The sequence below is a fragment of the Mobula hypostoma genome, chromosome 2 (genome assembly GCF_963921235.1).
Source record: "Mobula hypostoma chromosome 2, sMobHyp1.1, whole genome shotgun sequence".
Taxonomy (NCBI): Eukaryota; Metazoa; Chordata; class Chondrichthyes; order Myliobatiformes; family Myliobatidae; genus Mobula; species Mobula hypostoma.
In genome coordinates this window covers 180,027,938-180,100,026 of record NC_086098.1, presented here as the reverse complement: position 1 = coordinate 180,100,026, position 72,089 = coordinate 180,027,938, and the positions used below count along the sequence as shown (strand labels likewise).

Below are 72,089 nucleotides of genomic sequence, written 5' to 3'. Positions count from 1 at the left end.
TATATGGAGAGAAAAGCAGAGGCAATATTTCAGGTCACTGAGCATTGACGAGAATACAGTTGTGTTGTATAAACAATATTAATATGAAATGTTGGCTTGAACTTTGAAAGAGAAGTGTGGTGGGGTGGGGGAGGAATTGGAAATTATGCTTTTTTAAGGATACAGAATGGTAGAAGGTTTTCTGGCCCAATGAGCTCACTCTGCTCAATTACACCTGTGTCTTGATGAAAGGCTTAAAACATCGACTTTTTATTAATAAAAACAAATGCTGCCTGGCCAGCCGAGTTCCTCCAGCATTTTGTGTGCATTGCTCTGGATTTCGAGCATCAGCAGAATCTCTTGTATTTATAACCTACTAATCCATACATCTTTGGAAGGTGGGAAGAAACCAGAGCACCTGGAGTAAACTCACATGGTCAGGGGAACAACGTATAAATTCCTTAGACAGCTCTCCTTCTCTTTACCTTTACCATCTCTACCTTCAATCCTGCTGCAGGGTTGTAACCCAAAACGCTAACATAGATGCAGCTTTCCACAGATACAGCTCAAATCGCAGAGTTCCTCTGGCAGAGTGAATATTGTAAAAAGATGATATGCCTGTGATTCACAATTGGAATGAATGAATAAGGATGGCAATTTTTTTCCTTCTAATGGATATTAGTGGATCAGATGTTTCCTTTGCTATTAACCCTGATCATCCTTACTAACATCAGTACTTTGTTCCAAATTTATTCAGTTGCCTGTGTTTAAATTATGTAACAGCCACGGCAAGATTTTACTTGCATCTCAGAATTAATAATCCAGACTTCTGGATTGTTCATCCAGTATGGTAACTACTACACCACTGTAATAGTTCATAAATATTCTTGTAAATTAATTGCAACTCATCTATGTCAGAGGATAACCTAAGGAATTCTCAGTTATGTGGTAAATTCCATTATTTGACTGTATAATATTTTGATCCCCAAATTTCTGTTGACTATGTTCTCAAGCTAAAGCATCAGGACATAGTTAACAACAGGAATAATTTCTGAAGATAATTTTGAGCTCATCTTGTAATGGAATTAGTTGCCTGTTTCTTGTCTCTCTGTACATCGACGGTGGGATTGAAATCAAGAAAGATTTATTACAAGTTAACTCAATATTGCTTCCAATTCAAAAATATGCCCCTCCCCCTCATGTCAATTCTGCCACATACCTCATCATCCAAAGCCTGCTGTCTCTACTACCAAGGGCAAAGGTTGCAGGTTGAGTATCCAATTGGAATTAGACTTATTATCACTGACTTATGAGGTGAAATTAGTTGTTCTGTGGCACCAGTACAATGCAAAGACGGACAATTGGTATAAATAAATAAATAAGGCTAAAATTATGGAGATATTATTTTTAGGCTCAGGGTCCATTCCAACATCTGATGGTGGAGGGGAAGAAGCTCTTCCTAAAATGTTAGTGTGGGTCTTCAGGCTCTTGTCCCTCCTCCCCAGTGGTGGTTAAAAAAAAAGCAGACATGTCCTGGATGGTGAGGGTCTGATGTGATGGATGCTACCTTCTTAAAGCAGTGCCTCCTGAAAATGTCTGCAAAACATATGTCAGGCTGCTGCTTATCGATTACAGCTGTATTCAACACCATCATTCCCTCAGTACTAATCAGCATTTGTAAACCATCCTGGCTGTCAAAATACTTTGCTGTTTTCTTGTCATTCCTAAGGCTGGAAATCCCTTACCCAAAAGCACTCTGAAAGCATGTTCACCAGTTCAAGAAAGCGGCTATCCAAAGGCTCTCAAAGGCATAACGGAATGGTCAGTAGTTGCTGACCTATACAGCGATGGTCACATCTTGTAAAGGAACACTATTAAAATATATACAGCTAGAAATCCAGAATTTTTCTTTTACAATGTTAACCTGTTCCTTTTTAGTAGCATTCACACTATTAAGATTTATATGAAAGTCAAGTAATCCTGTCAAGCAATTAATGTTATGCGACAGACGGATAGCAGTATTTTTAGCAACAGTTACTTTATTCAGTTCCATTTCAAATTATTAGCCACACATCTGTCTGTTTGATAAAGCCATACAAAGAAAAATATATTTATAAGACTCTCACCAGCAGTCACTGGAGTTTTAAATGTTTAATTCACTTAAATCCTAATCAGCAGTTAAACGTGTGACTCAATTTCTAATTGAACTGTCACCTTGCCCAACTAATGATTGGATTTTGGGTTTTAAATAGGAGCCCAGTGCATTTCTGAAGCACCGATCGGCTGCTGTGGATGTATTATAAATACATCTGTTAAAGTGCGCCAGAATTTAACAAAAACTAAAGTTCATTTTGCCAACACATTATTTTACTTATTTATTTATTATTATTATTTTATTTTTTCTCTTCTTCTACATTATGTATTGCACTGAGCTGCTGCTTCTAAGTTAATAAATTTCACGACACATGCCGATGATAATAAACCTAATTCTGATTCTGAAATGCTAAAACACTAGTGCCACTATCACATGCAAAAAGCCTACGTCAGAAGTTCAAATGTTCATAAAATTAGCAAATGAATAAAACATGATTTGAAAATCAAATCATTTGGCATACTTTTGAGGGCACAGTACCAACCATTCTGAGGACTTCAACAGTTCTGCTGCCAAATCCTAAATATTACGCAAATCAAAAAACTCCTTTAGTTAATTGAACGGCTGCTGTACTGCAACCTAAAAATCTGCTTAACAATTCTGTACATTCTCCCATGCTCTATTTTTTTCTGATTTAAATTATTAGGGAATAGGTAGAAAATTATTCTCAGTGGCCACTTTATTAGGTACCTACTGTACCCAATGAAGTGGTCACTGAGTGTATGTTCATGGTCTTCTGCTGCTGTAGCCCATCCACTTTAAGGTTTCATGTTTTGTGCATTTAGATGGTCTTCTGCCCACTATTGTTGTAATGCCTGGTTATTTGTGTTACTGTAGCCTTTCTGTCAGCTTGAACCAGTTTGGCCATTCTCCTCTGACTTCTCCCTTTAGCAAGGCATTTTTGTCCACAGAGCAGTCACTCTCTGGATGCTTTCTTTTGTTTTTCTCACCATTCTCTGTAAACTCTACAGACCGTTGAGCGTGAAATTCCCAGGAGATCAGGAGTTTCTGAGATACTCAAACCAGCCCATCTGCTCCAATAATCACCCCATGGTCAAAGTCACTTAGATCTAATTTCTTCCCTATTTCGATGTTTATTTTGAACAATTGAATTTCTTCTTCTTCTTGTAAGGTTTAATGGCAGTTGGCAGACCAACTTTAAGGTGCATTACTGTCACCTGCTGAATTGGTTTGGAGCAAATTATACCCACTAAGTTACCCCATCCACAGAAAAACTCAGATAATATCAAGAAGTCTAATATTTTCTCAGAAAGTCAAATGTGCACTTATATACAGTACATTACAATAACGGTGATATCCTAAAAAACTTTCCAAGCTGGGTCTATATCAAAGATCTCAATTTAGCAATTAATTTAGCAATCTAATATAGCAATTAGATCTTGACTTTGCACCTCATAAAAATGCATTCAAGTAATACATGCTGCACCATTTCTGGACAAGAGCACTCCTGCAGATGCCAGCATTATACACATCAATTCTGAACAAGGAATTATTCAACAGAGTATGTCCAATACATAAAATGTGTAAGTATAACTTTTTCTCTTCTATCCCATCTTCCAGTTGAGTTCCCATCATCTTCTGACTTTTATATAAATGCCATCCTTTCTTTTCCTTATCCCAACTCTGTTGCTGCGAGGATTGAATAGACTTCTTAATTTATGGCATTCATCTCCCCATTATGCAAAGGCACGGCCATATTTATATCTTTAATTTTAAGTAATTCCTCAGCAAAAATGTCTATTGTCTTGGTACCTTCAACCCCAAGATGGAGAGAAATACATACGAAATGCATGCAAACGAAAGGCCTAGATACTGTAGCCTCAGATACTGTCCAATCTCAAGAAGAATGTCTGGCCTACAACTTGAAGTACCTGTTTTAATAGATGTCAAGACCAAGACAGGAACACTTGAATGTCTTGTCACTGGATCTTTTGAATCAGCTATGTAGATATGTAAGAACCCATAATCTGTTCTTTGCATATATTGCTGAATTTCCTTTTCCACTGATAAACAATCACTTCTTATCTTGATCTTTTCCTGAAGGCTCAAATCAACCATAGAGAGAAATCATGGAGGAGTGACAGAAAGGGGTACACTGGACCATAATCTACATAAAACAAACCAAGATTTTGTGCCCATCCATTTCCCATCCACCCAAAACTGAAGGCCTTAAGAATACAGTGTTCCCAACACTCTACTAACGTTGCCAATATTGGAAGATCTACTGTATGTCTTCTTACATTAGCACAATAAACCATTGCTAAGTTTCACTGTGAAGATGTAAAAATACTTCACCTATTTCTACCAGTAATGCCAAAATTGGGGATGATTTAACTGCACCACAACATAATCTCAGTATGTGGGCTTGAAATTTATCTTGGGGTTTAAGACCGTTGGTGAGGCTGATGCATAAGCGACAACCATAATCAAAGACAAATCTGATTAAAGCAAGAGTTACAAAATACACATGGACTAAGATGTTAACTGTCCTGTGCTATCACCAGTGGGATCATCAGTTGATCTGCCACCTGTCTTCAGGAGTTTCGGCCCGCTTATGATCAAAACTCCTTCGAGGTGGTGGGCCAGCAGTGCTAAAGCACCACCTCCCACTGGTGAGCTTAAAAACTTGGCATCTGCCTCTATCAGAGTTGTTGGTCACTTCCATCCAACAGATAGTCTGTTCTTCAGGTGTCTATGCAACTACTGAAGGGTTTGCAAGATATGTATACACTGTCTGACTATCTGCCCCTCTGGACATACTTGGTCCACACCCATGCTGATCCTTTCTCTGCTGCCTCAGCTACAGCCCTGCCGGTTGACTTGATCTCTCTTCTAGTGAAGCCAAGGTCACGCAGCCACTTCTGGAGAGTGAACGCAATAAACCCATGGCAGCCTACTTCGAATGGATAGTATGAGACCTTCCACCCTCTGTCTCTGCACTCTGATCTCAACTCTGCATACTTGGTTAACTTGTGCTCATGGGCTTTATCGATGTTGTCTTCCCAAGGGACTGTGAGTTCACCAATAACCGCTTCTCTACTGGTGTCAGACCATACGATTATATCTGGACACAATGTGGTGAAAGCTATTTGCTCCGGGAAACTGCCTTTCCCATCCAGGTCGGCCTTGACACACTAATCATTGGCTGAAGAAAGTATGCTTGATCGTGAGCCTGCGCTGTACACCCTTGACTTGGAGCCTCCTTTCACAAATGATATGCGATGTTCTGTGCAGCATGGGGCATGAGATAAGTTGTGCTGCAGTACTCTCTGCTCAACCGCTTCTGTTACAACTTTGAGAACGTTGTTATGTCTCCAAGTGTACATGCCGCTGGAAAGATTGACTCTGCATGCACTCAAGATATGTTGCAGTGTTCCCTTCTCGCCACAAGCAGCACACCTGTCAGTCTTATCTTCATACCAGGTGCTGAGGTTGGCAGGTGTTGGGAGCAGATCGTACGCTGCTCTGCATAGAAAAGAAATGCGGTGCGGTTCCATCTGCCACAGAACATTCCAAGATAGATGTCGTTGTTCAACACTTTCCCACCAGGTCCAAGCCCCTTGTTTGGCCAGGCCAGCTGTTTTAGTTAACCTCTTTTCCTCTTCTACCTCTCGTATTTCTTGTGTTACAAGCTCACGGCACTCCTTACCTGTAGAAGATGACCACCACTTGTGGGTTGTCCATCCAAGTCCCTGGCGGCCTAGCTGGATAGCCCCAACCGTCTCCTTGTGCTTCAATCTGGACTGCCTCATCAACTGCTACACGGGCTGACCACTTCCTGCCTGATCTCACATTCAGCTGGGTGTTCCTGATGACAGGGTCTTTTGAGTCTCGAAGCATCAAAACTGATCTTACCTTGGCTACCTTGACTTCCTCAACAAGGGATTGCACTGGGATGGTAAGCTTTGTCTGGCTACTGTGGATGGCAACATTGGTGAGGCTGCTCGGTACTCCAAGCCACTTCTTCACATACTTGTTGATCTTTCGTTCCATTGCCTCAACGTGGGACATTGCCACTTCATAGACAGTTAGTGGCCACATTATCCGTTGCATCAGTCCATACTGCAAGCACCACAACTTCAACTTGCCAGGCAAGCCACACTCGTCAACAGACATCAGACCTCTGCTGATCTGTTCTCCCATCTCTTGAACCCTCTTGGTGTCTGTCAGCTCCTCTGTGTACCATCGCCCGAGACTCTTCAGTATACATTTAAGTGATTTCCTAGTTGAACCCCAGTCACACACAATTAATCACATTAAAGCTTTTTCTTTACAGTTCTTTAGAATTTTATTCACATGTGCCTACCACATTAGCCTTGTGTCCATCTACATAACTAGAACCTTGAGCATTGACTCTTGTTTAAGAGATTAACCATATAACATGATCAATTGTGGGTGTAGTGTTCCTTTGAGAAATCAAATAACTTGAATCCCTGCAACAGAAAAATTTAAACCCCACCAACATCTCCATTCCTTTACTTCGTTAGTAGCTGCCCGCATTTTCTTAACTACATAATTTATACTCCTAACTGCACCATTGTCCGTATATATCAATTTGGAAATGTCTGCGCCAACATTTAAGAAAATATCATTAATCATAATATTAAAAAGGAGTGAGATACACACAGTCCTGCTTTTTACTATTCCCATCTTTTTTACAGTTTAAGCAGTAATCCTTGAGTCCATAACATAACATAAGCCTTCTCTACATCAAAGAAAACTGCAACAACTGTTTCTCCATTAACCCGGGCCTTTAAAATATCAAATTCCAAATGTATCAGCCAGTCCATGGCCATTCTCCCTTTTCAAAATTCGGATTGGTATACAGCTAATTTTCCACTACTTCCCACAAAATTGCCATAACCATTCGTTCCATTATCCTATACACATGTGAAGCTGGCGAAATAGGTCTATAACTGGAAGGACCTGATTGATCCTTATCAGGTTTTAATATAGGGATAACAACTGCTAATTCCCAGGAAGGAGAACATCACCCTTCAACCCATATTTCACTAAAGAATTTCAAAACCAACATGTTTTGAATCTGATAACCTTGTAAACACATTATAAAAAATGTTATCTTTCCCAGGTAATGTTTGACCAGCGTCATTAATAGTTCTTTTAAGTTCAGCCAATGCAAATTCAACATTCTGGAAGATTTTTTTTTCATGGCACTCTAAACATTGCTTGCCAAAACTGTTTCTCTGAAAGACCTTCCTTCTTTACTTAAATTGGTAGAACTACATTTTGCTAATAATTCTGCTTTCTCAGAATCAGTAGCTGCAACCTTCCCTCCCCCCCACCCCATACAAAACTGGTAACTCACTAAGTTTTCAAACTGCCCCATTTTCTGGATCTCTTTCCCAATGCTATCACCCAATGCTTTTATGCATTGAGTTGCTGCCGCATGATTGGCTGATTAGATATTTACATTAACAAGCAAGTGTACGGGTGTACCTAATAAAGTGGCTACTGCGTGTATTTTTACAAATGGCACACCCAAAAAATAGTTATTGCCATATAATCACAAATTATTCCAAAGACTGTGGAGATTAGAGAAAAGAACTACAACTTTACTGGCAACTCCTCACTCTTGTTAAGAAGTTAATTATGAAAAAAAGACACCTTGCAATTAGTCTGGTGAAGGTAATCCCGCAATGCAGTTAAGTAGGGGAGTTCTAGAATTTGGATCTGGAGATGGTGAAGGAACCATGATGTTTAACCAAACAATGCCACAGTATTTCCAGTTGAAGTAGATCTGGGGTTAGTTTTAGTGCCTAGGTATTATTATTTAAGTCAAGATAGTACTGGAGACTGCAAGGTGGTTGTCCACTGTGTCTGATGATGATAGGAAACCTCTGTTGGAGAGTTTTTAATGTGGAAAAGCTATTGCACTGGGGTACGTCCATTCTCTTGAGCTCAGATGTCTGGGTGCAGTGGTACGAACAAGTGTCACAAACTGGGATTTTCCTTGGTTGCAGTGGATGATCATGACGTTGTCTGTGCCTTATCATGCCCTTCGCTCTCCACAGAGCATTGCAGAATGGGCTTCCTAGCTGTTGGATCTCACTGTAGATCTCATCCACCCAGTCCACTAGAGCTGACTTCACATGCTAGGACAGGCTTGTCCCTATCTCACCAGGGCATGAGCCTGCCAACTATCCTCTCCTGGCTTAGCCCGCCTGTCGAAGTGGTGTGGCCACTGTCACATGCAAACAGCTACTTGGAGCCACCAATGAGAGCTGTGTGTCCAGTGGGGACCAAAGGTGAGTGAGCTGCCCTAAAATGGACACGACAAGCCCCTTCACCAGAGGTGCTACCCCTCCCTGGACACCCCATTCTCCCCAGTCTGAGAATATAAACACAGTTAGTAAGACACAGCCATTTTTTGGTATTTTGCATTTAGATGTGCTGTGGCTTCACCTGAATTCTCCTTTCCAGGAGCACTCAACAGTGCTCTCAATTAGTTCCTACTCATCACCTGGCTTGATGATAATGGTATTGAAAGTGAACGTTTAACCATGAGGCCATAAACTGTTATTTTCTTCCAACAGCTGTTAGCTCGCAGTATTTCATGGTGTACAGTTTTTGAGTTGTTAGTTTGTTTATAATCTGTTTAATTTTGCATGTTGATAATTCACTCAACACAATGAAAGGCATCTTTAATATGAAGAAATTGAAGGCATAAAGAAGTGGCTTATTCTCTGTGCGCTGGCATGGATGGGTGCACTTGCTTTAGGTAGAGAATGGAGTATGTTACGTTTTGTAACTTCAAAAGATTAAACTAATTCAAAGGAAGACACAGGAGTCTGAAACGTGGGGCTCACTTCGAGTTTACTTTAGGTGAGGCATTCACTTTATCACTTGATAGCGTGATGACGTATGCAATTCATATATTTATACATAAAACCTTTAATGAATTATTTAAATGTCCAAAAATGCTGAATCAACCAATATACAAAGTATATACAAGATTACTCAAATATTACTGAAATATTAAAAACACAACAGGGTAGGTGGGTTTAAGCGAGTTAATCTCTTAGTGTTATACTTCTTTTGTATTCACTATAAGCGAAAGGTGGTTGGCAATAGTGCTTTCATTCTGAATCGCCTTTTTAATTTACTTTGTCATAGGATGTGGGCAGTTCTGGCAAGGACAGTATTTATTGACCATCTCATACTACCACTGATTGAAGAAACAGACGAAAATCAACTGCACTGATGGATCAGCGGTCACCTATCAGTCAAAATGGGTAAGGGTAGATTTCCTTCCTTGAAAGACATTCTTGAGCCAGAAAGGTTTTCATGATAATTCATTGTTTTACACAGTCAGTTTTTTATTCCAGAAATAGAGTTACTTGTATTTAAATTTCCAAGCTACCTTGGTAAGATTTGAACTTGTAACAAGAACAATGGTCTAGACCTTGGAATACAAGTCTGATAACTGTTATGCTGTTGTACTTTCAGGAATGTCACTTCCTGGGATGATTTTGAAGTAAGTTATAATTATAATGACACTGGTAAGTAGGCTGCTGCACTAAACTTTCCTCTGCTGAATTTCCCTTCGATGTGTCATGTGTTAGGTCACTGAGGAGATGTTGTCCAGTTGGAGCAAATGTTGGCTTGAGCCATTAGAAAAGGTGTATGCATTTTTAAAGATAAATTTGTGAGAGGGTTAATTACAAGAAAGCCACAGGAATCCAGGGAAGAGTATGTTAACTAAAAGTCAGCCCAACGGGCAAAGAGAGTGGATAAGGGAAGTTGAGTTCCTTGAAGAATGATTGATTTGTATTGACATATCGGAGAGTGTGATTGCTTTATGCATGCATTGATTTCTGTGATGTGATTTCTGCCTAAGATTAATCAGGCTCTCAAGGGCTGAATTCCCTTTATAAATCAGAGAAGGGAGCCAACCAGCTCTATCAAAAGTGGCCTTCAAAGAAGAACTTCAGTGCTGTCAGATGAAAAAACTATTGCAAATGAACAGCATCTTTTTTTTCTGTTGCGACAAACATAAATACCACCATTGGCAAAAACACAAAAAAGATCCCAGAGAGAAAATCTTTTTGTACAATTCGTTTGATTGTAAATTTCAAAGCTAATTTTACTGGGCCACTGGTGGATTTTCAAATGGTAGAGTGTTTGTGTTAACCATTTCTTGCCCAGATAGTCACAAGGGCTGCTGAGTGGATTAATGGCAACCTGAAAATTTTCGTGGAATTGAAATGAGGCAAAATTGTTGTGTGGAAGATTATTTTTCTGTAACATTTTAGCTGGTTGTAATGATACTCATGATTTTCAGAGATAAGGGCACATGGTAGTGCAGCGGTTATCGTGATGCTATTACAGCTTGGGTTGTCGGAGTTCAGGGATCACTTCCAACGTCGTCTGTAAGGAGTTGTATGTTCCTCCCCATGAACGTGTGGGTTTCCTCCAGGTGCTCCTGTTTCCTCACGGAGTCTAAAGATGTACTGGTTAGTAGGTTAATTGGTCATTGTAAAATGTCCTGTGATTAGGCTAGGGTTAAATAGGTGGGTTGCTGGGTGGTGTGGCTCTCAGTGCCAGAAGGGCCGGTTCTGCCTGCATCTCTAAATAAATGAATAAATATTGAAGCTAATCCTAATCTTTAAAAGGCAGGGTTCATAACAATGCTCTGCAGAATTATTATATGTATTCAAAAATCCTCTCGTATCTCAGCAAATAACTTTATGTGATTGATAAACATTGTTTTAGCAAAATTATAAACCAGAGAAGTTTAGCCCCTGGCTGATTTTACAGCATTAAAGATGTGTAATGCTTAGTTGGTTAATTGGTCATTGTAAATTGTCCTGAGATTAAACTGGGGTGAAATAGGTGGGTTGCTGGCTCGTTGGGCAAGAACAGCCTGTTCCATGCTGTATCTCCAAATAAAACAAAATAAAATTGAAAAAATTGCATCAGTTTAGTCCTACATCATAAAAACAGAATTTGTCTTCATCAGTAATTCAGTCCAGTAGCCCTGGTTACAAATGTACATAATTACAGGATGTGATTCATAATTGCAACTCCAGAATTGTAAACATTACAAATATCTTGAAGGAGAATTTCATTGGGTCTAGGCACCAGCCAGGAATTTCAAGCAGAAAGAAGAGTATGCGGATTCTGAGATCTGTCGAGGGATGGGCTGGTTCTGCTCTCTGCTCTATGATGTTTACTCGGCTCTGCGCTGAACTGAGACTCTAGCTTGGTCCAGCTGCAGTGATGCCTGGCTTTGGGTATGTGGATGCAGTTTCATAAACCTTCAGTTATTTTTTTCTTTGCACATTGGGTGTTTGATGCTCTTTTTTTTTACTGGGTTTCTTTGTTTTGTGGCTGCCTGTAAGGAGATGAATCTCAGGGTTGTATAATACATATGCACGTACTTTGACAATAAATGTACTTTGAACTTTGAACTTTGGTGCAAAAGACAAATTGTTGAAGGAACTCAGGGCTTGAGCAGCATTTGTAGAGGCAAAGGTGTGGTTGATGTCTTGGGTTGAGACCATGCATTAAGACATGTTAGTAGGGAAGTGGTGTTAGGTAAATTGAAGGGATTAAAGGCAGATAAATCCCCAGGGCCAGATGGTCTGCTTCCCAGAGTGCTTAAGGAAGTAGCCCAAGAAATAGTGGCTGCCTTAGTAATAATATTTCAAAACTCTTTAGATTCTGGACTAGTTCCTGAGGATTGGAGGGTGGGTAATGTAACCCTACTTTTTAAAAAAGGAGGGAGAGAGAAACCGGGGAATTATAGACCGGTTAGCCTAACATTGGTGGTGGGGAAAGTGCTAGAGTCAGTTATCAAAGATGTGGTAACAGCACATTTGGAAAGCGGTGAAATCATCGGACAAAGTCAGCATAGATTTGTGAAAGGAAAATCATGTCTGACGAATCTCATAGAATTTTTTGAGGATGTAACTAGTAGAGTGGATAGGGGAGAACCAGTGGATGTGGTATATTTGGATTTTCAAAAGGCTTTTGACAAGGTCCCACACAGGAGTTTAGTGTGCAAACTTAAAGAACATGGTATTGGGGGTAAGGTATTGATGTGGATAGAGAATTGGTTGGCAGACAGGAAGCAAAGAGTGGGAATAAACGGGACCTTTTCAGAATGGCAGGCAGTGACTAGTGGGGTACCGCAAGGCTCAGTGCTGGGACCCCAGTTGTTTACAATATATATTAATGACTTAGATGAGGGAATTAAATGCAGCATCTCCAAGTTTGTGGATGATACAAAGCTGGGCAGTAGTGTTAGCTGTGAGGAGGATGCTAAGAGGATGCAGGGTGACTTGGATAGGTTGGGTGAGTGGGCAAATTCATGGCAGATGCAACTTAATGTGGATAAATGTGAGGTTATCCACTTTGGTGGCAAGAACAAGAAAACAGATTATTATCTGAATGGTGGCCGATTAGGAAAAGGGGAGGTGCAACGAGACCTGGGTGTCATTATACACCAGTCATTGAAAGTGGGCATGCAGGTACAGCAGGCAGTGAAAAAGACGAATGGTATGCTGGCATTCATAGCAAGAGAATTCGAGTACAGGAGCAGGGAGGTACTACTGCAGTTGTACAAGGCCTTGGTGAGACCACACCTGGAGTATTGTGTGCAGTTTTGGTCCCCTAATCTGAGGAAAGACATCCTTGCCATAGGAGGAGTACAAAGAAGGTTCACCAGATTGATTCCTGGGATGGCAGGTCTTTCATATGATGAAAGAGTTGATCAACTAGGCTTATACTCGTTGGAATTTAGAAGACTGAGGGGGGATCTTATTGAAACGTGTAAAATCCTAAAGGGATTGGACAGGCTAGATGCAGGAAGATTGTTCCCGATGTTGGGGAAGTCCAGAACGAGGAGTCACAGTTTGAGGATAAAGGAGAAGCCTTTTAGGACCGAGATGAGGAAAAACTTCTTCACACAGAGAGTGGTGAATCTGTGGAATTCTCTGCCACAGGAAACAGTTGAGGCCAGTTCATTAACTATATTTAAGAGGGAGTTAGATCTGGCCCTTGTGGCTAAAGAGATCAGGGGGTATGGAGGGAAGGCTGGTACAGGGTTCTGAGTTGGATGATCAGGCATGATCATACTGAATGGTGGTGCAGCCTTGAAGGGCCGAATGGCCTACTCCTGCACCTATTTTCTATGTTTCTATGTTTCTAAGACCAAGAATATGGAGTGAAGATAGCCCGATATAGAAGAGAGGAAGGTTTCCATCTATCACATAGCAACCACTGTATTACCCTCTTCTTCTTGCTTCTATATAGTGACTATCTGCCCTCTCGCTCTTGATGCGTTAAAACATCAGCCACCTCTTTGCCTCCACAGGTGCTGCTTGACCTTGAATCCAGCAATTCATTGTTTGGTTTCAAATGGCAATTGGATAAGGAGGTTATTTTAGGGAAAAATAGTGTCAGAGCTACTGGGAAAGAGCCCTGGAATGGGACTGACTGGACTGCTTGGCTAAAGGCTTGATGGGCTGAATGGCCTACTTCTGAGCAGCGATGATTCTATAATTCTGAGCTCACTAGCTATAGATACATACAAAGATGTGCCCTCAATGGATTTATAAATGCAAGACTGAATTCAGATGGCTGCTCATTCTCTTGCAAATATTTAGCAGCAGTGATTAAAGCTGAATTTCTACACTTCTTGCTTTGGTTTGATTTCTCCTTTGCCATAGGCCCATGATTCAGGCTCTGGAGATGTCTTGACAGGAGAAAGAGTTGATACAGGTATCAATGCAATATTTTATTACATCTTTGTAAAGTCTCAAAAACCTCTGGTGCTGATGTAAAGACAAAGGCCTGAAACATGATCTCTGCAGTGGTCCTCCATCACTGCCACCTGATCTGAGAATTTTAAAGTTCAAAGTTTAAAGTCAATTTGTTACCAAAGTACATATATGTAACCATATAGCTCCTTGAGATTCATTTTTGCAAGTATTTATAATAAAATAAAGAAATACAGTAGAATTTATGAAAAGCTATACATAACATGTACATAACAATACATATATACATTATAGTGTGCAGAAAAGGAACAGTGCAAATAATAAATAAAAAAATGTAAATAAATAATACTGAGAACATGAGTTGTAAAGGCCTTGAAAGTGAATCTAGGCTGTGGAGTTAGTTCAACATTGAGGTGAGTGAAGTTATCCACACTGGTTCAGGACCTGATAGTTGATGGGTCATAACTGTTCCTGAATCTTGTGTTGTGGGACCGAAGGCTTAACAGGGATATAAGGTTGGACCTTGAGCGGTTCAGACTTATTACTTGGGCCATTATTTCTTTAACGTTTTAGAATGTCCAATAAATAACATATGCATTTTCATATCCTAAATCTCCATCTGTGGTTTTCTGATTCCATGGATCTCTCCTCTCATTGTAAACACTGAATCGAAACAATTTTTCCTGTAAGTTAATTTCCAGTAAGAAGTATTAATAATGCTCTATAATTGCATCAGTACATTGTATTCTGTCTCCAAAACTCATTCCATTCAAATCAGTGAAGTGGATCTCAGAGGTAGCTTACAATAAACTATTGCTACTCTAAAGTGCTTTTTAGCATTGCCAGCTAGGGATGAATTTTAGACCATTTGTTTTCAATCAAGAAGTACAACTTAGGTTAAAGTTGATACCAAGTACCAGCTATTGAACAGTAAACTTCTACAATGAGAATTATGAAGTTGTTCACTGGCTCACATGCCGTGTGATTTTGCACAGTTTTTCTCACACATCTGCCCTACATTCTGAGGGATCCTATACCTATACATGATATGGATTGGTGATTACCACTGGCCAGTTTTGGTGCTGAAGTGGAGCGAATTGGAATTCTGCCTGAGGAGCAGACCAAGAGATGGTGTGCACTGCTACCTGCTGTGAGCTGGTAGCCAGCCAGTCTTGGCTTTTCTAATCATTGTTTGGAGCCTGCCATTTAACTTTACCATAGAATATCATAAATGATACAGTGTAGAAAGAGGCCATGGAGTTTATGTCAGCTCTACTAAGACAGCAATCTTGTCATTCCTATTCCCTGCTAGTTGGTGGGTGGTGGGAGTGAATTCCTCCTTCTTCTAGCTTGCAGGCCCACTTCACCCTCCATTTTGAGATCTTTGGACGATACTGTGCCACAGTTGGTAAAGTTGCTGCCTCATTTCCAGACACCATCTCCCGTACATGCTATTAGCAGTTTATGAATCTCCCCTTTTTCAGTATCTCTGTAGACATAAGAGTAGCTCCCTGCTACCATTTATGTTTAAATTTGTTCTTTTACCTCCAACAGCAACGTATCAACTGTTAAATCAATAAATTCGATCTGTACTCCATCAGGTTTCCCCCTGTTCTGTTCAGTCCTTGCCATCTCCGCAACTTAGAACAAACCTGACCCGCTGAGCTCCTCTAGCATTTTGTGTGTGTCTCTTAGAATAAGCCTGTTTTCTCACTTTTCTGCTGCAGGTCAGGTGTCCTCGATTATGTTTCTTTCCACATGTATGCTGCTTGACCTGCTGAGCGCTTCCAGTCTTTTCTGTTTCCAACACTGCTAATTTACCCTGGATACAACAGCATATTCTGCTGGGGAAACTACAGCCATTCTTTTAAAGACCTTGACATTTTCATTGCTTCTATTGTATATCTTTGTTCTACTGTGAATGCCTACAAGAAAATGAATGTCAGGGTGGTAAATAGTGACATATATGTTCTTCGGGTAGATGGATCTCATCAGCCTGTGAAGGCAGTCCATCTAAGAGAGGGAAAACTCTGATTTCAAACCTCTGCTGCCTTGCGGCCATACCCACTCATAGGAAAGGCTTCGAGAGTAAACCCTGAGGACAAATCTGGAGCTGGAGTCCCTAAGGCAGTCCGATGTTGCCTTCAACCTCATTCTGGCAAATCCTGCAATGACACCGGTGCCAAGCTGTATCGGCCCTTGCCCTTCCCTTGGACAACATCGGTGTCGTGTGAGGGGAGACTTGCTGCATGGGCAACTGCCGGTCTTCCATACAACCTTGCCCAGCCCTGTGCCCTGGAGAACTTTCCAGGCGCAGATCCATGGTCTCGCGAGACTAATGGATGCCACCAATATGTACTTCAATAATAAATTTACTTTGTACTTTGAAAGAGTCAAAAGGTGGAAAATATGATGAAGTAAGCTTATGAGATAAATATTTGGACCTGGATCATGTTGTCGGTAAATGTATTTATTATTTTCAATGTAGGTAGAGAGATTTCATTGTGGATTTACACGTAATTGAGAATTAATAGTTTGAAATTTCAGTGCTTATTATTAACTGCTGATATGAAATTTCTCTATCTGCCATTTTAATGAAGCCATTAACCAGTGTAAGATAGCTTAAGGCCTTTGCTGGATCAAAGGAATTTCATGTGCAGCTATTAAAACGTTATTGAATGGGAATCAGAATCACAATCTGGTTAAATGTCTCTGGTATAGGTCATCAGACTTGTTGCTTTATGGCAGAAGTATGTTGTGATACATAATAATGTTAACTATAAATTACAATAAGAACATGGATCCAGTGAACGACGCGACCAAGGGCGACATCTTTCAGATGGTTCACAAAACGACTTTTTCCACTTTTTTTTGCATCTTCTTTTTCTTTCAAATGTGGCTCTGCTACTGTTGGAGCTTGTGATCTGCATTTTGGTGGTGTGTCTTCAGGCCGATGGAGCGATCGGGAGCTTTGCTGTCTCTGAGTGTGTTCCAGAGGTTTCGGGCGAAGTGTGCAGCCTGGAGATGGATTTAGCTACCTGCAGGTAACAATCAACACAGAGCTAGATTGAGATGACCTGAGCTAAACTGAATGTGCCTGGACTCGTTCGATTTTGTGTTTTATATCCTGTGTTTTTTTATTTGTTTTTTAAATTCTTTTTTGCCATTTGTGCGATTTTTTTGCGTGTTGGGGGGGTTGTTGATGTTTTTCAATAGGCTTCAATAGGTACATTTAATGGCAGAGGAATGTATTCCTTGTTTCATGGCTGTCTGTGGGAAGATGAAGCTCAGTGTTAAATACTGCATACATACTTTGAGTCTTTGAATCTTTGAATATATAAATTAAATTAAATAACTAGTGCAAAAACAGCACAAAAATGAAAAAGAAACAAAAAATAGTTAGGTGATGTACATGGGTTCATTGTCCATTGAAAAATCGTATGGCAGAGCTGTTCCTGAAATGTACAGTGTATGTCTTCAGGTTCCTATATCACCTCCCTGATGGTAGCAATGAGAAGAGGGTATGTCCCGAGTGATCAGGATCCTTAATGATGGGTGCCACCTTTTTGAGGCATTACGTTTTGAAGGTGTCCTCGACGCTGGGGAGGCTAGTATTATTATATTATGGAAATTGAACTCATTGGAGTTGGCGATGATGATTTCAAGAGGAAAGGAATGAAAGGACACGGGAAATAAATCAGTACTCAGGAGTGGTCTCGAATCCAGCCAATTTGTTTTAATAAACTCTGTGCCATCTATTTCTACCATATTGCCCAAGGTTTTCTTGTCTGAGTGAACCATGATGAACCTTCACTGTGGGGTTATACTTATACGTTCAGTGGCTACTTTAATTAAATACACCTGCTTGTAAATGCATATTTCTAATCAGCCAATCATATGGCAGCGTCAATGCATAAAAGCATGCAGACATGGTTAAGAGGTTCAGCTGTTGTTCAGGCCAAACAGCAGAATGGGGAAGAAATGTGATCAAAGTGACTTTGGCCGTGAAATTGTTGGTGCCAGACGGGGTGGTTTGAGTATCTTAGAAACTGTTGATCTCCTGGGATTTTCATCCACAACAGTCTCTAGAGTTTACAGAGAATGGTACGAAAAACAATAAACATCCAGTGAGTGGCAGTTCTGTGGGTGAAATGCCTTGTTAATGAGAGAGGTCGGGGTGACTGGCCAGACTGGTTCAAGGTGACAGTAACACAAATAAACATGCGTCACAACAGTGGCATGCAGAAGAGCAATTTGAATGCATGACACATTGAACCTGGAAGTGGATGGGCTATTGCAGCAGAAGACCACAACAGTATGCTCAGTCGTCACTTTATTTGGTACAGGAGGTACTTTGTAAAGTGACCACTGAATGTAAGTAGGGATGGCCAGTCATGTCATCCTGCTGAGTTTATGTAGGGGCACAATATAATCCAAGGTAGAATCCTATCTTTTGACTTTAATATGTGGCGTGATGGTACTCCAAATACCCTAGAGAACAGGTATGTTCTCAGTTTTATATCATAACTGCACAATGTAGCATACATGGTGAATCTGAGTCCCCTCCTGAAGTTTAGAGTTAGAGAGTTGAAAAGCTTCAATCTTCAACCACAAGATCCATGCCAGCAATTTTACCCATCTACACTAATTCCGTTTGCTCATATTAGCACCATATTCTTATAGGAGTTATCATGAGACAAAATGGTAGTGTAGCGGTTTGCGCAATGCTTTACAGCACTGGTTGTAGGATCGGGGTTCAATGACTGCCGTTGCCTGTAAGGAGCTTGTATGTTCTTCCCATGACCATGTGGGTTTCCTCCGGGGGCTCTGGTTGCCTCCCACGTTGCCAGCATGTTGGTGCTGGAAGCATGTGGACAGCCGCAGTCTGCCAGCACAGTCCTTGCTGATGTGATATGATGCAAATGAATCACTACACTGCATATTTCCATGTACATGTGACAAATAATTTGCTGTTTGCAGTCATTTGCTGTTTTAAATATCTGCTGAAATGCTTCTTAAACATGGTGATGTATCTGAATACATTGTCTCCTCTGGCAGCATTTTCCAGCTATCTTAATTTGGGTGTTTCAGAGTTCAGAGTTCAGAGTTCAGTTCCGGCGCCATCTAAAGTGGCTGTACATCCTTTGTATTCAATGTATGAGTACTCCTCTGGTTTCTTCTCACAGTCCAAAGACGTACTCGGTAGATCATTGTAAATTGTCCCATGATTAAGTTAGGGTTAAATTGGGTTTGTCAGGGGTTGCCGGGGCAGTGTGGCTCAAAGGACCTGAAGGGCCTACTCCACACTGTATCACTAAATAAATAAATAAAACAAATATCTATCAATCTGGGTGAAATTGGTTTCACCTCAAACTTCTTCTCTCACCTTAAACCTATGTTCTCCTGTTTTTCATACCTGTCCATGCGAAAAAAGGATTCTGAGTATCTGCCTTATCTATGCATCTCATAGTTCAGTGGTTCTGTAAGATTGTTATATCCGGGGAGGTAGTGGGGATAAGCTCCCACTACCTGCTAAATACTCCCAATGACATCCATCTCAAATAACTTCTGACAGTCCAGTCCAGCTCCTGGCCTTAACGTGTGGCTTAGCTGGAACCGTTTCTACTGACAGGAGAAGGGACAAAGACAGGTTACTACCACCTGAAAACCAGTCACTTCAGGAAGATGAGGCTCGTCAGCAATGGTTGACAGCTCATACAGGGGAAGGAAAACCCTGACCTCAAACCTCCGCTGCCTTCAGCTATTCCCACTCATGGAGAAGGTTTGGGGAGTAAAACCCAAGGAAAAATCCAGAGCTGGACTCCCTAATGCAGTCCTACAATGAGTTCAATGCTGAACGGTAACTCCTGCGACGCTGCTGGTGCCAAACTCTGCTATTACTTTGGACTCATCAGCTTCCTGGAGAGAAGGAGCTTGCTGCATGGGCGAGCTTGCTCTCCATATGGTACTGCCCCGGCTTGTGTATCACATAAACAGCTAGGATGCAATATCCATGATCAACTCCATTCAACAGAGGACCTCATCCAGTCATCCCTTAAACTTCTTCGATCCTTTGAAGTCAGATTGCAGAAAAAGGGCTCTTGTACGTGCAATATTACATCCTGACCTTACTGCTGAAAGTTCTTAGTGTTTGTAAACTTATCTAAATTCCTTCATAAGTGCTCTCTTCTGAGGCTGACCAACTGAACTTGTGAGGGAACAAAACAAAACTGAAAGAAAATTTAAGCTAGGCATTGCAAATTCATGACAATTGATTTCATATTTAGTAAGATCTACGTTGGGTTAATAGAGCGATGATACTGCACTGGTTAGCAGGCTACACAGTAAGCACATCCTCTCTTCCTGTGTAGTGATTGATTATAGCCTTTCTGTGCCATACTTCTTGTACATGTTAATTCTAATACCATCCAAATGAATTCACTTGAAGTGATTAATTCAAATGTTGCTTCCCCCCTGTGTTTCTTTCCCAGGACTCCATTGTCTGGAATTTAGCCGGGATATTAAATCTTCATTTTCAGAATATGAATCTCCATTTTATGATGCTACCTAATGGTGTACTTATCATTATTTTAATCATCAGGTGCACTGGAGATCCAATTTCAGCATACAGACAGGCTCTAGGATAGGTCCTCGTTCCCCCGTCCCCCGATCTTCCTTTGTTCCATCCCTGGTCTCCAGACTTTGGCCATCATTTTTGACTTCGAGACATCTGATCGAACTTTGGGTTTCAATCTTTGGTATTGACCCTCAGACTATCTGTTGACTGGACTCCGAACTCTAGGCTCTCCAACTGATTGGCCTCGTGCCCCCTGCTCTTACGGACGTCAGATCCCGGGACTTGCTGACTTGGAACATCCCAACATCCACGGATATCATTCATCACCCGTCATCACTGCTTCACTTCTGACAAACCTTCATCTAAAATAGAACTAATCAACAGGACTATGCAGTCTACATTGAGTTATTATTCATTCCACAGTGCCTCCAGTGCAGAATCAAGGGATCTCCAGTTTCAGTAACAGAGTAGCAATGTGAAGATGACATTTGTGCATGGTATGTTTAGAGTCTCATCTCAAAGTCATCCCTAAGGCTTCTTCCCTAAGGCAAATGAGAGAATGCACCTTACAGTCAACATTAGCAAAATAAGATCTGTCAATCTTCCTTCTCTGCAAAACATTGCCACAGCTCCTTCATTGTCTTGGAAATATCGGTCCATAACATGAACTGGACCATTTGCCATGCACTCCACCTTAATAGGTACACCTGTATACCTGCTCCTTAATGCAAATATCTAATCAGATAATTATGGGGCAGCAAATCAATGCATAAAAGCATGTAGACATAAGTTCCCATATGACTATAAGATATAGGTGCAGAATTAGGTTATTTGGCTTAACGGGTCTTTTTCTGCTATTCCAATGTGGCTGATTTAGTTTTTCTCTCAACCCCATTCTCCTGACTTCTACCTGTAACCTTTGATGCCTTTAATAATCCAGAACATAGCAATCTCTACTTTAAATATACCCAGTGACAGTGTGGCCCAGTATCCACAGCCATCTGAGGCAACAAATTCCATAGATTCATTGCCCTGGACAAAAGGTTCAGATGTTGTTCAGACCAAACATCAGAATGGGGAAGTGACTTTGACTGCGGAATAATTGTTGGTGCCAGATGGGGTGTTTTGAGTATCTCAAAAACTGCAGTTCTCCTGGGATTTCCACACATGCCAGTGTCTAGAGTTTACACAGAATGGTGCGAGAAACAGAAAACATCCAGTGAGTGGCAGTTCTGTGGGTGAAAACACTCAGTTAATGACAGAGGTCAGCAGAGAATGGCCAGACTGGTTCAAGCTGACACAAAGGTGACAGTAACTGAAGTAACCACATGTTACAACAGTGGTGTGCAGAAGAGCAATTGTGAATGGACAGCCCGTTGAAGCTTGAAGTGAATGGGCTGAAGCAGCAGAAAACCATGACCAGAGGTCCTTAATAAAGTGGTCACTGAGTGTATCTTGGCAGTCATCTCAGGGCAAAGGGAGATCTCAGTGACAATGAACGGCACAGCAGTGGAGATCTCTAACCTTTTGTACAGTATCGACTACATTAAGGGTTTCCATCCATTATGCCATTATGCAATGCTCAACACTATTAGGAACTGGAAAATTTAGTGTTGGCACAGATTTGTTAGGGATCACTCTGGGGTTATGAAATTATGGAGACCATAATTCTGGATTAACTAAAAAGAGAACTAGTCATCAGGGAATAAAAACTGTACACAATTTAACTTCCAACTGATACAGTGATTTGTAAAACCACTTATTCTACATATGGAATGATAATAGATGAATTTTCCTACTAATAGAATATCATTAACTATGTATCCCTGCCATTTAATGCACAGTTCAGGACAGATCTGTTTTGTCACTTAACCTTCTGGTTAGTTGTATATTCATGAAGAGATCCCTCAACACTGTAGCAAAAGGGGTGTCTAGAGTTCGTACTAAGGCTTTTGGAACAGATGCCACTATTGAATATTCAAAGAGATTCTGCTGATTGGTATGTACTACCATTGTAAATATACTTCCTTATTGCCCATTATGTCACTGGCACTTAGGGCTACAATGAAGGTCCTCCATCTCTGGTGGTGTTCAGGAGTTCCTTCATCCTGTCAGTTCCTTCCTCTCAGTTTTCACTACCATCAGTCAAAGAAGTTCCGGGTGGATATGCAGTAATACCATCACATTCAGATGTTGAAGGATTCTTCATTGCTGTTTCCGCAACAATTTTGTTTTACCAGTCAGGGTTGTTAGCCCTGAGCTGAACCCCTGAACCTGGAGGACCGGTGGACCACTCTTAGTCTGTCTTATACCCTTTGACCTATTTGGCAAGGGTGACCCTACCAAGAACCAAAGCATAAAGCCCTGACTCCAGCCGATATAGCTCCCTGGTTCATTGAGGCATGCAAGTCTCCAAACCCAACGACAAGGTTGTGGTCCTCTTGGAGACATTGTAAATATGTAATTCTGTAAATTTACCTGACTATGTTCCAAATGTTAAATTGGAGATTATAGCAAATGAAACTGTAGCTAATTGCTTATTGTTATCTTTGTGTTGAAGAAATTTGAAACTTTGTGTCAGTGTAGAGAGATTCTCTTGGATTTTTCCATCCTCTATATCCCCTGGATGCTTGCTTTGTGAATAAAAACTTTAATATTTCCCAGTGCAACACACACTGACACACATGGACACACACACAGACACAAAATGCTGGAGAAACTAAGCAGGTCATGCAACATCTATGGAGAGAAATAAGCAGTCGATGTTTTGAGCTGGGATCTTCACTAGTACTTATGAAGGGTCTCAGCCTGAAATGGTGACTGTTTATTCATTTCCATAGATGCTACATGACCTGTTGAGTTCCTCCAACATTGTGTGTGTGTGTGTGTGTGTGAGACTCTGGATATCCAACATCTGCAAAATCTCTTATGTTTATATTTCCCAGTTCCAGCCTCCATGGGGCTCAGTTTCAGTCAAGTCACAATAAATACTACAGAAATATTACAGTGATCTCGATGCCAACTTCCCCAATCCTACTGACAAGAGATATGTAACAATGTAATATCCTCCCCCAGTGCTACATGCTGAGCATTGAGACCGTTGTTTGTTGGCTCCAAAGGGAGTGGCCAACACAGTACTTTCATAATAGGGGTTCTATTCCAAACTCTGCCATCACAAACAACTATAAGGTGGACAAAGGAATCAATTCAAAGAAGTTCTCATGGTCTCCTTGAAAAAGTGTATCATCCTCACCAACTTGTGGGAATCCTCAGCTACATCAATTGCAATATTTCACGGGTGTACTTGTCATGAGCTTGCAGGAATTCAATGTAAATAGTGCAAGAATCACGCACCACATCCCATAGTTGTAGCTCACCCATTCTCCCCATCAGGTACAGTACTGCAGTATATTGGTTGTATCAACCACAACCCACAGAACCTGAATGGATGCAAGTCATCCTAAGCCCCAAGGAATTGCTTAAGAGGATAAAACAAAAGTTGATGGCTTAGTCAAGCTCAAGGGTTTTACCAAAGCTTTGTTAGCTTAGTCTTAAGTAAAATTTCCCATCTTCTGATGAGCTTGAAATAATAATGTCCACAAACTATTATTAGTCAATGGACCAAACATGCATTACCGCATGTATCATAACAATAAGAGAACCAAGTACTGTATTGTTGAAAACCACCATGGTCCACAGAAAGACCATTAAAATCAAATACTCAGTCCATGACACCTTAGCCCTAAAACCTTGATTAGTTTCAGTTCATAATGGCCATCTTCAGTTTCCAGTTGCATGTCATTTTAATTCTCTTTCCTATTTCCACACTGACCTCTCTGTCCTTAGTCTTCTCTGTTGCTGCAGAGAGTCAAATGCAAATTAAAACATTTTATATTCCACTTGGCTACCTTGCAACCCAATGGTATGAAGAGAACTTTCAATTTTCAAGAAATTTGCAGTCCTGGTGTTCTCCTTCTACACATACTCATCTGTCATCTAGTTTTCTTCTTCCTATATTCACCTCTCTCATTCCCCCTAAAACCATCTACTTCCATCTACCTTTAGGGTTCCTAGTATTTTTTAATTCCATAGACCCCTACCATTAACTGAGTGGTTAGTGACACCAGGTTGGGAACCCCTGATCTATCTACTATCCATTTCTCTTCCGATTTCACCTATCACCCATTGCCCTCTCTCCCACGCCATCTTGCACTGCTACCTGCAGGCAAACTTTCCTCTTTCCAGTAACTCCTGATGAAGTCGCACAACCCAAGACATGGACTCACACCTTTGTTCCTCCATAAGACCTTAAGACCACAAGTCCATAAGATGCAGAAGCAGATTCAGCACTTTGAGCCTGCTCTGCCATTCAGTCATGGCTGATTTATTTTTCAACAACATTCTCCTGCCTTCTCCCTGTAATCCTTAAAACCTCCCCCCCCCTTAAGAATCAGGAACCAATCAAACTTGGCCTGCACAACCTTCTGTGGCAACGTGTCCCACAGATTCAACAGCCTCTGGCAGAAGAAGTTCCACCTCATCTCAGTTTTGAGGCTGTGCCCTCAGGTCCTGGACTCTGCTACGATTGGAAACACCCTCTCTTCATTCACTTTCTCCAGGCCTTTCAGTATACAGTAGGTTTCAATTATCTGCTCCCTTCATCTTTCTGAACTCCATTGAGTACAGGACTTAGAAATCAAACTCTTTTCACATGTTAATCCTTCGCAAAAGAAAACATTCTAAAAATCCCTGCAGGTCAGAAACAAAGCTTTAAACTACTAGCAAAGTTATCATCATAGCAGATGTTAATAATTTTAATTTGGTCTAACATCAGTGGCTGCCTTTACTTCTGTGTGGAAAACTTGGGCAGAAGATGAAGGACCAATGTGTGGTGAGCATGGAGCGACATGGTAGCGGAGGGTTCGCACAATACTTTACAGAGTTAGCTGTAGCGTTCGGCTTCGATTCCTGTAGCCCTCTGTAAGGAGTTTGTGCAGCCTCTCCATGACCACGAGGATTTTCTCCAGGTGCCCTGGTTTCCTCCCACATTCCAAAGACAGAGTGGGCAATTCCAAAGTTGTGGGCATACTATACTGCCACCGCAAGTGTGGCAACACTTGCAGGCTGCCCAGCACTATCTTTGCTGATTTGATTTGGCACAAATGACACATTTCACTGTATGTTTCGATGTAGATGTGACGAATAAAGCTCATCTTTAAAGACTATTTAAACATGTATTTGTGGGCCTGTGAGTGGAGAGTGTATGTGTTTGAGAATGTACATCTGTGTTTGTGTGTGAGAGTGTATCATTTGCATCCTTAGGAGTCTGTGCATGGTGCCTCTCCCTGTGTGATTGTGTGCATGTGTCAGTTTGAGTGTATTTATCTTTCTGTGCTGAGAATTCTATGATCTGATGAAACCCACTGAGGTTACAATTGAAGTTCCTTTATCAGGATGTCAAAGGGATTGACAGGAATTTGAACAAAACCAGAAGCTCAATAAAATTTAAAACTACATGTGTTTTGCAGAATCTGTATGGAGCTGGCAACACATTATATACATTTATTCTTGTTCCAAATGAATCTATAAAACCCATCTTTTATTGGTGGTGACCATGCTGCTCCCATAGATCAAAGGTTTATAAAAAACATTTAAATAGGGAACTGGCAGCAACTAACAGTGTAGTAGGGCAAGTGTAGATTTCATTTTATTCCTATTATAGCCTGTAACTGATCGGCCTTTTTATTACCTGGAACCAACTTTTACTTGCTCCTTTCATTCGGGTGCAGTGTGAAATTTCTTCTGAGGTTTGGATTCACTTCAACTTTGAACTCCACCTGTTCAGCCCTCTGTTCCAATGAGCAGCTCTCGAATGTACCCTTTGATAAAATCAATGGCTCTCAGCCAATTCAATCCTTTAACCAACAATCTAAATCTAAATTTAGCTGCAGTTCACAGATAGACTTTTCCTTCTCATTTAGAAATTGCACTTCAAAATAATCCATCAGTTCTAACAAACAATCTCAGGGTGTGTGTACATATTGATACCCCAGCCCTACCCATCCATTCATGCTTATTATATTGCTTATTTACTAGAAGACTAGCTTTATGTTCTCAGGGGATCTGGATGCCACAGGCAAGGTCAGCATTTCATGCCCAGCTGTAATTATCCTTGAGAAGGTCATGGTGAGCGAGTTCCTACAACTGCTGCAGCCCTTCTGATTAAAGTGCTCCCACTGTGCTCTTGGGTGAGAACTGCTAGAATTTAGAGGCAGCAGTTTTGAAGCTCATGGGCTGATTCGTTCCACTTCCATCAGGGAGGAGGCCACGTAGCATTCACACCAGAATAATTACTTTCTGCAAACAGAAAAGCTGATCAACAGACCTACCCCGCCACACCCCCAACCACCACTGCTTTATCACTTCTTGTCAGAGTCACCTTATATACAGACACTCCTGTACCTCACCATCATTTGTCCATCATGCAATGATGTGAACCACTCTAGTCATTTGTGATTTGTAGGGGCTGAATTGATCTTTAGATACGCAAACGGATGGAGAGGTCCAATTCGCGCTCTAAAAGTTCTTTGGCAGGACGGACAAAAGATGGCAGCCATGTTTTTTTGGGGGTCGCTGACTAGGGCTTTCCTAGCCAGCCTACATCTCTCTGCTGCAGTTGTTCTTTCTGCCTCATGTGTTGTTGCTCCCTTATGGAGAGAGGAATGCCACTCAACCTGATCCTGGGCGATATGTTCCCATATGTCTGGATTGATGTCAAAAGCCTTTAGTGAAGTTTTTAGGGTGTCTTTATAGTGTTTCCTTTGGCCTCCATGGGAACACTTTCCTTTTTGTACTTCGCCATAAAGCAGATTCCTAGGCTGCCGATGGTCCAGCATACAAGTGATGTGCCCTGCCCAGCATAACAGGGACTGCCTCAGGACGATGAAAATACTGGGCAGGCCTGCCTTGGTAAGTACCTCAGTGTCAGGGATTCTGTCTTGCCACTTAATGCTGAGAAGCTTTCTGAGGCAGACTGTGTGGAAATTGTTCAGTTTCTTGGCACGCCATCGGTACACCGTCCATGTTTTGCGAGTGTAAAGTAGAGTGGGAAGTATTATAGCCCTCTACTCCTTCAGCTTTGTCTGTAGACGTCTGTCTATTCTGTTCTATTCATTGGTATACAGACTACGCTTGCTTTGGCGATCCTGGTATTTACTTCATCATCTATGGCAATGTTCTGGGATAGTGTTCACTGGGTTGAGTCTTTACCCATTGATTATTATATTTGTCTCAAAGTATGATTTTGCTGGAACTGGCTGAAACACTACTTCAGTCTCCTCGATGTTGATGGATTATTACTAGATTATTAGATTATGAGGACACTCAGTCCTTGTTTATTGTCATTTAGAAAGCATGCATTAAAAAATGATACAATTTTCCTCTGGTATGATATCACAGAAACACAGGACAGACCAAGACTAAAGCTGACAAAAACCACATAATTATAACATATAGTTACAGCAGTGCAAAGCAATACTGTAATTTGATAAAGAGCAGACCATGGGCACGGTAAAAAAAGGCTCAAAGTCCCGATAGTACATCATCTCATGCAGACGGTAGAAGGGAGAAACTCTCCCTGCCATGAGCTTCCAGCATCGCAAACTTGTCGATGCAGCATCCTGGAAGCACCCAACCACAGTCCGACTCTGAGACCATCCGAAAACTTCGAGCCTCTGACTAGCCCTCCGACACCGAGCACCGAGCACCATCTCTGCTGAGCGCTTCGACTTCGGCCCCGGCCATCAAGCAACAGGCAGAGCCAAGGACTCGGGGCCTTCCCCTCCGGAGATTTTGGATCATACAGTAGTGGCGGCAGCGAAACAGGCATTTCAGAAGTTTCACCAGATGTTCCTCTGTACTCTCACGTCTGCCTCCATCAAATCAGAATTGTGCACGGCATCCTACTTGACAGATTACAGATATCATTCACTGGAGAGGCCGCGCACACTGCGTTGCACCACCATCTTCTCCTCCCGCCATGAATCACGATGGAAAGCCCAAAGTTGCCACACGCATCTCAAAACGTCGATAGAGTGCTACATAGCATCTTTTGAATCAGCATTAAAGGCACGGTTGTCAGCAGAAACAGAAGTCTCTGATGATGTCTGTCATAACCTTAGTTTTTGCTTGAAGCCTCCTGAGGTTGAACAGTTTCCCATCAGTGCAGAATCTGATGCCGATGCCTAAATTGCTTTCTCTGAAGGCATCAGTCAACATGGCGGAAAACACCAGACTGTATAGCATTGGCACCAAGAGGCAGCTTGACCCAGCTTGAGTCAGGGAAAAGCTCAGATGACTCACGATAGTCTTGAGTACTGGCCTGCATGCGTTTGTGGAGATGCTGCACCATGGTGACGGGTCTTCTTGGGCATCTAATCTTCCACAGGCCTCTCTGCTAACAGTGTTACAATAGTGGTGTGCACTTCTATAAGCATGGTTTTCTGCAAGCAATTGTATAAACAGACATGCAGACCTTCATTCCATTTATAAGTCAATGCTGGCAAAATATTCAAACAATGCACAGAATCGCCACGCAACCAGTCAGCTGATGATACCCCGCCCTACGTCACAACTGAGTTTCCATAAGGAGCACTAATCAACTAATTGATAAGTATATAAAGGCCAAGCATTCAGAGGACAATCCACAAGTGAACGGTGCACAGATGATGTCTCCTCCTGTGGCGATGAAACACTTGCAAATGGATTGCCAAGATCAGAGAACAACTCAGCCCAACCAGTATCAAAGGCCTTAGTCAGATCAACATACCAGGAGAACAGGTCAGTGTTTTTCTCCTGACATTTCTCTTGCAGCTGCCTTAAACAAACACCATGTCGATAGTCCTACACTCTTTCTGGAATTCACTTTGGCTATTGGATAGGAGTCCCTGGTCAAGATGTGATATGAGACAGTTGAGAAGAAGCCTGGTGAAGATCTGCCTGTGATGAACAGCAAGGATATTCCCCACGAGTTGTCTCAGAACTGTTAAGTTTCCCTTTCACTTATACAGGTGTTTGATGTTTGAGCCTTTAAATTCCTGTGGAGTCATCTCTTGCTGCCACATAAGTTGGAAGAGCTGACAAGCTTTCTGTTCGTACTGCGCCAGCCTCCTTGTAGGCCTCAGGGTCACCTTATGTACAGACACTCCTGTATCTAGTACCACTTTATAGACATAAAATCAATCTATGTATATCTTATCTTATGCCTTTATAGTATTTAATGTGTCTTTTGTGCTGCATTGGATCCAGAGTAAAAATTATTTTGTTCTCTTTTACACTTGTGTACTGGAAATGACATTAAACAATCTCGAATCTTGAATCATATACTTCCAAGTCAAGATATTGCATGATCTGGAGGGGAACTGCGGATGATGCTGTCTCATTCATCAGCTGCTCTCGTCTTTCTAGACAACAGAGATTGTGGATCTGGAAGATGGTAGCAAAAGGACTTGGTGAATTGTTGCAGATCATACTAGTTGTAGAAAACTAGACTTGGTGGCCATTATATTAGGTACCTCCTGTACCTAATAAAGTGGTTACTGAGTGTATGTTTATGGTCTTCTGCTACTCTAGCCCATTCACTTCAAGGTTCAATGTGTTGAGCATTCAGAGATGGTCTCGTGCACACCACTATTGTAACACATGATTATTTGAGTTACTATCAGCTTGAACCAGTCTGGCCATTCTCCTCTGACTTCTCTCATTAACAAGGTGTTTTTGCTCACAGAACTGCCGCTCACGAGATGGTTTTTTTTGTGTGTTTTTTGCACAATTCTCTGTAAACTCTAAAGACCGTTGTGTGTGAAACGCCAAGGAGATCAGGAGTTTCTGAGATACTCAAGCCACCCTGTGTGTCACCAACAATCATTCCACGGTCAAAATCGCTTAGATCACATTTCTTCCCCATTCTGTTTGGTCTGAACAACAACTGAACTCCTGACCACGGTGATGAATCTGTGGAATTCTAGGCCACAGATGGCTGTGGATACACTGTCATTAGGTATACTTAAAGTGGAGATTGATAGGTTCTTGATGAGTAAGGACATCAAAGGTTATAGGAGAATGGGGTTGAGAGAAAAACTAAATCAACCATATACTGTACATCAGCCATCACTCTCAAATGAAATCCTTTAAACCTACTGAAGTCATGAAAGATGCTAAACGAAAAACTTTAATTTTCTGTCTTCTAATCTGTTCACTTCTCCAGACAAGAATGGGGCTGACTGTCTGATGCGACAAGCTAAAAAAAACTTCTCCCCTTCTCTGTAACCCTAACAACATGTCTTCCAACATTTTTTCTCCTCATGTAAGTCCTTCAGCTGAGACATTCCTTTCTTTAACCATTGATTAGTAGCAAGTTTTGATGAACATATATAAAACACTGGTCTGGTCTCAAATTTTGGTCACATCTTCGTATTTGGAAGGATGTGAAGGCCTTCAAAAGGTTGTGAAAATATATGTTTGAATAAGGTTTTAGTTTCCTGCTAGTTAACTGGCTGTCATGTATAGGATGTTGGTGGGCATACAGGGAGAATAGGTTACAGGGAAAATTAGAGGGGCAATTTTATTTTGTTTAGAGGCCCTTTCAGCTGTTGCACTGCCTAGCAACTCATCTAATTAACACTAGACAATTTACAATGACCAATCACAGGACAATTTACAATGACTAATTAAGACCAATAAATTGGCACGTCTTTAAATTGTGGGAGGAAACTAGGGCACCTGGAGGAAGCCCATATGGCCAAGAGGAGAATGTACAGACTCTTTACAGGCAGCACCAGAAGTGAATACAGAACTCTGGAACACGCTGAGCTGTAATAGTGTCGTACTAACCGCTACACTACTGTGGCACCCAACTGAAATGATCTGTGGACCAACGAAAACTAAATAGGCCAAACGATCCCCTCCTACGTTGTAAGGAAATTAAAAGCAACATGGTAAACGAAAACTGTCACTGGGAGTTATCAACCTACTGAAACCCACTCACCACCCACCCGCTGAAGTGGGATCCAAGATGTAAAGTTTACAACGTGCCATTCACTTGGAGGACTGAAAGGGAAAAGCTGCAAGTTAATGATCCAGGCAGTAAGAATCCGAAAAGAAATATTGTTCTTCGTGTTTAAAAAAAAACTGCAGAAAATGAATGTTTAAAGCTGGACTCAGCTTTGAGCCAAGCACTAATCACTGAACCTCTCAATGATGTGAAATAAAATCACGCTTTGCTGGCCTGAAGTTATTATTACAAGGCAGAGACATGGTGTGCATCCAAAAGAAACCAGGGCGTTTTGTTAAAGTGCTCAGTGGAGCAGGGAGCGGTTCATCACCCTGAACATCACGACATGTGAACAGCAGTTAAACATGCCTCTCCTTCACTTGTGACTTGGCTGCGCTGTGTAATGTGCTGCCTAAGATAATAAAGCCAGCACTCACTCTGACCTGTTTTCTTTTCTTCCTCGGGGCTGGAGTTTTACTTTGTACTGTTCCTAAGCCAACATCATAGGATTCAGTATTTTTTTTCAAAGACTTTGGCTAGTCTTTTTTCTTTGGTGTCCCCAAATATTTTTGATCTACTTCTATTTCAAAAGAGTGATTGACTTCTACAAGGCTAGTATTCAAGTGGCACAACTTAACTTTAAATGACCTGTTACTTTGATTAAGGAACCTTCCATGCACACAGGTTGATCAGTAGGATAAGAGCAGGTTACTGATAGGTAGTACTTCTCAATGTTTACAAGCCTGGAGGATGCCATTGCAAGATTCAAAAGGCAGCCTGTGTTTTCTGTCACTTATCTGATCTACAATAGAGTGAATCCTTACTGTAAGCTACCACGATGCATATTTTCTCTCCATAGAAATTCAAGGAAAACAATAATCACTGGAAATTTAATTCTGGCAGGGTTACTGTTCAGTTTTGGTTTAAGGAACAACCAAGTTATTTAGTAATTTATATTTTTGATTAATCAGGTGAGATTTGGAAAATAATTAAACCTGGTGATGTTTGCCAGGTGAGGGGGAAACAACACATACACAAAATGCTGCAGGAACTCGGCAGGTCAGGCAGCATCTATGGAAGTTAATAAACAGTCAGTTTTTCAGGCCGAGACCCTTCTTCTGGACTGAAAAGGAAGGGGGGGAGACGCCAGAATAAGAAGGTGGGGGGAGGGGAAGGAGGCTAGCTGGAAGATGGTAGGTGAAGCCAGATGGGTGGGAAAGGTCAAGAGGTGGAGTAGAAAGAATCTAGAGGAGAGTGGACCACAAGAGAAAGGGAAGGATGAGGGAGGAGGGGAACCAGGGGACATGAAAGGCAGGTGAGAAGGGGTGAAAGGTCAGAGTAGGGAATAGAAGAAGAGAGGATGGGGGGGGGAGGATTTTATTAATGAACGGAGAAATCAATATTCAAGTCATCGGGTTGGAGGCTACCCAGATGGAGTACAAGGTGTTGCTCCTCCACCCTGCGAAGCACTTAAGATACTGTGTTTATATTAAACACTTTTACATTTTTACAGTAATCTGTTAGGGAAAGGGCACAACATTGTTAAAAGGGTAAAGAATTTTGACATATGCACCTAAAATGATTGCTAATGTAACTTTCAGGGAATCCCCCCTTCTCAGTGCTGTGGATGACTGAGGGTTCTGAAGTGGTTGATGAAGTCAGTATGGGGCAAAGGACACTCACAGATGGGCTGGATGAGTAAAGGAAGTTATATGCTCCCTTCACTCTTTGTGAATTACCGCTATTTGCTCCTGTTGAAGAGACTCAAGGTATACAATGTTTTCTTGAGTAAAACACAGAAAATGCTGCAGGAACTCAGCAAGTCAGTCAGCATTATGGAGGAGAATAAACAGTCAACGTTTTGGGCTGAAATCCTTCATTAGGATTTGACTCATTTCTGGGCCTGGCCCAAAACGTCAACTCCTGATTCATGGGCGCTGTTTGACCTGCTGAGTTCCTCCAGCATTTTGTGTGTCTTTCTCTAGATTTCCACCATCTGCAGAATCTCTTGTGTTTACAATGTCTTCTTTGATGCTCCTCTGCACCTTGAGTTGTCTTGGACTGGTGGTGTCTTTGATCTTGAAAAGACATTACAATGTTACAACGAGACTTTGTGAACATCCTGTGAGCAAAACCTGTGTCATGGAAGCCTCTTGTTACAGCAGAGTTGGAGAAGAGTGCCTGTTTCAGGAGCCTTCGTTACATATGCATTTAAAGTGCCTCCAATCCTCTTATGATTGGGGCACATATTTTTAATTTATTTAGGGATATAGCACAGTAACAGCCCCAACTGGCCCAACAAGCCTATTCTGCTCATGTAAAAGGCATCCGTTAGTCTTGCAAGACCATGGATCTGCGCATGGAAAGTCTTCAGTCTCCAGGGCACAAGCCTGGGCAAGGTTGTATGGAAGACCGGCAGTTGCCCATGCTGCAAGTCCCTCCTCTCCACGCCACCGATGTTGTCCAGGGGAAGGCCTTTAGGACCCATACAGCTTGGCACCAGTGTCGTCGCAGAGCAATGTGTGATTAAGTGCCTTGCTCAAGGACACAACACGTTGCCTCGGCTGGGGCTTGAACTCACGACCTTCAGGTCGCTAGTCCAATGCCTTAACCACTTTGTCACATGCCCACACACTCATGTACATCATTTTTTTAATTAAGATACAGCATGGAGGAGGACTTTCCGATCCTTTGAGCTGCACTGTCCAACAATCCCCCCAATCATGGGCCAATTTACAATGACTAATTAACATACCAACCATCTTTGTGGGAGGAAACCGGAGCACCTCGAGGAAACTCAACACGAAGAAACTCAAACTTCAACCAATGGCGACTGAAACTGAAGGAGGGTGAATTTTCTGTGCTTGGCCGGCCACTGAGAGACATGGACGAGGAAATGCATTTCAAATATTTTCGGACATCGGCAGGTAGATTTGATGATTTGGTTCATCATCTTCAACAATTTATTTTGCATCAGTGTACGCACAGTATACTCAGAGACTGGCAATCACCATTCGAGTTTTAGCTTCAGGTGAAAGTCAACAGGCTGCTGCAGCTAGCTACAAACTGGCATCAAGCACAGGGTCCTCCATAATTTCGGAGGTCTGTAAAGCTTTATGGAAAGCATTGCAGCCAGAGTTCCTTCCCTGCCCTTCAGTCGCCCAATGGCAAGCTATTGCAGCGTAGGAGGAAATGCGATGCTACCAAGCGGACTAATCACATTTGTTGCGGTCTGCGTCGCCACAACATGTAGTTACGTTTTTGGGGAGGTGCGCATCAGACTACAGCGTAGGGTACGAGGCTATGCCATACCTACGGTGTAGATTTGACGCAGAAGTATAAATTGGCCTTTAGTCTAGTGTAATTTTGTGTTGTTTCATGTAGCACCATGATCCTGGAGGAACGTTGTTTCCTTTTTACTGTGTACTGTACTAGCAGTTTGTGGTCGAAATGTCAATAAAAAGCGACTTGACTTGACTTGACTTGACTTGACTTGAAACCCATTGTCACAAGGAGAACATACAAACTCCTTACAGACAGTGGCGGAAATTGAACCTCGATCGCTGGTGCTGTAACAGTGTTACGCTGTCTCCCTTACCACCTGATGTTTTACTAATACTAATTGACTCCCTTCTAAGATGAGGATGGAAATGGGGTGGAGTGTGGTAGGATCAGGATTGACTGATGATACAACGTGGCAATTTTATCTTCCTGTATTGCATTACCTTTCCTGAACATCACAGATCTAAGGGGTAGTTCAGTAAGTTATTATAAACCGGCTGAGCAAAACCTGCAGAAACGCTAAAGAGAGATACTGCCTCTCCACAGCGATCCGACAAGAAAAATCACCTTTGGAACAGATCTCTGTAAACTCAGTGACCATCCCTTCAGCTCCAGAGTGCAGTTTAAGTTCGGCCACTCTGCATTCAAATGCAATGGAATGGAAAATTTTGGGGGAGAAGAAAAAGCACTCATTTCAGGACCTGATTGAAAATCCATATGCGGACAGTTAGGTAAAAGCTTTAACATGTGATTGTTTTACAATGCACTGAGCAGAGGGCCAAAAGAAAAAAAAAGTAAGAGTTTTCTTTTGCATTTGGTTGTTAACATTTGCATCTATTTTAAGAAGCAATAACTAATCACTTATTAAATTAAATGTGACTCTTAGCAGAACTCCCCATGGTGCCCTTGACATGATGTCCAAACATGCAGTAGTCTCATTTATACTCTGCATGAAATTTCTGGGAATAATTCCAAACCTGCTGAAGGAGATTAAATGCACTGAATAACAGGTTCATAGAAATACTTTCCTTAACTGAGAGAATCAAGCTGCTTTTCTGTCTTAGCTGGTGCTTTGTGCTTTACTATCTCACAATCACTAAGGCTTTACATTGTACTGACTACAAATGGTGTTTGAAATGCCTGCTGGTATCTCCATAAATGAGGCATTAATAAGCTTGGTGTTGCTGCTTTGATGTTAGTATTGTGGTAGTTTTCATACTAATGACTGTGCCTTGTTATATCCAGCTGTGTGGTTAGTTACACAGATCCCCCAGCCAGGGGCAGTAGTTTACTTTTGTTGCTGTGTTCTCTGAAGACAAACTTTTCCTTTCTATTCAAAAGTTATACTTTCACTTACATTTACCTCTTCCCCATTTCATGGGAACTAGTATTACTACTTCCACACCTGTAGCTAAACTGTCTTGGAAAAGGTCAGCAAGGTCTGTGTGGCTGATGCCAGGGTAAAATCGGCTTCTGTTTTGCATTCTCTGTACACATGAACAAGATTCGAGAGCAGCACACGCAAAATGCAGGAGGAATTCAGTGGGCCCATAAGACCATAAGATATAAGAGCATAATTAGGCCATTCAGTCCATCGAGTCTGCTCTACCATTCCACCATGGCTGATTTATTATCCTTCTCAACTTCATTTGCCTGCTTTCTCCACATAACCTTTGGTGCACTTACTGGACAAGAAGCTATCAACCTTTGTCTCCTCAGCTGTCTGGGACAGGTTCACCACCCTTTAGCTAAAGAAATTCCTCCCCATCTCTGTCCAAGAGGAACATTCTTCTATTCTGAGGCTGTGTGCTCTTGTCTTAGATTGTTTTAAAATACACTGAGCAGAAAGCCATAGAAAAAGTAAGAGTTTTTTTTCATTTGGTTGTTAACATTTGCATCAATTTTAAGAAGCAGTAAGTAATCACTTATTAAATTAAATGTGACTCTGAGCAGAACTCCCCGTAGTGCCTCTACTATTGGAAACATTCTCTCCACATCCCATCTATCTAGGCCTTTTAATACTCGATAGGTTTCAATGAGACCCACTCCCCCACTCGTTCTTCTAAATACTAGTGAGTACTGGCCCAGAGCCAGCAAACAGTCTTCATACATTATGCCCTTCATTCCTGGGATTATTCTCGTGAACTTCCTCTGGTTCCTCTGGTCCCTCTGCATCCTTCCTTAGATAAGGGGCCCGAAGTGTGGTCTGACCAATGCTTTATAAAGCCTCAGCATCTATGGGGAGGAATAAACAGTTGATATTTCTGGCCCAGACCTTTATTAATGGATTTCCAGCATCTGCACAATCTCTTGTTTATGACAAGTTTACAGATTTAACCTTCCAGTTTAACATTCCAGCACTCTCTAGGTCCTTATACCAATAATGTGGACTGCATATTTCCTTTCAGGACTATTATTTCGCAGTTTTCACTTAACCCTGACTCGTCAATGACAATAGTGCAAACATTGTTTGATGCAGATTCAGATTTATTTGTACATCAATGCAGTGAAATGTATCATTTGTGTTAACAAGCAACGCGACATAAGGATGTGCTGCGTGCAGCCCACAGGTGTTGCCACACATTCCAGCGCTAATATAGCATGCTCACAGTGTTCAGCAGAACAAGCCTCTTTCTTCCCTCCCATCCACCCACCACCCACTCACACACATGGACAATTCTCCAACCTGTGGAGAGGCCATGACCAGGCCTCTAGGCTCCATTGGACTTGGTGACTCACAGACTTGCAGACCCAGGACGTCAGCACTGTGCCTCGACTTCTGGACTTCCAATCAACCTTTGGGCTGTTTCAATCTCAGGACTCACTGTTGATGAGTCACCAACTCCAGGCCTCAAACTCTGGGCATCACCAGCCCTCGTACCTCCTGCCCGCTGATCGCATGGGCACTCACTGACCGGGAGGTGGAGAGGGTTGGGAAGGCACCAGCTGTTGTCCTTGTTGGGCTTTGTCCACAGTGCTTATCAGCCATCTAACATTTGTCCAGAATGTCCTTCAGCTACCTCATCACTGGCTTTTGAACACGGAGTGCAAAGTACCAAGTGGGGGAGACTCCGGCCTGACCTCTTACTTCCCACATCCCTGTCCCTAAATCCTAAACTGGCTCCTTAACCTCACTCACTGTCCCCAAAATCATCCCTACAAACCTCAAAAAAACAACTAAGTCTGATAGCGTTGAGTTCAACAGAGTCTGCACCTCGACGCCATCTTGACCGGAAGCCATCAAACACAGGTTTTCAACTTACCACACGGGAGATCATTCAGCCCATCAAATCTAGGGCAGAGCAATCCAATCAGTATCATCCTTTGTTTCCTTATTTCCCTGCAGTGCTACAATTTATTCTCAAAATGTTAAGGCTTAAGGCTACGTCCACACTACGCCGGTTAATTTTGAAAATGAAGCTTTTTCTCTTCGTTTTGACCCTCTGTCCATACTAAAACAGTGTTTTCATCCCCTGAAAATGGAGATTTTCAGAAACGGTCTCCAGAGTGAATAAATCTGAAAACGCCTAATATCTGTTGTAGTGTGTACGGGGTAAACGGAGAGATTTAAAAACGCTGTCATGACAACACCACAACAACAATGCTTTTTCTGCCTCTGCTTGGTACTGCGCAAGCACTGTCGTACGACTGTTAGAACGCGCAGTCGGTGTGAACGGCGTGAGTGTTAAATTATAAAGTGAGCTTTTTTGACTATTTAAAAACGCTGTCATGACGTGCTGGAACAGATGGCCGCAGCGTAGCATTTCGTTGTTTTCTTGAACGCAACCCCCCACATAACCTAACAATTTCAGAACAGACGGCAACGAGACTGAAGCCAGAAGAGTTAGAAATGTACTCACCAAATACCTTGACCCATAGCTTACTGAATAAATAAGTATACTCACTTTGCCTTGTTTTCTGTCCTTGCTTGTATGAAGGTGGTTTACCTATTTATGCAAGTACTTCTCTGACAAAGGATGTGTAACAGCCTAATGCAATATTGTATGGAAATACAAGATAACACTGATGCAGACATGTTTTATACATTTAACAAGGTGCTTTATTAATGCAACAGAGTTAGTCAGTTTTTCAAAGTTTGTCATCAGCCGGGTCATACTGTCTGTGAACTCCCTGTCGGTTGCCTCCATATGCTCCAGTATTTGTATTTGTTTTTTTTAGTTTTAAGTCCTCCTGCGCGAGAGCCAAGAGCAATTCCTTTTAAGTTTTTCTACTTTGTAACTGGACAAACGTGCACTAAGTATACCGTTTCCTCTTCGCTTGTTTTCTGTGTGTCCTGCGCGTACCCAGTGGAGGAGATTCGCCCAAATATCTGTGTTAGTGTGGACAGAGATATTTTGAAAAACGCTTAGTGTGTACGCCTGTCATTTTTACTCGAAACCGGCGTTTTCAAAATTATCTGGCGTAGTGTGGACTTAGCCTAAGAGAGATACCTGAGAAGTGCGAGTCCTTTATTTCATTCTATTAGTTCCCTTTCCGAGGAAACAACTTGCCTTCAGCAACATTCTGCTGGGAGATCTCAGCGGGTCTAGCAGCATTTGTGAGAGGAAAGGAATAGTCATTGCGTCATATCAAAACCCTGCCTCGTTTAGAGTACAAAGTAAACTGATTACCATATACAACCCTGAGATGCTTTTTTTTTGTGTGGGCAATCACCATGAATACAAAGAAACACAAAGGATAAATGAACCCAACAGGATGAACAGTTGAAGTGTAAAAGACAACAAACTGTGCAAATACAAAAAGAAAATAAAATGTTTGTAGGGTTGTTCGGTGAGCCTGGGGGTCAGGTAGCAACATTTCATCACCAGTCGAGGTGACATCATCAGTGCGCGACCGAGTGTTGTTTCTACCGAGTGCTCGCATTTATATTTGTCTGACTTGTTCTGCTTGGCTGACTATTGAGCTGGGGCTCGGCGAACAACCTTACAAACAAGCCGCCAACCCAAGCTACCACTCTTTCCTAATAATAATGAATTAGCCAGTGATCTGTCAGGACCCGATGGAGGGTTTTTACCTATAATGTTGACAATTCTCTTCCTCTCACAGATGCTGCTCGACCTGCTGAGTTCCTCAAACAGATTGTTTTGTTGCCCCAGATTCCAGCATCCACTGTCTCTTGTCTGCTGTCTCTCCAAGCAGCTTGCTGCCCTAGGCAGCTCAACAGAAAGGCTACACAGGGACCAGGAGATCACAAGCAACAATGGTAAATTGGGGAAACATACTTTGGGGATGTAGTTCATTTATGTGGGACATTGATCAAAAATAACCTCTATTAAGTACTAAAGTCATTAAGTTTGGTAAAAAAATAGAAACATAGAAGCTACAGACCCGCCCCCCCCCGCAAAAAGTAAAGGTTAACTCCGTATAGCAAAATATTAAACAGCCTCTTCAGTTTTGGCACACCTGGCGTACATTCGATACTTTCACTTCAAGTTCGAGTTTATTATCATTTCAACCATGTACATGTATTCTGCCAAAGAAAATAACGTTCCTCAGGACCAAAGTGCACAACACAGTACTAATAACTCACACACTACACATCAGGTAATATTATCACAAAAAATAGGGTGAATTTATGGCACAAGTTCAAAGCTAAACAGTAAATTGGTGCTTCATATGTGATGAGACCCGGGCTGTAGCAGGGAGTTCAGTAGCCTCACAGCCTGGAGGAAGAAGCTATTTCCCATCCAAACAGTCCTTGTCGTAATGTTACGGTACCTCCTAGTAGGAGGTCACCATTTAGTCATTTTCCACAGATCTAATTTTCCATTGATTGTAAAATAGCTTTAAAAATGTGAGAAAGTCTTCATGTACTGGAAATCTAAAGCTACACACACAAAATGCTTGAGGAACTGGAGCAGCATCTATGGAAATGAATAAACAGTTGCCGTTTCGGGTGTTGGTGACAGGGGAAGAAGGATAGCGAGAAGGTAATAGGTGAAACCAGAAAGGTCGGAAAGGCAAAAGGCTGGAGAAGAAGGAATCTGATAAGAGAGGAGAGCGGACCATGGGAGGAGAGGACCCAGGGGAAGTGATATGTAGGTGAGGAGAGCTGAGAGGTCAAGGTGCAGAATAGAAGAAGAGGGGAGGGGGAGGGAAGAAACTTTTTACCAGAAGGTTAAAAATGCACATATCATTTTAGAACATTTAAAGTCCTGACTGTCAAGTTCTATTGATTGGTGTGTAAAGCCGAGGTGTTTTTCATTTGAGCAGATTAACAAATTTGATTGAGATTCCTAACACATAATAAAGTAAATACGTGAAGTACTATATCCAGAGAGCTGCTAGTTAAAGTTTGTTATTAAAATAGTGAGGAATTGTAGTGCTGTAGTTCCAGGGATAAAGACAAGCAGATTAGATTAGTTAAAATGGGGCAGTTTTCTTTAAGATGAAGAGGCTGAGATGAGATTTGATAGCAGACCATTATGGATTTAGATAGTGTAAACACGAGAGCTTGTTCTTATTTTCCAATGTTCAAGTGATGGCAGATTTAAACACAAAAATACCTTTTTTTTGTGCAGAGTACTTAGGGCTTTAAGACAGAAAATTGGAAGTATATTTGGGAGAAAATAATTTGCAGGGCTATGGGGAAGTTTGGGAGAAAGAACTAAACACTGAACTTTAATGGAGTTGAAAGGCTTCCTCTTCACCAGTCCTGTGATGATAAGACCATAAAACATAGGAGAAGAATTAGACCATTCAACCCATCGAATCTAATCCACAATTCCACCATGGCTGGTTTATTATCCCTCTCAATCCCATTTTCCTGCCTCAAATGTTTCAAAGGATTTAAGTCTTAAGAAGGTTTAAGAGATTCCTTTTTTAACAAAGGCTGTGAGCTAAAATCTGAGTCAGATTTATTATAACTTAGTTATATGAGGTATTGTTTTGTGGCAGCAGTACTGTGAAAAAACATAAAATTACTATAAATGATGAAAACAAATAAGTAGTGCCAAAAAAGAGAGTAACAAGATAGTGTTCATGGACCGTTCAGCTATCTGATAGTGGAGATGAAGAAGCTGTTCCTGTATCATTCAGTGTGTGTCTAAGACTCTTTTATCTACTCTCCAAAAGTAGTAATTTGTAGAGGGCATGTCCCTCTTAGTGGTGATGGATGCCAACATCTTGGAGATCAGCCTCTTGAAGATGTCCTCAGTGGTGGGCAGTATTGAGCCCATGGCGAAGCTGGCAGAGTCTATAATCCTCCGCAGCTTCTTGTGATTCTGAGTCACCACCCCAGGCTGTGGGCGATCATGGATGGTTTTTGACCATGATTGATCTTGGCAAATTTTGCTACAGAAATGGTTTGCCATTGCCTTCTTCTGGGCAGTATCTTTACAAGATGGGTGACCCCAGACATTACAAATACTCTGGGCAGAGATTGTGTGCCTAGCGTCAGTGGTCACATAACCAGGACTTGTGATATGCATCAGCTGCTCATATGACCAACCACCTCCTGCTCCCATGGCTTCACATGACCCTGATCAGGGGGCCAAGCAGGTGTATCACCTTGCTGAAAGGTGACCTGCAGGCTAGTGGAGGGAAGGAGTGCCTCACACCTCCTTTGGTAGACATATATCTCCACCCCACCACCCACTCCAGCATACATCTACAGAAATTTGCGAGTCTTTGGTGACATAGTGAATCTCCTCAAACTCCTAATGAAGAAGAGCCACTAATGCGCATTCATTGTAAATGCGTCAATGTGTTGGACCCAGTATAGATCGTCTAAGATGTTGATATTCTACAACTTAAAGCACCTCACTCTTTCCACTGCTGAATCTCCAATGAGGACAGGTATGTGTTCTCCCAACTTCCCCTTCCTGCATAAGAAATTTAAAGGAAGCTATGCTACAATCATGAAAAGATAAAGTACTTGAAAAAAATGTAATTTGGATGGTAGAAGGATCAAGAAATGGAATGAAAGGAAAGAGTGAAGAGGTTTTCAAAGGCATGATGGGTATATTATTCCCTTTCGTGATGCAGAAGGCATGATACAGCAGTGAGAAGGCATAGTTGTAGAACATAATATGTTTTGCCCCAAGGAGACTTGGCTTATATCTCTAGTAATGTTGGTGGCAATCCTTTTTTTTGGACTGATTAGTCTATCTATTTGACTGTTGTGCTGATGTAGTATGATTGATCTCTTGCGATTTACACAAATTGACTGAAAATGAATATGTCTCTATTGCTCACTTTGGATCATGTTCAACATTATGCACTGGCTAAGCTCAGATGATCAGAATGTGTGCTGGGTGCTTCAGATCAGAACAGTGTGTACAGGTTAGAATGGAAATCATTCCAATGTTGTTGAAATATATTAAATCTGAAAAGGTTCCTTAATGTTGTTATAGCCAGGGGTGGTAATAGGGACAAACTCTCACTACCTATTAAATGCCTCAAATAGCCTCTGATAACCAAGTCCAGCTCCTGGCCTTCACATGTAACTTAGCTTCTAAGCCCAGCGAAACCATTTCTACTAACAGGAGCTGGGGCAAAGGCGGGTTAATGGTGCCTTAAAACCAGTCATTTTGGGCAGATGAGGCAGCTCATCTAGGAGAAGAAAACTCTGATTTCAAACCTCCGCCGCCTTGCATTTATAATCACTCATGGGGAAGGCTTCGGGAGTAAACCCTAACGGAAAAATCCAGAGCTGAAGTGCTTAAGGCAGTCCTACATTGAGTTCAATGCTGACTGGCAACACCTGTGACACTGCTGGTACCAAACTGTATCAGGCTCCACCGTTCCTTTGTGTTCATCAGATGCACGGAGAGGGGGAGCTTGCTACGTGAGCAACAGCTTGCTCTCCATATTGTACTGCCCAGGCTTATGTATCAAGACAGCTAAGATGCAACATCCATGGAGGCCCCAAATCGGAAATCTTTATTCATTGGCGCTCCAGAGCAGGAATAACAATGACATGGGTATGAGGTCATAGAGGCATAAAGAGGCAGAGCACTGAAATAGCCCTTTCATTCCACTGACTACTAAGCTTTCATTTTTATACTAATCCTACTCTAACCCATTTTGCTCTCCACACCTTTCCATCAACTCCCCTCAGTTTCTACAACTCACCTGCACGTTAGAGGCAATTTACAGTGGTAGACTCACCTGCACATTTTTGGCCTGAGGGAGGAGACCACAGCATTCGGAGGAAACCCGTGTGGCCATAGGGAGGCACCACACATGCTACTACCGCCCAGACAGCAGAGGTCAGGACTGAAATAGGCAGGCTGAAGCTGTGGGAGAGGCACTACTTCAGGCTGAGCAGGTGTGCTGCCCAAAGTGAAGAGGCCCAGAACTTAACCTGAAATGTGGGAACATTTCTTTTGAAATGTTTCCTCAGAGGAGGGGTAATGGTGCACTGGCACTGTCTGTTCCAATCTACCAGCAGCAAAGTCAGAGTAGTTTCATTCAGCATAGGAAGACCCTTCTTCCATGCACTTTCTCTTACTACAATGGCAGCCTTTTCTGCCTCTGTATCACAGCTTCCATGGAGAGGTTTACAAACTGTGACCTACTTCCCAGGAGTCAGTGGTGTAATGACACAGCAACTGCAAGGTCGGTGTATACAGCTCCCGACAGGAAATGCATGGGTTCTGTGTTAATGCAAGTCTCTCTGCACAAAATGAGGCAACAACACTTTTAATGGATTTCAGCAAGATTTTGGGAGATTGATGAAGCTGTTCACATCCTACTCAACATCCTAAGCACACTAAGAATGGATGAAATTCAATTTCTAGGCATTCCAAGCTCCTTAGAACTCAATGGCATTCCACCAGATATTAAACAGACTGCATTGTTGATCACCCAGGCCCACTCTTAGCCTCCTATTCAATTGCTACAGTTATAAAAAATGTTTTATATACTTTAATTGGAGTATTGTCTGTCCTTCTGGTCACTACACTATAGGAAGAATATGATTAGACAAGGTGCAGGACAGTTTCACAAAAAAAGCAGCAGGTGTTGGAAATCCTTCATGCAAAATGCTGGAAGAGCTCAGCAGGTCAGGCAGCATCTATGAAGAGGAATAAATAGTCGACGTTTCAGGCCGAGACCTTTCATCAGGACTCGTCATGATCCATAACAGTACTGGCCAGGTTGGAAGGCACGAGTTATAGAAAGGCATTGGATAGGCTGGGGGGTTTTACCTTTGGAGTAAAGGAGATTGAGGGGTGACATGAGAGAGTTGTACATAACAGTGGCCCCCAAACACCGGGCTGTGGACCGGTACCAGGCTGCAAAGCATCCGCTACCAGGCTGCAAGGAAACGATATGATTTGGCGATAGGAGTCAGCTGCACTTTACCTCATTCCCTGTCATGCCCACTGTTGAGCCATTATGCATGCGAGGTCATTATCCACTCGTCATCCATGTCAACGCGGGAAGGAGATCAACTCCTCAAGCTTTCAAATGACGGCGGGCTGAAAAGTATGTTGGACATAACATCTCAGCCGGCATTCTGGATCTCAAAGTCAAGGCTAAATATCCTGAGATAGCCACGAAAGCACTGAAAACGTTGCTTCCATTTCCAACATATCTCTGCAATGAATGCAACGAAAACCAAATTGCGTAATAGACTGGACATAAAGAACCCCCTTCGAGTATCGTTGTCCCCCATCACCCTTCGATGGGACTGTCTTGTTGCAGGAAAACAAGCCCAGGGCTCCCACTGATTCAACGGTATTGGTGTGTTGCAATGATTTTATATGTTCATACGGGGAAAATATGTGCTGTGTGTTTAATATCCAAATGTTACTTAAAATGTTATGATGCTATTGACTTATAAGTGACTTATATAACCATATAACAATTACAGCATGGAAACAGGCCATCTCTGCCCTTCTAGTCCATGCTGAACGCTAATCTCACCTAGTCCCACCGACCTGCACTCAGCACATAACCGTCCATTCCTTTCCTGTTCATATACCTATCCAATTTCTCTTTAAATGATAATATCGAACCTGCCTCTGCCACTTCTACTGGAAGTTCGTTCAACACTTACTTCAAGCTCCCCTGTCCTCCCCTGATAATTGACTTATCGCTATATTAATGCAAGGAAAATATGCGCTGTGTGTTTAATATTAAATTCGTTAGATAATCCCTTTTAGAAACGAAATTGAGTGTATTAGCCACTTATCACCTATATTCCAGTCATGATTAACATGATTAACACCCCCCCCAAAACAGAATAGCCAAAAAGATTTGTAGAAAAAATAGGCGCATACACGCATCCGCACTGGTGCCCGCGCAAGGCTTCATGGCCATTGTAGTCTCAAGGTAAACAATGTATTTGACTGTTACTCTTGTCCGTTGCCAACCCTACCCCCCCCCCCTCCGCCCCCCGGGTCGGCCAGTCTGCAAGAATATTGTCAATATGAAACCGGTCCGCAGTGCAAAAAAGGTTGGGGACCCCTGGTATATAACTATGAGACGCAAAACTGCGGTAGATAGGCAGTGTCAGTTTCCCAAGATAAGGGTGCCTCAAACTAGAGGGCAGAGGGTTTTGGTGAAAAGAAGGAGGTTTAGAGGGGATTTGAGGAGTTAATCTTTCACACTAAGAGTAGTTGGTATCTGGAATGAGCTGCCAGGAAAGGTGGAGGCAGGAAGAGTAACAATAATCGCATAGCATCTAAATTAGTACGTGAATGAATAGGACACAGATTAAGAGCGAATTAATGCAGTCAAGTGAGTTTAGAGATAGGCTGATGTGATGGGCCAAAGGTCCTGTTTCTTATGTCGTGCAACTCTGACACTTATGTGCAACGGTTTGTTTGGTCCAACAGCATTTGATTCCTTGGATTTGCACCTTTCACACATCCCCCTTGCACTCAGATTCCCTTTGATGTCAGCAAACCCTCGTGCCTTGCCTCCCTCCTTTTCCCAGTTTTATAATGTTTAAGGGACCAGGACTCATCCTAGTGACTGGCTGGGCTGTAAGGCACTGCTTTACAGGATGTAGCCTGATTATTCAGTGAGGTTGAATTACTGGCAAGTAATCTCTGCCATCTCCTCGTCTGTCAGCTATCCCGAGGCTAGGGAGGCTGCTAAGTATAAGTTTGCTTGGCCACCTGGTCAGAATTTGAACCCTCCCATCAGGCAACTGCAACTATAACTAGTATCCCTTACACTGACTCACTTTATCTGAGACATTCCATTTTCCCGTGTGGAGTTCAATGTATATATATCTTTCAGTTCCACTCCCAACTCTATATAATCACAGCCCCAAGGATAGTTCAACATGGTAACTTTACCACTGGTTCTTCTGGTCAAAAGTACCTTGTAACTGTAGCTTAAGAATAAATGTTTATTTACTGTTTTATCATCTACAATCGAGGTTAGTCCACTCATGAAAATAGGAGGAAGAGTAGCTACTTAGGCCCTGGAGCCTGCTCTGCTACTCAATATACTTGTAGCTCCAGGCCTCATGTTCTCTTCTCTGCCAAAAAGCCGTGAATTCCCTACTATCAAAGTTTAAAGTTCGAAGTAAATTTAATATCAAAGTACTTACAGTATATGTTACCATAAACTAACCTGTGATCCATTTTCTTCCAGGCAGTCACAGTAGAACAAAGCAAAATGCAATAGAATTAATAAAAAACTGCACACAAAGGCTGATGTGGAATCGAAAACAAATTAGGTGGATAGAGGGAAACTACACATAGAGGGTATAGGGTATAACTAACAACTTGGACAAAAGAAATAAGAGGCATGACAGTAAAATCATATTTAACTCAAGGATTAATTAATATCTGTAGTAGGTTTATGGGGCTAAATGGGGGAATGGGACAAATGTGGTTACTTACTCTTAGGAGTTGACATTTACTTGAATGGTTGAATGCATCTTATGCAATAACATTTCAAAGTTCATAGTAAATTTATTATCAAAGTGCATATATGTCACCATATCTAACCCTGAGATTAATTTTCTTGCAGGCATACTCAGTAAATCCATTATAGAATCAATGAAAGACCACATCAAGTTGGGTGTTCAATCAGTGTACAAAGACAACAAAATGTACAAATGTAAAAAGAAAGAATTAATAATAAATAAATAAATAAATAAGCAGTGACTATTGAGAACATGAGATGAAGAGTCTTTGAAAGTGAGTCCATAGGTTGTGGGAACATTTCAGTGATGAACCAAGTGGAGTGTGGTTATCCTGTTGGTTGAGGGGTAAGGACCTGATGGTTGAGGGGTAATAACTGCTCCTGAACCTAGTGGTATGAGTCCTGAGGCTCCTTTAACTTCTTTCTGATGGCAGCAGTGAGGAGAGAGCATGACCTGGATTGTGTAGTGCCCTGATGACTGGTGCTTCTTTCTTGTGACAGCGCTTCAGTAGATGTGCTCAGTGGTGGGGAGGGCTTTACCCGTGATGAACTAGGCCGTATCAACTACTTTTTGTTGGATTTTCCATTCAAGAACATTGGTGTTTCCATACCAGGCTGTGTTGCCATACCAAATCTTTACAAACTTCTAAGGAAGTAGAGGTACGGCTGTGCTTTCTTTGTAATTGCACTTAAGTGTTGGGCCTAGGACAGGTCCTCCCAAATGTTAACACCGAGGGATTTAAAGTTGTTGACCCTCTCCACCTCTGATCTTCCGCTAAGGACTGCTCATTGACTTCGAGTTTCAATGAAGTCAATAATCAGCTCCTTGGTCTTGCTGACATTGAAAGAGGTTATTGTGTTTCAATGTTCCTCTTATATGCTGATTAGCCACCACCTTTTATTCAGCCTACGGCATTGATATTGTCAAGAAACATGAAGATAGTATAGGAGCTGTTCTTAGCCACAAAGTCATAAGTGTAAAGCGAGTAGAGTAGGGGGGTTGTGGCGCACCTGTGCGGAAGCAGATTATGGATGAGATGTTTTTGCCAATTCAGACTGACTGGGGTCTGCAAGTGAGGAAGTCAAGGGTCCAATTGCACAGGAAGATATTGAGGCCAAGGTCTTGAAGTTTATTGATTAGTTTGAGGGGATGATGGCATTGAATGCCAAGCTGTAGTCGATAATGACCATCCTGATGTATGTATCTTTGTAGTCCAGTTGTTGTAGGTTTGAGTGAAGAACCAATGAGGTGGCATCTGCTGTGGGCCTGTTGTGCCAGTAGACAAATTGCAGCAGATCTAAGTTGCTTCTCAGGAGTGGATACTGTATGTTTCATCACCGACCTCTCAAAACACTTCATCACAGTGGACATAAGTGTTAATTGAGGCAGGTTACTATGTTTGTCTTCGGCACTGGCATTACTGTAGCCTGCTGTTATGATTCCATAATTTATTTGTCTCATTGCCTATGTTTGTATTTTTCATCCTATTAGGTAATAAGACCATAAGACATAGTAACAGAATTAGGCTATTGATTCCATTGAGTCTGTTCTGCCATTCCATCATGGCTGATTTATTACCCTTCTTAACCCCATTCTCTGGCTTCTCTCCAAAACCTTTGATACCCTTACTAATCAAGAACCTATCATTTTCCATTTTAAATATACCCAGTGACTTGGCTTACACAGACATCCTGGGCAATGAATTCCTCAGATTTACTACACTTTGACTAAAGGAATTCCTCCTCATCTCTGTTCTAAATGTATGTCCCTCAACTCTGAGGCTTTGCCCTCTTGTCCTAGATTCATCCATTATAGGAAGCATTCTTTCCACATCCTCTCCATCTAAGCTTTTAAATATTCAAAAGGTTTCTATGATATCCAACTTCATTCCTCTAAACTCCAGCATGTGCAGGCCCAGAGCCAGCAAACGTTCCTCATATGTTAACCCTTTCATTGCTGGGATCATTCTCATGAACCTCCTCTGGACCCTCTTCAATGCCGATTTATCCTTTCTTAGACAAGGAAGAAGAACCAGTGGCTGACTCCTTATCTTACTGGCGAGCCAGATAAAAATCATTGAGCACTAGAGCGGAAAACGAACAAGTGTTCAGCATTGTCTGCCTGCGTTTTACTGGTCTCCCTTTCTTCTTGCTACTACCGTTGCATGGGAGGTGCAGGAGTCTTTGGTCCCACACCGCCAGGTTCAGGAGCAGTTGTTGCCCTGCAGCTATTGGGCCCCTGGACTGGCTTCACTTGCCTCAGCTCTGAATGGGCTCTGCAGCTGTGGAGTCACGTTAGGGGACTTTGCAAATATATATTCCCGCAACACACATCAAAGTTGTTGGTGAATGCAGCAGGCCAGGCAGCATCTATAGGAAGAGGTACAGTCGACGTTTCAGGCTGAGACCCTTCGTCAGGACCAACTGAAGGAAGAGCTAGTAAGAGATTTGAAAGTGGGAGGGGAAGGGGGAGATTCAAAATGATAGGAGAAGACAGGAGGGGGAGGCCAAACTCATGAGATTGAGACACCCCTCCCGCCCCAAACCCCGGTTTGTGTGGATGCTGTGTAATTTACCACCCTGTTACAAATTAGTGCCATGAAATAACAGACAGCACACTGCATACGACTAAAGGAATTATATTTATGAATCTTAACTTAAGGGTTAGTAAAGAAAAGGAAAAGAAATCTGACCCCTGTGGAACACTCCTAGTCACCAGCAGCCAACCTGAAAAGGCCCCCTTAATTCCTACTCTTTGCCTCCTACCGGTCAGTCAATCTACTAACCAATCTTTCCTCTAATACCACAAGCTCTTATCTTGCCTCGTGTGTATCATCATGTCAAAGATCTTCTGAAAATCCAAATAAACAGCATGACTGACTCTTCTTTGTTTATCCTGTCTGTTATTTCGTCAAAAAGTTCCAACAGATTTGTCAGGCAAGATTTCACCTTGCTGCCTTTAGCGAATTTTATCATGTGCCTCCAAGTATCCCAAAACCTCATCCTTAATAATGGATTCCAACATCTTACTATAATTTAAACCATAGGTCAACTGGCCTATAAATTCCTTTCTTCTGCCTCCCTTCCTTCTTAAAGAGTGGAATAACATTTGCAATTTTCCAGTCTCTGGATCTGTTCCAGAATTTAGTGATTCCTGAAAGATCCTTATTAATGCTACTATCTCTTCCGCTACCTTTCTCAGAACCCTGGTGTGAATTCCATCCGGTCAGATGACTAATCAACCTTCACACCTTTCAGCTTCCCAAGCACCTTCTCCTTAGTATTAGCAACTACACTCACTTGTGCCCCCTGACAATCTCACATTTCTGGCATATTGCTAGTGTCTTCCACAGTGAAGGCTGACACAAAATACTAATTAATTTCATCTTCTGTTCTTTCTCTCCCATTACTATCTCTCTGTTGTAATTTTCTACCGGTCCATTTTCTATTTTATTCTTTATATAGCTGAAACAGTTGTTGGTATTCTATTTTATACTATTGGCTAGCTTACCTTCATATTTCACTATTTCTCTCCTTATGGTTTTTTTAGTTGCTTTCTGTTGGTTTTTATAAAATTCCCAATCCTTTAACTTTCCACTAATTTTTGTTATATTATATGCCCTCTCATTTGCGTTTATGCTGCCTTTGACTTCCCTTGTCAGCCACAGTTGCCCCATCCTTCCTTTAGAATGCATTGTTATATTTGGGATCTTCATTCTGTGCCTTCTGAGTTGCTCCCAGAAACTCCAGTCATTTCTTTTCTGCCATTATCCTTGCTAGTGTCCCCTTCCAATCAATTCGGCCAGCTTCTCTCATATGCCTCTGTATTTCTATTTTCTCCACTACAATGCTGATACATTCGACTTTATCTTCTTCCTCTCAAACTGCAGGGTGAATTTTATTATACTATAATCACTGCCTCCTAAAGGTTCCTTAAGCTCCCTAATCAAATCTGGTTCATTACACAACACCCAATCTTGAATTGCCTTTCTGCTAGTGGGCTCAAGCACAAGCTACTCTAAAAAGCTATCTTGCAGGCATACTACAATTTACTTCTCTTAGGATCTAGCACTTCCAGTCGCCGACTCACAGAGAATTCTAGACTTGAGGCTCTGGCTAATGGGACTCGACTTCAGGAATTCTGACTGGCCCACTGGCTTCAATCCTCAGTATCATCACCAGGACCTGCTGCTCACCAAGCTTGAGGAGATAAAACAAGCTTTGTGGGTGATTCTCAAATCAGAAATTGTATTGTAGATTACTGAATAATAGGTTAGTCATCAATGCAAACTGATTTGTCATAATGTGTGTATCAAATAGTCAGACAAAAAATGGAATTGATATCATGATGTTATGGCTGCATACTGTATATATTCTAAAATCCAAGCCTAAGGTTGCAACTCGTCAATAATCCAAACAGAACAACAATATTTATTGCTTCCTTTCAGCTTAAGAGAGCGGGGCACCTTTCCAGGACTCTGATACTATTTTTTGTTGTCTTTTTGTTTAAATTCCTTTTCCCCTGCCAGACACTGCTTCATAACAAATGCATCTTTTCATTGAGCTTGTCCCTAATGGAAACGTTATATTCTACAAGTCTCGATGTCAAATTTGAGGAAAAAAAACTTTTGGCACTGAATTCTGCTCTGGAAAGGAGCAGGAAACTTGAGCCAAGTGCATTGTGAGCAGGAACATTGGCATTGGAACAAAGGTTGCTGAAGGGGTCAGAGACAGAGGGTTTCTACATCTAAAGTGTAAGATGAAACAATAGAAAGGATCTCTAACTTGGTGTTGGTAGTTTTAAACTTCCTCGTGCTGGTTTAACCCATGTGTTTCGGGGACAGATGAGGGGGTCTTTAAGAATGCATACGGACTCCTGTTAAGCAGCATCTGGGCAGGGGGCTTCCTGTATGTTTCAAAGACTGAACGTTATTCTCCACGAAGAAAGAATGGTTGGAAGCATCCAACAAGAAATCTGTTTGATCGTTCCTTCCATTGAACTGGTTGTATGATATTAACCGATTACTCCCCCCATTCCTACAATGGGTGTCCCATACCATTCTGCAGAATTAGGTGCAGCATCGAGAGACAAATTGTCACACAGGGTAACGTTGACTCAGACCATGAGAGGCCTGCGTCGGGCATTTTCATGCCTTACAAGGCGCAGATTGGAAGTCTGTGTGGGGTGCCACTCCTCGTACAGACTAGAACAATGTGTGATTAAGTGCCTTGCTCAAGGGCACAAACACGCTGCCACAGCTGAGGCTCGAACTAGCGACCTTGAGGTGACTAGACGAACGCCTTAACCACTTGGCCACGTGCCCAACACTACATTATGTGTCACACAACATTATGAAAATATCATGTATTTTTATGCTCTCTGAAATACATTCAAGATAGCCTGAACACTGATTAATCAGAAGAGCATAGAATATAGAACAGCATAAAACATAGGACATAGAAAGCTACAGTACAGTACAGTCCCTTCAGCCCACAATGTAGTGCTGATTTTTTAACTTACCCTAAGATCAATGTTTGGATGGTGGGGCGGAGATAGTAAATCACCTTTTAGCTGGGTAGCCTTCAATCTGACGGCATGAATATCGATTTCTACTTTGGGAGAACAAGTTTCCCCCTCCTCTTCCTTTATTCCCCACTTTAACGTTTCACTTCTTCTCACTTGCCTATTACTTCCCCCGGGTCCCCTCCTCCTTCCCTTTCTCCTACTTTCCACTCTCCTCTCCTATCAGATTCTTTATTCTCCTGGCCTTGACCTTTCCCACCAATCTGGCTTCACCTATCACCTTCTGGCTAGCATCTTTCCCCTTCCCCCACCATTTTATTCAGGCAACTTCCCCCTTCATTTTCAGTCCTGAAGAGGGGTCTTGGCCTGAAATGTTGACTACTTACTTTTTTCCATTGATGCTGCCTAACCTGTTGAGTTCCTCCAGCAATTTTTTTTTGTGTTGCTGTAGGGGTAGAGATACGTCTCTACCAAAGGAGGTGTTAGTACTCCTTCCCTCCTCTCACCTGCAGGTCATCTTTGGACAAGGTGTAGCACCTGCTTAGCCACCCTACCTCCTGTCAAGGTCACAGGAAGTCATAGGAGCAGGTGGTGAATGGTCATATGAGCAGCAGGTATATTTCGCAAGTCCTAGTCATGCAACCACTGACGCCAGGCAGGTAATCTCTGAAGAGTATTGATAATGGCTGGGGGGTCACTTGTCTTGTTACCCAGAAGAAGCGAATGACAATGCACTTCAACAGAAAAATTTGCCAAGAACAATCATGGTGACAGAAAGACCATGATTGTTCATATCAAAAAACATGGCACAGAATGAACCAACAAAGATCAATCTATATAGCATGCTATTTTTCTATCATCCATCTGCCTATCCTAGAGTTTCTTAAGTGTCCCTAACATATCTGTCTCCACCATCACCAGGATGTTCCACACACTCACCTCTCTGTATGTAAAATAAAAACCTGAAATCTCTCCTATGATTTCCACCAATCATCTTCAAATTGTGCCTTCATTGTAAAATTATGAAGAGAAGACACACAAAAGTCAAAATGTAAGTACTACAGGATCAGTGAGGAAGTGGAACAATAAGAGTGACCGGGCCCAGTCTGAAATGCTGTTGGGTGTGGACTCAGGAGCTTTGGTTCCTATTTGGTGTCTTGTTTAAAGATACTTCATACTTTATGCTTTATTGTTTTAAAAAGGTAGTAGGGATAGTCCGGGTAATTATAGACCAGTGAGCCTTACGTCTGTGGTGGGAAAGCTGTTGGAAAAGATTCTTAGAGATAGGATCTACAGGCATTTAGAGAATCGTTGTCTGATCAGGGACAGTCAGCATGGCTTTGTGAAGGGCAGATCGTGTCTAACAAGCCTGATAGAGTTCTTTGAGGAGGTGATCAGGCATATAGATGATGGTAGTACCGTGGATGTGATTTATATAGATTTTAGTAAGGCATTTGACAAGGTTCCACACGGTACGCTTATTCAGAAAGTCAGAAGGCATGGGATCCAGGGAAGTTTGGCCAGGTAGATTCAGAATTGGCTTGCTTGCAGAAGGCAGAGGGTCGTAGTGGAGTGAGTACATTCAGATTGGAGGATTGTGACTAGTGGTGTCCCACAAGGATCTAATCTGGGACCTCTACTTTTCGTGATTTTTATTAACGACCTGGATGTGGGGGTAGAAGGGTGGGTTGGTAAGTTTGCAGACGACACAAAGGTTGGTGGTGTTGTAGATAGTGTAGAGGATTGTCAAAGATTGCAGAGAGACATTGATAGGATGCAGAAGTGGTCTGAGAAGTGGCAGATGGAGTTCAACCCGGAGAAGTGTGAGGTGGTACACTTTGGAAGGACAAACTCCAAAGCAGAGTACAAAGTAAATGGCAGGGTACTTGGTAGTGTGGAGGAGCAGAGGGATCTGGGGGTACATATCCACAGATCCCTGAAAGTTGCCTCACAGGTAGATAGGGTAGTTAAGAAAGCTTATGGAGTGTTAGCTTTCATAAGTCAAGGGATAGAGTTTAAGAGTTGCGATGTAATGATGCAGCTCTATAAAACCCTTGTTAGGCCACACTTGGAGTACTGTGTCCAGTTCTGGTCACTTCACTATAGGAAGGAAGTGGAAGCATTGGAAAGGGTACAGAGGAGATTTACCAGGATGCTGCCTGGTTTAGAGAGTATGCATTATGATCAGAGATTAAGGGAGCTAAGGCTTTACTCTTTGGAGAGAAGGAGGATGAGAGGAGACATGATAGAGGTGTACAAGATAATAAGAGGAGTAGATAGAGTGGATAGCCAGCGCCTCTTCCTGAGGGCACCACTGCTCAATACAAGAGGACATGGCTTTAAGGTAAGGGGTGGGAAGTTCAAGGGGGATATTAGAGGAAGGTTTTTTACTCAGAGAGTGGTTGGTGTATGCAATGCACTGCCTGAGTCAGTGGTGGAGGCAGATACACTAGTGAAGTTTAAGAGACTACTAGACAGGTATATGGAGGAATTTAAGGTGGGGGCTTATATGGGAGGCAGGGTTTGAGGATCGGCACAACATTGTGGGCCGAAGGGCCTGTACTGTGCTGTACTATTCTATGTTCTATGTTCAAACAATTGATACTAGAACGTACAATCATCACAGCGATATTTGATTCTGCGCTTTGTGCTCCCCGGAGTACAAATTGATAGTAAATAGTAAAAATTTAAATTATAAATCATAAATAGAAAATAGAAAAGGGAAAGTAAGGTAGTGCAAAAAAACTGAGAGGCAGGTCCGGATATTTGGAGGGTACGGCCCAGATCCGGGTCAGAATCCGTTCAGCAACTTATCACAGTAGGAAAGAAGCTGTTCCCAAATCTGGCCGTACGAATCTTCAAGCTCCTGAGCCTTCTTCCGGAGGGAAGAGGGACAAAAAGTGTGTTGGCTGGGTGGGTCGTGTCCTTGATTATCCTGGCAGCACTTCTCCGACAGCGTGCGGTGTAAAGTGAGTCCAAGGATGGAAGATTGGTTTGTGTGATGTGCTGGGCTGTGTTCACAATCTTCTGCAGCTTCTTCCGGTCTTGGACAGGACAACTTCCATACCAGGTTGTGATGCACCCTAGAAGAATGCTTTCTACGGTGCATCTATAAAAATTAGTGAGGGTTTTAGGGGACAGGCCAAATTTCTGTAGCTTTCTCAGGAAGTAAAGGCGCTGGTGGGCCTTCTAGGTAGTGGACTCTGCTTGGTGGGACCAAGTCAGGTCATTTGTGATACTGTCCCCAAGGAACTTAAAGCTTTTGACCTGTTCCACTTGTGCACCACCGATGTAAATGGAGTTGTGTGGTCCGCTACTCCTTCTGAAGTCAACAACCAATTCCTTCGTCTTGCTGACGTTGCGGGATAGGTTATTGTCTTCGCACCATGCCACCAGGTTCTTAATTTCCTCTCTGTACTCAAACTCATCATTACCCGAGATACGGCCTACAATTGTAGTGTCATCAGCAAACTTATATATTGAGTTTGATGGAAACTTGGCTACACAATCATGGGTGTACAGTGAGTACAGCAGGGGGCTGAGTACACAGCCTTGTGGGGCACCGGTGCTCAGAGTGATTGTAGAGGAGAACTTGTCCTCTATTTTTACAGCCTGGGTCCTGTCTGTAAGGAAGTTGAAGATCCAGCTGCAGATCTGAGTGCTAAGGCCCAGGTTCCAGAGCTTAGGAATCAGTTTATTTGGAATGATGGTATTAAAGGCAGAGCTGTAGTCAATGAAAAGGAGTCTTACGTATGCGTCTTTATTCTTCAGGTGTTCTAAGGAGGAACGTAGGGCCAGAGAGATGGCATCTGCGGTTGACCTGTTGCTCCGGTAGGCGAATTGCAAATCGTCGAGGTGACTGGTAGGCTGTGGTTGATGTGTGCCATAACCAATCGCTCGAAGCACTTCATAGCAATTGATGTCAGAGCCACAGGTCAATGGTCATTCAAGCATGCCATCTTGCTCTTCTTTGGCACCGGGATTATCGTTGCCTTCTTAAAACATGAGGGGATCTTCGACTGAAGCAAGGAGCAGTTGAAGATATCAGCAAACACTCCAGCTAGCTCGCTTGCACAGGCCCAGAGAACCTGTCCCAGGACGCCATCTGGGCCTGTCACCTTCCTTGGATTTATCTTCAGGAAAGCCCTTCTAACGTCCTCCTCGGTGACGATGAATCTTGATGCCACCAGGTCCCGTTCATCCGGAGGGACCGGGACACTCCTCTTCTGCTCGAATCTTGCGTAGAATATGTTAAGTTCGTCAGGAAGAGAAGCGCCACAGTTATTGATATTCCCAGCCTTTTCTTTGTGCCCAGTGATCTCATTTAGACCCTGCCATAGTCTACCAGCATCCCTCTGGTTAGCCTGGGCTTCCAACTTGGCTCGATATTGCCTCTTGGCATCCTTAATGGCTTTCCGGAGTTCATGCCTGGATTCCGTGTAGCAACTGGTATCCCTGGACCTAAAAGCCGCAGCTCTAGCCTTCAAAAGGGGCTTGACCTCATAATTCATCCGAGGTTTCCGGTTAGGGAATACCCAGATCATCTTGCGAGACACACAGTCCTCTGTACATTTCCAAATAAAGTCCGTGACAACTGAGGCATATCCATCGAGGTTAGCTGCCAAGTCCTTGAATACTAACCAGTCCACCGATTCAAAGTAGTCACATAGGATCTCATCCGTTTCCTCCGTCCAACGCAACACCACTTTTGACACCATGACCTCCCGCTTCAGTTTCTGTTTGTAAGCCGGGAGAAGGAGTATGGCCTGATGGTCCGATTTTCCGAAGTGAGGTCGTGGGACAGAACGGTAGGCATCCTTGACTGCTGTGTAGCAGTGGTCAAGTATAATCCGGCCTCTAGTAGGGCAGGAGACATGTTGGTATAACTTTGGTAGCACCTTTCTGAGGTTGGCCTGGTTAAAGTCCCCGGCTGTAATGAGCAAAGCCTCCGGATACCTGGTCTCAAGTTCACTGATGTTGGCATACAGTATGTTCAGAGCACACTCCACATCCACCTGGGGGGGAATGTAGACCGCTGTCAGTATGACCGAGGTGAATTCCTGTGGCAGATAGTAGGGACGACACTTCACCAACAGGTGTTCCAGGTCCGGGCTGCAGGAGCTTGTCAGTGTCACTGTGTCTGAGCACCACCCAGTGTTGATCAGTAGGCAGACACCACCTCCCCTCGTCTTGCCCAAAGACACCGTGCGGTCCATCCGATGGATCGAAAATCTCTCCAGTCGGATGGCACAGTCGGGGGGTGGCAGGGGAGAGCCAGGTCTCGGTGAAACAGAATACACAGCAGTTCTGCATCTCCCTGCAGTAGGTGAGTCCCCCTTTAAGATCATCCACCTTGTTCTCTATGGCTTGCATATTAGCTAATAGGATGGTGGGCATAGGGACCCTGAAGCCCCTCAGCTTCAATCTGACCAGTAGCCCAGCTCTTTCCCCATGCTTCCTCAGTAAATAGTGCATCTTTCCAGGTTTCCATTGATGCAGTATGTTGTTGGCAGCTCTTTGAGGTTAGTGGACGCGTCCCACAGGGATCGATCGACGGGTCACGTCGACGAGTGCTCCGGGTCGGGCTGAGTGACGGGGGAGGCTCCGCTGGCACTTCCAGCTGCCGGGTGCCCGGGCTGTCGATTGGGTCGGGCCCCGAAGCCGACACTTAATTGCGGAGGGCCGAGCTCCTGGCTGAAACAAGTCTGTGAGCTGAGTCACAGTTGCGGAGGCCTTCGATCCAGCCTAGCCTCGGGCTCGATTTCCAAGGTCGGCGGCAGAGGCCTCACTTCTGGCAGCCGTGGATGTCCACCAACAGCGCTTTACGGTGGTCGGTCCGGGGAAGTATCTGGGGCACCTTGAGGTCTCCGATGTCACTTCTGTGTGGTTGTCTGCTCCGGAGAGGTGCTGGTCATAATGGGCCGTGTCTCCAAGCTCTCTGGCACCATAGCAGGCCGCGGGTCTCTGGGAATTTGGTGGGCCTTGGACCAGGCCTCGTTGGTCGGGTCCAGGTACGGTCCGGAGTTGAAGAAGCAATTCTGGCTCAGTGATCTCCAGCTGGGTCAGTAGTTTCGCCAGGGTGTTATTGATCTTGCTAGATGTAGCAGATTGGAGGATTAGGAGGATTTCTCTGGTATAGGATAGTGTAGAGGGCAATTTGCTTGGGAGAGTCGCCAGATACCGGCGCCATTTTGAATGATACATTCCCAGTCTTCACATGCTGTGCAAATGTATAAATATTGGGAAATGTGTGTTAGTCAGTGTGCCACAGATGAATGATTGAGCAGAGAGGTCAGCCACATATATGTTGAAATGCTGATGGTGACTACACAGCACCCTTGTTCCTGGAATTTATCCTTGGAACCTCCCACAATTAAGGTTCTAGGGACAATCAGTGCTTCCTGGATGATTCCATTGTTGTGTTAGTTCTGGCAGTACAGGAGACTGTAGATGCTGGAGTATGGAGCGACATGAAAAGAGCTGTAAGATTTCAGTGAGTTAGGCAGCACCGATGGACAGTCAACACTGGTTCAAGACCCTTCATCTGGACTGGAATGAAAGAAGGAATATAGCCGGTATAAACCCATGGAGCAATGGGGTGGAGCAAGAGCTTACACTTACAGTACGCTGGAGGAACTCAGCAGGTTGGGCAGCATCAGTGGAAACAATGAGTCGACGTTTCGGGCCGGAACCCTTCGTCAGGACTGAAGAATGAAGGAGGGGGAAGGATTGTTGTGGAGCAAGAACTGGCAGGTGATTGTTGGATCTAGGCAAGGGGGAGGGTTTTTAGATGGATGAAGGAGTTGATGGGGATCTTCAAACCTTTGTCACTTCTACCTGCCACCTCCCAGCTTCTAGGATACTGCTATCCATCCATTTTCCAAACAATTTCAACTGGGCTACAGTCCACCACCTTCTGTGTTCTTGTTGGTGTGGATGGAGATCTGTGGCATTGGAGAAACGTTAATGATAACAGTTGCATGGCAGGAAGGCCCCAGATTATGTGATGCTCCCCTTATTATCACAATGCAGGTAGCGTCTTGCGAAGAATAAATATGATAATGAAAGAGAACAGCAACTGAATATGCTAGGTGAACCTCTGCTCACATCTCTTTAGACTTTAGCCCCGTCACTAACAAACCTTCCCAGCCTGTCTTCCCTCTGGAAGCAACTGAAGAGGTGATTCCCAAAAAATGAATCATGCTGTCTGTTTAGAAAGAGTGATTGAAAATTCCAGTTGGATGTCAAATGCCAGAATGCACTGGCCAAATAAAAAATGTGGGCAGAAGCAAAACAAAGTGGTTAGAAAAATGTTAATTGCATTAAAAAAAATTCCATGTTTAAATCTTGTAATTTATCTGCTCATTAGATGGCTTTGCAAAGTTACAATTGAGGTTGACCACAGAGGTAGAGGGCTGGGGTGGAGAGGGTGCCATGTTATTAGCACCTCATTTAAACATGCCTGCAATTAATGAATTCCTCCAGGATCTTCCAAAAAACGGTTGGGCGTTTAATAGGTTGTGGATCTGGCTGAGTTCCCCTACAGGACACTACCCAGATATGAGTGAATTTAAAGGGAATACAGGCGCATTTCCGGAGACCAATTTCATGGCCAGGTGTTGAACTTTTTTGATTCAGTTGTAGTCGCATGCAAACACGCTACTAAAGAAGCACACGGAGGCAGAGAGAGCTGAAATCAGAATGCCTTTACTGATTCAAAATCGCACGCTTAAATCTCCCCTCCCATGGGCCCCTGCGACCCGTGGGGCGGACGTCAGACTGTCCCTGGAAGGTCCGCCCCGAGTGGATAGTTCCAAACGCGTGACTGTGTGTCTGCCCGCGGTTCCCGATGGCGGTTCTAGTCCCGTGTGTGTGGGCCGCCACCTCCCCCCAAGAAATGTCCATCGGGGGAGTGGAGCCCCCAGTCTGTGCGGCTTGCCTGGGTGGCCGGCCTTGCCGGCGCGGTGCGGGTACCCTCACTGGCTGCTCAGTGTCTAAGTGTGCCGGTTTGAGGCGGTCCACTGTAAAAGTCTCTTCCCGGCCACCCACCTCCACGACACACGTGGTTCCGTTGTGCTGGATCACCTTGAAGGGTTCCTCGTACGACCGCTGTAGAGGTGACCTGTGCATGCCCCTGCAAATAAAAACATACTCACAGTCTCGGAGGTCTTTAGGGGTGAAGGATGGCGTGGGACCATGACTGGAGGTTAGGACTGGTGCCAAGGTCCCTACCTTGTCCTGCAGCCCCATTAGCACTGCTGCTGGAATTTCTTCCGAACCTCAGGCCTCTGGTAAGAAACTCACTTGGGACTGTCAGGGGGGCGCCGTAGGCCAATTCGGCCAAGGAGGTGTCCAGGTCCTCCTTGGGGGCTGTGCGGATGCCCAGCAGGATCCAGGGAAGCTCATCTGTCCAGTTGGGGCCCCTGAGGTGCGCCATCAGGGCCGACTTGAGATGCCGGTGGAATCTCTCTACCAAACCGTTGGACTGGGGATGGTACGCTGTGGTGTGATGCAGCTGGGTGCCCAGGAGCTGCGCCAGTGCTGTCCACAAACCCGACGTGAACTGCGCCCCTCTGTTGGAGGTGATGTCCGTTGGGAGGCCAAACCTGGTGATCCGGTTTGCAATGAGTGTCCTGGTGCAGGTCTCAGTGGACGTGTCTGTGAGCGGTACGGCTTCCAGCCATCTGGTGAACCTATCTACCATGGTAAAGATATACCTGGCACCCTGGGCGACTGACAGGGGGCCGACGATGTCCACATGGATGTGTTGGAACCTCCTGTGCATCGGCTGGAACTGCTGGAGGGAGCCTTCACGTGCTGCTGGACTTCGGCGGTCTGGCAGTGTACGCAGGTCCTGGCCCAGTGTCCGACCTGTTTGCGCAAACCTTGCCAGACAAATCTGTCCGCTACCAGCTTGATGGACGCCCGGATGGACGGGTGGGTCAGGTCGTGCAGCGTGTCGAACATCCGGCGCCTCCATGCTGCTGGTACCACGGGTCGGGGTTTGCCGGTAGACACGTCGCACAGGAGTCAATCTGCTGCCAGGCCGATGGAGACGTCCTCCAACTGGAGCCCCGAAATGGCGGTGCGGTAAGCCGGGATCTCGGCGTCCGACCATTGTGATTCCCCCAGTGCTGCGTAGTCTATTCCTGAGGACGATATGCCTACTGAGTGGAGGCAGGGCTGCGACAGTGTGTCGGCGACGATGTTGTTCTTCCCTGCGATGTGGCGGACGTCCGTGGTGAATTCTGAAATAAAGGACAGGTGCCTCTGCTGCTGAGCTGACCATGGCTCCGATACCTTGGCCAGTGCGAAGGTGAGGGGCTTATGGTCCATATACACGGTGAACTCCCTTCCCTCGAGGAAGTACCGGAAATGCTGGACAGCCAGGTAGAGCGCTAGCAACTCTCTGACGAAAGTGCTGTACTTCACCTCTGGTGGCCATAGGTGCCGGCTGAAGAAAGCGAGTGGTCGCCACTGGTCCGATGATAAAAGTTGACCATCCCTACGAAGTCCTGCAGGCCCTTGACCGTGCTGGGCTTGGGGAACTGGCGGATGGCCTGGACCTTGTCCGGTAGGGGAACTGCGCCATGTCGGTTGACTCTGTGGCCCAAGAAGTTGATCTCCATCAGCTCAAAATGGCACTTTGCCAGATTGATTACCAGTCCATGGTTGCTCAGGCATTGGCAGAGCTGGCGCAAATATGCCATGTGCTCTTGGTGCGAACTGCTGGCCACCAGGATATCGTCCAAGTAAATGAAAACGAAATCTAGGCTGTGTTCCACTGAGTCCATGAGCCTTTGGAAAGTTTGGGCTGCATTCTTGAGACCAAAAGGCATCCTCAGGAATTCGAACAAGCTGAACGGGGTGATGAGGGCTGTCTTAGGCATGTCATCGGGGTGCACTGGGATCTGATGGTATCCCCTGACTAGGTCGATTTTGGAGAAGATGGTCGCTCCGTGCAGGTTCGCCATGAAGTCCTGGATGTGGTGTACCGGGTATCTCTCGGCGGTTGTGGCGTCGTTGAGCCTTCTGTAGTCTCCGCAGGTCCTCCATCCTCCTGCGGACTTGGGCACCATGTGCAGCGAGGATGCCCACGGGCTGTCTGAGCGGCATACGATTTCCATCTCTTCCATCTTATGGAACTTCTCCTTGGCGAGGTGGAGCTTGTCGGGTGGGAGCCTGCGAGCTCGGGCGTGCAGCGGTGGTCCTTGTGTGGGGATGTGGTGCTGCACACCGTGCTTGGGGTCGGCCGTGGAGAACTGCGGGGTGACTATGGAGGTTCGAGTCCCGTGTGTGCAGGCCGCCACACAGTTATATTTGATTATACACACTTGTAACCATGCCCCTGTGGAGGTGTCAGTTGGAACAACTTTACACACTTTTTTTTCGTTTTTTATGCAACTATGACCATTTTGGGTCATATTTTCAGGACATCAGCTGGTTCAGTACAGGGCAATCCTGATTTGGACATCTGTATAATGAGTAAGGGAAAGCTAATTGAAGTGTTCAGTTTTAGACAGTAATGTAGGCATTGGAAGTGATGATAATACACACTTGTAGATAACTGGAGGTTCTGAAGAGCCTTCTCCCTATGTTGGAGGGTTAAATGAAGTGGATTTTGTTCCTTGAGTAAGTGAAGGTTAGAATATAAGCAGTTCATAATTAAAGTTCAAAGTTCAATGTACATATACCACATACAACCTTGAGATTCGTCCTCTTACAGGCAGCTTCAAAACAAAGAAACCTGAAGTTCAAAGTATATTTTTTTATCAAAGTACATATACATTATATAACCTTGAGATTTGTCTCCTTACAGGCAGCCACAAAATAAAGAAACCCAGAAGAACCTTTTAATAAAAAGAAGACCATCAAGCACCCAATGTGCAGAAAAGAACGCAAATCATGCAAACTATAAAAGCAAAGAAATAATATTCAGAACTGAAGTTCACAAAAATGAATAATAAAATGTCAGCCAAAATGCAAACGCTTTGAAGGAAGTAAACAAAAATTGAAGTTCCACTTATCCATAACTCCCTGTTTGCAGTCTCAGGACATTGATAAATGCTTTATATCTAATGAAGCATATTTTATATTCTTGTACAGCAAATGCAGCAGCCAATTCTTACACAAGCTCTCGCTATCAGCAATGAAACAATGGCCATTTGATCTGATTACTAATATTGAATAAGGAATTATTATTGGCCAAACTATAGTTCTTTATATTTAAATGATCAATTTTGGTTATGGTAGCTTGTAAAGTCTGGAATTATAACAAATGGTAAAAAAAAATTCCCTCTTCCTCTATTCTCCACTCTGGCCTTTTACCTCTTCTCACCTGCCTATCACTTCCCTCCTTCACTTTCTCCTATGGTCCACTCTCCTCTCCTGTCTGATTCCTTCTTCTTAGCCCTTGACCTTCCTCACCCACCTGGCTTCAGCTATCACCTTCCAGACAGCCTCCTTCCCCTTCCCCCAACTTTTTATTCTGGTGTGTTTGCCCTTCCTTTTCAGTCCTGAAGAAGAGTCTTGGCCAGAAACATCGACTGTTTACTCATTTCCATAGATGCTGCCTGACCTGCTGAGTTTCTCCAGTACTGTATTTTGTGTGTGTTGCTTTGGAATTATAACTGCTTAAAAATGTATTTATTTCTCTATCTATCTATCTATCTATCTGTCTATCTATCTATCTATCTATCTATTTATTTATTTTTAAAAATCTATTTAGAGCTACAGGCCCTTCCTGCCCAATGAGCCCATGCCGGCCAATTGCATCCATATGATCATTAATCTACTAACCCGTACGTCTTTGGAATGTAGGAGGAAACCAGAGCACCAGAAGGAAACCTGCACAGTCACGGGGAGAATTCACGCCCTTCATACAGACAGTAGCAAGAATTGAACCTGAGTCACCCCTGCTGTAAAGTGTTATGCTAACCACTATGCTCCCGTGCCACCCCATAGCGGTTAGCCTAACACTTTACGGCGCCAATAAAAACTTTAAGCAATTAAAGTTGTTTAGTCTGCCTGAAGCAGATCCAATTCTAAATCTTGCCTTGTATAAATATCTGTATAAAGCTTTCTTTAATTATACTTCACATATACGGAACTTTTTAAAACTATGTGCATGACAGAAGAGCAACATAGAAACATAGAAACATAGAAAATAGGTGCAGGAGTAGGCCATTCGGCCCTTCGAGCCTGCACCGCCATTTATTATGATCATGGCTGATCATCCAACTCAGAACCCAGCCTTCCCTCCATACCCCCTGACCCCTGTAGCCACAAGGGCCATATCTAACTTCCTTTTAAACATAGCTAATGAACTGGCCTCAACAGTTTGCTGTGGCAGAGAATTCCACAGATTCACCACTCTCTGTGTGAAGAAGTTTTTCCTAATCTCGGTCCTAAAAGGCTTCCCCTCTATCCTCAAACTGTGACCCCTCGTTCTGGACCTCCCCAACATCGGGAACAATCTTCCCGCATCTAGCCTGTCCAATCCCTTTAGGATCTTATACGCTTCAATCAGATCCCCCCTTAATCTTCTAAATTCCAACGAGTACAAGCCCAGTTCATCCAGTCTTTCTTCATATGAAAGACCTGCCATCCCAGGAATCAATCTGGTGAACCTTCTTTGTACTCTCTCTATGGCAAAGATGTCTTTCCTCAGATTAGGGGACCAAAACTGCACACAATACTCCAGGTGTGGTCTCACCAAGGCCTTGTACAACTGCAGTAGTACCTCCCTGCTCCTGTACTCGAATCCTCTCGCTATAAATGCCAGCATACCATTCGCCTTTTTCACCGCCTGCTGTACCTGCATGCCCACTTTCAATGACTGGTGTATAATGACACCCAGGTCTTGTTGCACCTCCCCTTTTCCTAATCGGCCACCATTCAGATAATAATCTGTTTTCCTATTTTTGCCACCAAAGTGGATAACTTCACATTTATCCACATTAAATTGCATCTGCCATGAGTTTGCCCACTCACCCAACCTATCCAAGTCACCCTGCATCCTCTTAGCATCCTCCTCACTGCTAACACTGCCACCCAGCTTTGTGTCATCCGCAAACTTGGAGATGCTGCATTTAATTCCCTCATCCAAGTCATTAATATATATTGTAAACAACTGGGGTCCCAGCACTGAGCCTTGCGGTACCCCACTAGTCACCGCCTGCCATTCTGAAAAGGTCCCGTTTATTCCCACTCTTTGCTTCCTGTCTGCTAACCAATTCTCCACCCACACCAATACCTTACCCCCAATACCGTGTGCTTTAAGTTTACACACTAATCTCCTGTGTGGGACCTTGTCAAAAGCCTTTTGAAAATCCAAATATACCACATCCACTGGTTCTCCCCTATCCACTCTACTAGTTACATCCTCAAAAAATTCTATGAGATTCGTCAGACATGATTTTCCTTTCACAAATCCATGCTGACTTTGTCCGATCATTTCACCGCTTTCCAAATGTGCTGTTATCACATCTTTGATAACTGACTCCAGCAGTTTCCCCACCACCGACGTTAGGCTAACCGGCCTATAATTCCCCGGTTTCTCTCTCTCTCCTTTTTTAAAAAGTGGGGTTACATTAGCCACCCTCCAATCCTCAGGAACTAGTCCAGAATCTAACGAGTTTTGAAAAATTATCACTAATGCGTCCACTATTTCTTGGGCCACTTCCTTAAGCACTCTGGGATGCAGACCATCTGGCCCTGGGGGTTTATCTGCCTTCAATCCCTTCAATTTACCTAACATCACTTCCCTACTAACATGTATTTCGCTCAGTTCCTCCATCTCACTGGACCCTTCTTTATTCATGGGCACCCTTCTTTATTCATTCAGTCTGTTCATTTGTTGAGTTTGATCGAGCTGATGAGTCAGCTAGATCCTGGTACCACTTCTCTGAGGATTGTCACCTTGTTGTGGTGAGAGGCTTGTGAGTTCCTGAGATCCTGCGAGTGATGCAGCCCGGAGCTTAGTTCCGGGTAAGGTCACCAATTGTGGTAAGGTCAAAGGAGAGATTCCAGACTAACAGCAATCTAACTAACACGTCAGCAGTGGAGCTGGTGGAAGACACATCATAACGGCAGTGATGTCAGAGGAAAACTGGAGCATTGAAGGGTCCCCAGTTGTGTTCCATGCCATGCCACTGGGCTCTGATCCCAATTTGTCAAGGACTGTGTGGTGGCTGCCTGCTGCATTGGCATCCCCACATTTAAGATCGTCATGCACGGGCATTCTCCATTAAAAGAATAACCCCTTGGGAGAACATCATACCTGACTTGTGTGATTGCACTATGGTACTACAAGAGAAGAGGACATATTATAAATCTGATTCTTGATCTGTGGTCATTATCAGGAAGGGAACAGGATGATTCCATAACTCCCATTCCAATATAAAGACAATCTAAGGAAGTGAAAGGCTGAATGGCAGCAGCTATCATAATGACTATGTAAAGCCTTTTCCGCAGACTTTGAAGCCTGTCGTAAGGGAGAAGGGATACAGTTTTAAGTTCTGTTAATTAACTAATTAGTAAATTTTGGTGTTAATCTTCAGAAATTTTTGGAATAAAGTTGCTGAAGGCTCAGATTCTTTCCAGCCATCTTCTTAGCATTTTGGGACCAGGTTGTTGTCCACAAGAGTTGTAAAAATCAATTGGTTCTTTACATCTTTGAAGTTCATTGCATGTTGCCCGGGAAACAAATGGAAGCAAGAATGTATCCAGTTATTTGTCTGTCACAGATTCTTTTTTATCTACATGTTGTGCCATCTCTCATGACCGGTAAATAAAAATCTCAGTCTCTTTGTTTATGTTCTAACTTCAAGTTATGTTAGTTTGTAAATTCTAGAATTTCCTCCTTTTTTTTGCATCCAGATATACAGAAGCGCTACTCTGTTTTCTCAGTATGTGGACAAACCGAGATAACAAAATTGCTATGTTTGAACAAAATGGATTGGAGTTAGTCAGTAAGTTATCCTTGGCAGCTAATAATTACATGTGGAAGGGAATGCCATTGAAGGCAAGGCAAAATGCAGATGAGATAAAATTGAAATTGCTTGATTACACAAACTCGGCCATAGAGTTCAACTGAATGAGGTCCAGAATAATGCTGGCCACAATCTTTCATTTTCATAATTTGTTTCCGTGCATGATTTGCACCCGCAGAGCTACGTGCATACTGCTGAATGAACAATGGTTCCAGCACAATGATCTATGGAATCTCTGCCTGGCACACTGCCAGGATAATCAATTCTTTTTCATTATTACTGAGTGGGATGTTTTCATCTCCAAGTTCCACTCATTCAGATTGTGACTCTCAGAGCTGCTTTCATCTCCACTTTGATCCTCGAGGCTCCATCCTCCGGAGTGCCTGTGATTTCTATGACTACACTCTCCGTTTGATTCAGATACCAGCTTATGTGCCACAAACCTCCCACAGAACAGCAGTTTAAGCAGTCAATCAGTTACTTCTTATGCCTCTGATAAAGAGAATGAGTTGCTTACAGAACACTGAACATTACAGCATATAATAGACCACTTTACTTACTCCAAGATCAATTTTACTCTTCTCTCCTACGCAGCCCATAACCTTCCATTTTTCTTACATACATGTGTCTATCCAAGATTCCCCTAAATGTCCCTAATGTATCAGTCTCTGCCACCACCCCCAGAAGTGCATTCCAGCCACTTACTACTCTCTGTGTAGAAAACCTGCCTCTGACATCTCTCCGAAAATTTGCTTCACTCATCTTAAAAGGGTGTTCTCTGGTAATGCCAACTTGGGAGAAAGTTGCTAGCTGTCCACTCTATCTATGTCTCTTATAATCATATACACCTCAATTAAGTCATGTTTCATCCTCCATTGCTTCTGTAACGCACTGTAAGATTTCACTGCGAATGTAAGGGTTTCTCTGTATCAGCAATGTTTGGGTTATGACTAGAGATAACGGGGCTTTGGAATGTGGGGCTCTCCAATGAGAGGAATGTTTTTCTTTCTTGTGGGTCTGGGAGCAGAGATTTTGTGGTCTTTTGCTGGGGAGAGATGAGGAGAGAAGACGCGAATGGAGAGAGTTGGTAGACCACCGGACAGAGTGGACTTGGAGTGAGGGACCGAGGGTTGGCAACGCTCGGAGCAGGTCGACGGGAAACCAGTGGACTGAACTGTGAGCTCCAACGTTGCACATTAGACTGTTTCATGAGAATAGGCCCTTTTCTTTTTTTTTGTTTCTTTACTAACCATATAGTCAAATTAAGAATTATAAAGCTCAATCATTTAATCGCATATTGTGAACTGTTTGTTGTTTCATGGTACTGATTTGTAACAGGGGACACATGTGCACCATCCACCCAAACAAGGTTTCTTAAATTTGGCTGGGCCGAGGGCTTTCTTCCCGTAGATTAAGCCGCCAGCCGAACTGAGAGCTACACTTCAAAGAGAAGTGTCTTGGCTCTGTACATATTTCCCCATAAACAATGTTCTCTAATCCCAGAAAATCTCTTCTGCACCTTCTCTAAAGTTTCTACATCCTTCCTATAATGAGGAGACCAGAGCTGAACAAAATACTCCATCTTTTGTCTAACAAAGAGCTGCAACTATTTGACTAAAATTATTTCTTTGGGATTTGTAGCAATGGACAAATTATTTAGAAACTTTCTGCATTGATATTGGAACATAGAAAATTGAGAGGAGATTTGATAGAGGTATGCAAAATTATGAGAGGCATAGATAGGGTAAATGCAAGCAGGCTTTTTCCAGTGTGGTTGAGTGGGACTGGGGTAAGGGTGAAAGGTGAAAGGTTTAAGGGGAACATGAGGGGAAACTTCTTCACTTAGAGGCTCATGAGAGTGTGGAATGAAATGAGCTGCCAGCACAAGTGATGCATGAAAGTTCGAAGGGTTATGGAGGTCTGTGGTCTTGTTGCAGGTCGAAGGGAGTAGGCAGATAAAATGGTTCAGCATAGACTAGGAACATAGAAATAAAGAAAATCTATATCACATTACAGGACCTTCGGCCCACAATGTTGTGCCAACCATGTAACTTACTCTAGAAGTTGCCTAGAATTTCCCTATAGCATAGCCCTCTATTTTCCTAAGGTCCATGTACCTATCTAAGCGTCTCTTTAAAGACCCTACTGTATCAGACACTACAACCTTCCCTGGCAGTGCATTCCATGCATTCAACGCCCTCTGTGTGAAAAACTCTGATATCCCCCTTGTACCTACTTCCAAGCACCTTAAAAATATGCCCCCTTGTGTTAGCCAATTCAGTTCTGGGAAAATGCCTCTGGCTATCCATGTGATCAATACCTCTCATCATCTTATACACCTCTATCAGGTCACCTCTCACCCTCTGTTGCTCCAAGGAGAAAAGGCCAAGTTCACTCAACCTATTCCCATAAGGCATGGTCCCCAATCCAGGCAACATCCTTGTAAATCCCCTCTGCACTCTTTCTATAGTGTAACGTTCAGTTATATTGGCTCGTGTATGTCTTGGGGAAATCCAGCCCAGCACCCGCCTCAACACTCCCCACAGGGTCGGTTGCCGCCCGAATCAATCACAAACATCAATCATCAGCCAGCACACCCAGTAAATTTTAACAAATACACTTTATAGATATTACTAATTCTATGACATTAATATGCATTTGATACAGGGAGGAAGGTAATGACAAAAAAAGGCGCCAACACTTATCAAAGTCCAAGTTCTTTGCGCGCTACATTGGAGCTCAATTCGACTTCAGACGACCACTCGAATTCCGTCGACTCACGGCTCGGGACCACCCTGAGTGATCGACCGGAGCCTCTCCACACGTCCGCAGTCCTCCTCGTCTCTCCTCCTGACTCCCCGCCAAAACCCAGTCCACAGTCATATCATACAGCATGGCATCCGAAAACAAAACGATACATAACCACCCATTGGCTAATAGAACCCTGTTATCTCATTTTGAAGTAAACAAACTGCTAGCGCAAACTCTCTTCAGTGTTAAAGCAGAACAAAGCCGCATTCCCCAGATTAACATAACAAAGTCGCCATTTTAAATGTAACAAAAGAAAGACCCCGTACACTCTCCCCCACCACAAAAAGTCATGCCCTCATGACGTTAACAGAGTTCACCAGTGCTCCTTGTAAAACACAAAACCCAACCCAGGTGCACAAAGCAGTGACATAACTTTGCAGGGCAGTAGAGATCACACCCTACTCTCCCGGCGCTATATAAGTGAGTCTTTCCGGGGGATGCCTACTCCTCTGAGGCCTCTGTACTTCCTCTGCTGACTCTCCATGTTCAGACACCCCAGGTGACCCCTCGGGCCTATCTGTCGGACCTTCCCCTTCACCGGGATCCCTCTGCCCCTGTGAGCCCTCTGGCTCGGGTTCTGGCTCCACCCTCTCCTCCCCCCAATCCCGGCTGTAATACAGGCGGCTCTGCAACTGCCTCCCCCAATCCCGGCTGTAATACAGGTGGCTCTGCAACACCCTCCCCCAATCCCGGCTGGAATACAGGCGGCTCTGCAACACCCTCCCCCAATCCCGGCTGTAATACAGGCGGCTCTGCAACACCCTCCCCCAATCCCGGCTGTAATACAGGCGGCTCTGCAACACCCTCCCCCAATCCCGGCTGTAATACAGGCGGCTCTGCAACTCCCTCCCCCAATCCCGGCTGTAATACAGGCGACTCTGCAACACCCTCCCCCAATCCCGACTGTAATACAGGCGGCTCTGCAACACACTCCCCCAATCCCGGCTGTAATACAGGCGGCTCTGCAACTCCCTCCCCCAATCCCGGCTGTAATACAGGCGGCTCTGCAACACCCTCCCCCAATCCCGGCTGTAATACAGGCGGCTCTGCAACACCCTCCCCCAATCCCGGCTGTAATACAGGCGGCTCTGCAACACCCTCCCC

At 43.3% G+C, this 72,089-nt stretch overlaps 1 long non-coding RNA gene across 1 annotated transcript; it reads left to right on the top strand.

The window, feature by feature from the left end:
- Positions 1–35,411: 35,411 nt before the first annotated feature.
- On the top strand, positions 35,412–64,076 carry LOC134360228 (uncharacterized). The gene is made up of 3 exons (XR_010021281.1): positions 35,412–35,536; positions 39,873–40,029; positions 64,001–64,076. It is a non-coding gene; the product is annotated as an uncharacterized LOC134360228 (long non-coding RNA).
- The last annotated feature ends 8,013 nt before the right edge of the window (positions 64,077–72,089 follow it).